General features: G+C 33.0%; 3 protein-coding genes and 1 long non-coding RNA gene across 5 annotated transcripts in view; 1 reads left to right on the forward strand and 3 right to left on the reverse strand.

Moving 5' to 3' along the window:
• Positions 1–5,288: 5,288 nt before the first annotated feature.
• LOC108663186 (uncharacterized) lies at positions 5,289–11,797 on the reverse strand. 2 transcript variants are annotated; one of them, XR_016028663.1, is made up of 5 exons: positions 11,454–11,797; positions 11,050–11,150; positions 7,290–7,348; positions 6,412–6,495; positions 5,289–5,538 (listed from the first exon to the last, which is right to left on the reverse strand). It is a non-coding gene; the product is annotated as an uncharacterized LOC108663186 (long non-coding RNA). The 2 variants fall into 2 exon arrangements; XR_001929197.2 differs by lacking the exons at positions 5,289–5,538; positions 6,412–6,495 and having other exon boundaries at positions 7,050–7,348; positions 11,454–11,796.
• Positions 11,798–13,276: 1,479 nt separating this feature from the next.
• Positions 13,277–15,974, forward strand: LOC18589573 (tubulin alpha-5 chain). The gene is made up of 5 exons (XM_007014604.3): positions 13,277–13,443; positions 13,783–13,997; positions 14,075–14,274; positions 14,543–15,051; positions 15,442–15,974. Exons 1-5 carry the CDS (start codon positions 13,331–13,333, stop codon positions 15,752–15,754), a joined length of 1,350 nt encoding a protein of 449 aa, XP_007014666.1. The 5' UTR covers positions 13,277–13,330; the 3' UTR covers positions 15,755–15,974.
• Positions 15,975–17,334: 1,360 nt separating this feature from the next.
• Positions 17,335–18,492, reverse strand: LOC18589574 (ethylene-responsive transcription factor ERN1). The gene has a single exon (XM_007014605.3). The coding sequence runs from the start codon at positions 18,362–18,364 to the stop codon at positions 17,528–17,530; it is 837 nt and encodes a 278-aa protein (XP_007014667.3). The 5' UTR covers positions 18,365–18,492; the 3' UTR covers positions 17,335–17,527.
• A 48,896-nt stretch (positions 18,493–67,388) lies between these two features.
• Positions 67,389–72,089, reverse strand: part of EMB2734 (ARM repeat superfamily protein) — a 12,236-nt gene continuing 7,535 nt past the window's right edge. The window contains exons 18-20 of the mRNA XM_018127925.2: positions 69,427–69,518; positions 69,239–69,305; positions 67,389–67,988 (exon numbers count right to left, since the gene is read on the reverse strand). Of these exons, the coding sequence (XP_017983414.2) occupies positions 67,830–67,988; positions 69,239–69,305; positions 69,427–69,518 (318 nt within the window). The 3' untranslated portion in view covers positions 67,389–67,829. The remainder of the gene's footprint in view (positions 67,989–69,238; positions 69,306–69,426; positions 69,519–72,089) is intronic.

A 72,089-nucleotide genomic window follows, 5' to 3' on the forward strand; every position in this document is an offset into this window, starting at 1 on the left:
TCTGTCAATAATGGTGCATTAACACCGTGATTTTTCCTACTACTTTTCCACACCATAATTCATCATTTTCTAACCAATTCTCTTAAAATAAAAAATCAAATTCATCCTCACTCAATACAAGGTAGGTGCGGCCATTGATGGGTGATGGAGAAAATGAATTCTTTTCTTGTTGCTTTGCTTCTAGACATGGCAAACTAACTAAAAACACTGACATAACTTGAAATCAAATCAATCCAACATCATTCTCTCTCCATACCCATTCGGCTAGCCATGAATTCACCATGAAAACATGAAATTTAACCATGAAAAATAAGGAGAAATGCTTAAGGAAAATAGATTTCAAGTTTAAATTGAGAAATCCTACCTTTTTCACTTGTTTTCCTTGATTTTCCACACATTTTCTCTTGAAATTCTCCACTTAGGGTTCTTGTTCTTTCTTTTCTTCCTTTCTTCTTCTTTGGGTGGCCATATGAATGAGAAATGGGCTGATTTTGTGCTAATTTATAAGGAAAATAATGAATGGATGTGATTTTGACACATGTCACCATTCCATTGGTCCATGTGTCATACTTAGCCATTAAGCAATCTCTCTCCACCACTTAAATTTCCTCAATTATCCATGATAATATTAGGTAAAATCCATATGCTAGACAAATGTTGGGTGGTGTAAAATTACGATTCTGCCCCTAGGATGGCAAAATGACTATTTTACCCCTATGCTCGAAAAAATATCGAAATTAAAATTCTTCACTTCTCAAACTCAAATTATACTCCAAATGATCAATCTTAGTCAAAAATTTCATCCAACATTCCAATTTTTAACCTCGGGTGTCAAAATGACCATTTTGCCCCTAGATCATGAAAATTCTAATTTGACTCCAAATCGATCCTCGAACTCTGAATCACCATTTTAAGTCATTATGGGGTTTTAAAATTCTCAATTTCATCTTAAAATCTCTATTCAAACTAGTTCGAGGCTTAATTCAACTTAATTGTACCATTTGGTATAATACCGTCCTTTAACGATTTCTAAGGTACCCAAGTAAGCAAACATGCATTCTTATGTAAGATTGGCATAATAAATATATTGTAGAGTCGGGCTTGACAACACTGCCCCCCCCCCCCCTTAAAATAAAATTTTGACCTCAAAATTTCATTTACTGAACTCAAAGAAAAGGTGGGGATATTGTTTTCTCATCCAATGCTCGACTTCTTATGTCCTCCCCTTTATAGGGAATTTCGATTTGTTCACCTAATTTACCTCCAATTTAACTCGAGTACTTCGCTTATGTCTATTATTATCCTTTAAAATCATATCAACAGTAACCTTCACAATTATGATCTCTTATATCGAGACACCAAGCATGCTTCTATTACTATCATTAAACTTGAACCATAACTCCATCTCAATCATATCAATTTCAATCGCATTTTATACTTATTTAGGTATACCAATCACTATCTTATTACTTCATTCCATTTCAAATTTCTCGACTTTCATTCATTCATTCCATCGTCATACAATATTATGTAGTTTACAGTATCATTAACATGCCATATTCATTCTTATACATATCCTCAACGTTAGGGAAGATTAATGGCTTCAATTATTTCCACATACTTCATGTTTACCTTGCATTTAGGAAATTTCAATCTTCTTAATCCTATTAATCCATCTCATATGGCTTAATCGCACTATAGATTACATTTCCTTAACTATTTCCCAAAATTCCTTAGGTCGTCATAAATCGACTTCTGATATGATTCTGTATCGTTACATTATCTATACAACTCATCAAATATATTGAGTTCAGATCTCGAACCACTAAAACCATTCTTCATTTTAGTTGGGTACATCACTAACTCCACACATACGTATACACGCACATTCAAATGTCCATATTCCTCATTATGTATACGGGTCTCTATTTTCAAATGCCTTCAGACTAATTTCTCTTTGTTCATTTCCATCCATAACCAAGATTCAATAGAATAATCTTCATAATTCATATAAATTCTCATCATGCTTGTGCATAGTTCCACATCATTTACATACTTATACTTTCTTCTTATCATTTCCAATTATATGCTTAAGTTTCCTTATACTATATATCATTGCATCATAATGTCATCTCCATTGAACTATAATCTATTATACGTGTATGCTTTATAATCCCATTGATACTTCAAAGATTTATCTTAACTTGGTTATTGCATCTTATGTAATACCACAATTCCTAAGAGTCATCCTTTTTCCTCGATTATCCTTCATGCCTCTACATTACCTTGTATCCTTCTTGCATTCTGATATTGATTTGTCACTTAAAACTCAAACTAATTTGAATCATGTATGCCTCAAGCATCTTCGACTTCCAATTTCCATAATATATTAAGAAAGTTTCATTATCTGACTTCATTATCAAGGTCAACTTTAATCATCCTTTGTTCCACTCTTTCATATGAATATAACATCATTCTTCCTGAACCAATTTACAAATTGTACTTGAAATTGCAAGACTTGAAACTAGATTCTCCTCAAGTACTTTTCAATATTAATACTAATATCACTCGCAGCTTACAGCTTCCTTTTTATAACCACATAACTTAGTGCTTGCTTTCACGAGATCCATGGCAGAACTTCTCTTAAGTATTTCCTTGGGGATATCTATCTTAAACTTATGTCTCACAACATGTGATCACTTAACCCATAACTTAGCCATTTCTGTGGCATCCCTTTCGGGGCTCACTCCGAGGTATTGTTACGTTTGGGTCCCCATCACTTGACTTACTAGCATAAGCTGTGCCTAAGGGCTGCACGACAAGCCCTGCAAGACCTTCTCGCCAAGTTTCGAACCCCAAACTTTTTACTTCCCCCCCCCCCCCCTGAAAGGAACGCCTTTAACCATTTCAGCTTTAACTCATTCATATCGATACCTTCCAAAACCTTAAAAATCTAGTTAACAAAACTTAGAATCAAGTTCAATGACTTTAGGTCAACTCATAAGTTCAACTTCACATCTGTTTCATTTTATTCATGCGTCCTAGACATGAAGTGTTCTTAACACCGCGACACGGTGGCTATTGGAGTTTACTTAATCAATGTTATTCATCTATATTTAAGGTTACTATATTAATCATTCTCAACCATTTGGTTTCCTTCCAAGCTTACGTCACAATTTTCATAACCATTTATATCCTCTTGTGCTTATCACATATAATAGGTAAAGTCGATATTTTCAAATTCATTTCATCCTATAACACTTGTCAACAATCAATAAATAGCACTTTAAAATACTTTTTCCATATTGTATAGTAACTTCACCATATAGTATCACGGCACTATGTTCCTCCATTCTACTATCATGCATACTCCACAGAAATTAATTAAAATATTTATGTACCTTAACTAATGCTAATTCCATTTAATCATATCTCAAATACTCCAAATTTGTAAATTACAACTCCAAGTGTATGTCCATAGATTGATAATCTTTATATATTTCATGATCATGAAAACTACGACTTACAAACTAGCTTTCGATCATATGCACACTATTAGAACATTAATTTCAACATGTTTAATTCTCCTTCAGTGGTATGTTAAGATCATTCCTAGATACATTTCCATATTAACATTGATATGCCTTTACCATAGCATTTAGTGCAAATTTGATGAAGGAATTGTCTCCAAATAACTCTTAAATACATAATTATCAAATTGTATACCACTAAATGTTAAGATCTTGACTTTAATCATCAATAACCAATCACATTTATTAAATGAATAATTTGCTTAGTTATTACACCTTGCCTTTGCGATCATAAGATCAAAGTTGTCCTAAACTTAGGATGCAGAAGTTCTCTCTCTTAAAGTATATCCAAACATCAACATTTTCTAAATTCTTTACTCTGGGGAGATCACCTTCAAGACTGATCATTCGTATCATAGGCCACACTTTGAACCGAATAAACTTTTAAATTGATCTTTCAAGTAATTCGTATATCAGTCTCAATTATAAAACTTCATATGGCACTTAGACTAGATTCGACATTTCCAAATCATTTAACCTCAAGCTGTCAATTCCACATCTAGTCCTTTAATCCCTTGGCTCCCCCTTTTTCTATGCATAGCAAAGTTCAAACTCATCCTTAGAGTAGATTTGTTTACTAATTTCTTACTTCATGACCACACATCAATTATAGTAATCATTGATACTCACTCTCGAGTTAATTCACGTGCTTATATCCATGAACTATAATAGGTCCAATTAATTCTTGAAATCTCACAATCGCTTAATTGAAATCAACATCAGTTCCCTCTAAGCTGCTGTACCAATTCAACACATATTCACATATAAAATATTTCAAAATCCCAACACCACTTTTATATGGGCATAACAAGCTCAATTAACATAGTGTTCTTATCTTCATGCACATAAGTATGGGTTTACTCTAACCTCATGCTTAATTTATACACTCCACCAAACGAATAAATTATCACGGCCTATTAGTCCAACTCCAAATTTCTCCATCCTTAATCGGAAGAATATATCATTTCATTAATCTTTTATTAGGAGCATTCGTTTTAAGATCTCTCTAACACAAGCTCGTGTCACGGGTGGCATCTTAAACCCGGACAATGACCCTACTTATGACCTTTGCATGACATTAACAAAGAAATGGATTACTGGGAACAGGAGTTCATATAGCTCCCTGTCTATGACTTATGCTCCCATAAGATCTACAAGAAGAAACAGAACGAGTCTAAACAACTCCAAATTTTATATGCAGATGCACGTATTCTATTCTATCAAACCTAACTTAACTCGGGGCCACACTAACACTGTAGTTTTTAAAATAACTTTAAAACAACTTTAAATCTAAAAGCTCTAATCTTTAAAACCGAAAGCTCTTATACCAATAGAATTGTCATGACCCGGAACTCCCATCGAGCCCGTGACAACCGCCGCGACATCCCGATAGACATTCATTACTCGGAATGTCAATCGAAACCTGACAAGGCTTAACATCAGTTTTCTCGCTTCCCCTGTGAGTATTAATTACTAAAATCATGTTTTAAAGTGATATGAACCAATTTAGTTCAAAAACAGTCAAAGAGAAATTTCAACTACATAAGGGTATTTTGGTCATTTTCTTCAAAAATTTCGAAACCAGCTAAAAATGTAGTATACGAGTACAAAACACATAATTCATAATCAAAAATAAGTTTAAACATCTAAAACCTTCATTTAAAATGAAATTATGATTATTAGAATTAAATAAAAATATTGAATAAAGTATTCAATTTTCTCATAAAACAATATTGTTAGAACACTGCATAAATAAGTCTTACAACATAAAAGAAAAATAAATGCATATATATCGTAATACAGTAAGCTAGAGTATTTAATTTAATTTACAGTAACAAGTGGGCCCTCGAATAACCGAAAGTAAGAAAAATTGTGAACCTACAATTTGGAAAATGCAAATCCAATGGTGGTCCTCGATGAAATCAGCTATCTATAGACTATCCAGAGCCTGAAATGGGTGGAAATGAGGGTGGTGAGATTATATAATCTCAGTGAGTAAACAAATACCATCTAAAATATCTAAAGTCGAGTAAATAGAGACAGATAAAACAGTTTAACGTATTGTAATTCATCACATTTCAACTTGTTTCAACCAAATAAAATCAATTCATATAAATCGAGTAATCAATATGGCTTATGAATTTCTTAAAACTTTGGCTTGTGCCAAAACCATTCTCATACCCAGTTATTAGGGATGCCTTGATCGAGGGTTATCCCAACTGAGTTCACCAAGGCTGTTAAAAAGTCATGTATGCATAAATTATGTTTTTATTTTGAAAACATAGTCGTTCCTTGACGTTGGCTGAGTTCACCCTCACGTGGTAGTTTTGCATGAAGTGAACTCTAAAGTGTTAACCTTAGGAGTTATCCACCCGCGCCTCTCATACTGAGGTAAGATATAATGGGGTTTACCGTGCCCCTCTAATAGACTAGTCCACGGAAACCCGCCTACTGCAACAAGCTCAACCCCACCATACAATAAAAATTCAACAGCATGACATGGCTATTTTTATCATTATCCAGCCTATCAAGGCAAACAACAGTTTATACATTTCAACACAAATACCAATTCAGCCATTCATGCCAATATTATCATAAGTAATTCACTTCAAACCATGATTTATAACACAACAATTAGTCTCCAATTACTCCATTTTCAAAACCATCTTTCAATTTCAAGACAATTTTATAAAATCATTTCACTAAATCACATTTTGTTTATAAAACATAAAGATTTACCATTTAAACTAATTTTTCATAAAATCACAAAAACGAATTAAAATTCACTTCAGATAATCAAGATGATGATAAGGTTACTCACAATGTATAGAATGCGAATTTTCGAAGTACTTTGACTACTGGTCCTCGGATGCAATTTACTTGCCTTTATCGAATGACTCACCACCTTGACATAGTACAAAATCGAGAAACTTACTACATTGGTACTAAATCGAAATTAAACTAATTTAGACTACTAATGCATGATATGGAATGCAAAATGCACGGGTAACCATCTAAACTCGATATTAGCCTAGTTCGTCTTATCACCCAATTAATTGGCCAACGGGTCCAATTTAGCTCCAAATTGCTCCATTTCTTTTCCAATACCTTAATTCACCAAACACAAGTCAAACAACCTAAAATTTGGCAAAACCATCTTCACTTTTCTTTTTAGAATTTTCTATCAATAATGGTGCATTAACACCGTGATTTTTCCTGCTACTTTTCCACACCATAATTCATCATTTTCTAACCAATTCTCTTAAAATAAAAAATCAAATTCATCCTCACTCAATACAAGGTAGGTTCGGTCGTTGATGGGTGATGGGGAAAATGAATTCTTTTCTTGTTGTTTTGCTTCTGGACATGGTAAACTAACTAAATGTCACGACCCAAATTTCAGGTCATGACCGGCACATGGGCCCAATGGACGTAGTTCACTAAGCCTAAGCAAGTCTATTAATTTGACGTGTTCATCATTTCATCATAAACTGCTAAGTCACATTTCATAACTTAGAATCAAAATAATACTACACATTGCCATCTCATACTGGCATACTAAACAAGTGTATGTACATTTGTCTATAACATGTATCTTAACAATTTACATTAGGTTCGTCTATACACAACAAAATAATACTTGACTTCTAGCGGAGGGATTCGGACGAATGTACAGCTACTGAATGCCGAGACACCTACCAAAAGATGGATACAAGTCTACAAGGACACCTCATCCTAGTTACCAGTTGCCTCGTGATCTGAAAACATGAAGTTGAAAACAGTGAGTACAAACCCAATGAGTGAACAAGGAAGGGAACAAGCATACCATAAGGAATCTTTAACGAAATCATGATGCATTCTTTTTCAAAACAATGCAATTTGTTTCTGTTCTTATTAAAAACCCCTAACCAAGCCCTTAAATGATTAATCATTTGAAAATCATGAACCCATACATAACGAACCATTTGAAGAATGAAAGCTTTAATAATATGCAAGCAAGTCAAATACGATGACGAATCTTCACTATAGCGGAAAGGCATTTCACTACAACTACGCTGCAGCGAAAATGAATTTTCATTGCAGCGATGTTGGGATTAAGTTATTAGCCGAACGAAGGTTTCTCAACTGGCCGAGGATTTCTCACTAAACCTCCTCATTTTAAACTTAACTCATTTAGTCCTTAATGTTGGAAGTCCATGCTCCGATATGGTAGCAAAGAAGTGAAAAATAGGGCAGTAATTAAACAAGATAAGAGACAAAAATAGAAGGTTTTTCGCTACAGCGAGATTCAAAATTGTGACCCAGAAACAGAATGTTTCTAGCTACAGCGAGATTTAATCTCGCTGTAGCGAAATTGTAACCCAATACCAGAAAGTTTCTTGCTGCAGCGAGAAGCTACTGTGTCATTCTCGTTGCAGCGAAAATGCATCCTCTCTGTGGCGAGTTTTCGACCAGCCTACCCCTCCAAAACCTGAGAGTTTCTCGCTACAGCGAGAATGATTTTCACTGCAACGAGAAATAGAGCACCAATGCAAAATTTACCTTTCTTCCAAAGGAAAAACCACTCTACTGAAATGTCCAAACCAACATGAAACACATAACAATTTCCCAAGGTTTAACATGTCAAGTTTCACATGCATTACAACCATAAACCATTATCCATTAATTTCCTATAACACACATATTTACATATGTATATATGTATACGTATATACCCATCATCATCATACACACCAGCCCATCATCATCATCACCAGCTCATGCGCACTCCCTACTCGCACATGGCTGGGTCATCAACGGGTTATGCGCACTCCTTACTCGCACATAACCGGGTCATCCCCGGCTTATGCGCACTTCTTACTCGCACATAGCCGAGTCAATATAATTAAATAACATTATATCTAAACATATATGTATATCAACATAATGCAGCCACATAGAAATCCATAATAACCACATATCATAACATAAACCATTTCTCAAGAGCTTGTTCCCAAGGCATTCATGTTTGAGAAAAGTTATATAAAATCATTCAAACACTTTGTACAAAACAATCATATTCCCAAAATAATTTTGATAGGCAGTTCACTCACTGATTGATTGTAGAGCCTTTAGATGACTCCAATTCTCCTAATTGTCCAAATGAGATTATGGGGCTTCCTTAGAACCTAGGATCACATTGGCATAAGCAATAGGTCAATTCACACACTACGAACCCTAAAAGCTATCTCTTAGCTAGCTTTCAATTGCCACATTAAATGGCTATCTATGTTCACTGTCTTAATCACTAAAAAGTAATGAACATACTCAACAATAAAACAGCTCATACTCCCAATTACCAGCCATTATTCACAGCTAAAAACTAAGCTTAATTCATCACTTACCCTAGGGCTCCTTTGTAGTCAAATTCTCTTCCAATTGCTTCCAAATCAATGGGGTAATTCTCTTTTTCTCTCTCTAAAATGCCCAACTAGTGAGAGAAAGTATGGAAATAAACTTTACCAAGGGTTTTGAAGTGAGAGAGTGAAAGAATACTAGAGTTCTAGTCAAAAGGGCTCAAAAGTATGAAAACTAGAGCTAGAGAGAGAATTTTGCAAGCTACATATCAAGCTTCCATGGAGGTTTTGAAGAAACGTGAGAGAGAAGAAGATGTAGAAGACAAGCTGTTGGAAGAAAGTATTTATAGGCCAATCTTATCCATTCCACTTAAAATTACCAAATTACCCCTCCACCAATTAACTTACTCTCCTCCAATCTTTTATGCAATCTTTTTGTTCTTTTGACATTGGGACAAGGTCCATAATGGTCTAAACATACTCGGGTTCATGAAAACATAAAATTTTAACCCGAGGTGAAAAATGACCATTTTGCCCTTACCGTGAAAATCGTCGAAATTTTGATTTCCTTTCCATTTTACCCCTAATTTCACCATCCATTTATGCCTTAGGCCTACTTAGACCATAATATTGTTTAAAAATCTTACTTTTATGGGCTTACTAAGAAAATGACGAAATTACCCCTGATCAAGGATTTTGCGTATACTCCCCTTCACGAGTCTATAAAGGTCAAGGTCTCACACTAAAAACACTAACATAACTTGAAATCAAATCAATCCAACACCATTCTCTCTCCATACTCATTCGGCTAGCCATGAATTCACCATGAAAACATGAAATTTAACCATGAAAAATAAGGAGAAATGCTTAAGGAAAATATATTTCAAGTTTAAATTGAGAAATCCTACCTTTTTCACTTGTTTTTCTTGATTTTCCACACTTTTTCTCTTGAAATTCTCCACCTAGGGTTCTTGTTCTTTCTTTTCTTCCTTTGTTCTTCTTTGGTCAGCCATATGAATGAGAAATGGGCTGATTTTGTGCTAATTTATAAGGAAAATAATGAATGGATGTGATTTTGACACGTCACCATTCCATTAGTCCATGTGTCATACTTAGCCATTAAGCAATCTCTCTCTACCACTTAAATTTTCTCAATTATCCATGATAATATTTGATAAAATCCATGTACTGGACAAGTGTTGGGTAGTGTAAAATTACGATTTTGCCCATGGGGTGGCAAAATGACTATTTTACCCCTATACTCGAAAAAATATTGAAATTAAAATTCTTTACTTCTCAAACTCAAATTATACTCCAAATGATTAAACTTAGTCAAAAATTTCATCCAACATTCCAATTTTTAACCTCAGGTGGCAAAATGACCATTTTGCCCCTAGATCATGAAAATTCCAATTTGACTCCAAATCGGTCTTCGAACTCCGAATCACCATTTTAAGTCATTCTGGAGTTTTAAAATTCTCAATTTCATCTTAAAATCTTTATTCAGACTAGTTCGAGGCTTAATTTAACTTAATTGTACTATTTGGTGCAATACCGTCCTTTAATGATTTCAAGGTACCCAAGTAAGCAAACATGCATTATTATGTAAAATTGGCATAATAAACATATTGTAGAGTCGGGCTTGACATAAACTGCTTCCAATAAAAAAAATCGTTAAATCAACCAACATAGCCAAGAAAAAAAAAGCTAATCAAATTAATTTCTAAAGCTTCCTAATTTACTCAAATGAAAAGTAATATTTTTTATTGATACAAATAAATGATAAAAGATTAGCTACTTTTTTTTAGATTAGAAAGCAAATAATAAAAGATCTGGAAAGGCATATATATGTATCAAAACAGGATATCAATGGATGCAAATATGTGCAAAAGAAAAAAAAGATTAATTTCGAATCTTTAATTCTACACCCAATAACTCTTATTCAAAGCAACATCTTTTTTAATAAACAAGTACTAAAAATTGTCTTCCAAAATTTAAATGAAGTGAAAGTCCCATATTTCGCACCAAAAACAACCCAAAAGAGTAAAATTTTTCAGCACATCAACAGAAAAGCTAATTAAAGACCACGATCAAGATCAACAAACAAATCAGTGAGTTCATACCGGTAGGACTGCATATGCGTTAGAAAGGTCAATCCCTCCCCTACGACACCCTAAACCGGGTAGAACTTCTAACAGGCTGCCAGCTTCGCTGTAACGTGGACCTAAAAAATAGGGTAAAAAATTTAAAATTAATGAATGTGAAAAACGAAACAACAGAGGAAAGGCAGTTCTAGGGTGAGCAAAAGGGTAGTGAAAATGGGTACAGAGAGGATTGAAGGGAGAGTGAACGAAAGAGGACATTCGGCATAATAGCAAGAATAGGTACAAAGAAAGAGAAGACACATCATTTTATCATCACACCTTCATTATCAAATTCACCACAATAATTCTAAACCCATAAAAAAAAGATTTTGAAACAAAAATAAAAAATAAGCTACAGCAAATGAAGAAGCAAAACGAGCTACCCTTCACACTGATATCACAGCATCTGATCTCAAAACCCCCAAAAAATAGCACAAGAATGTTTAGTTAGCAGCCAAGGGCGAAAAGTTCCAGCAACAAGTTTGGAGGGTTCACAGTCAAGCTCGGCCTCCGACTCTCTTTGGGATTTCTTCGTTTCGGGTTCTACTATCTATTAGAGCTTCTTTAGACCTCGATCCAAAGAAAAAGAGATGTGAACGGAGGCCGTAGAAAGCTCGACGACAAATAGGGACGACGTCAAAGGAGAATCGATTTAGATCTAGGTTTTGCACAGAAAGAAGAAGGATTGATAAAGAAAATAACAAGAGGAAAGGGGGAAATAGAGAGCCGGACATCTAATAAGCTTAAGTATAAAATTTCTTCTGTAAAAAGGACTAGGCCTTTAGCCCATGAATGGCCATTAGTTCAAGTCCAATGGTGTTGGGCTTAAATGCAATTAATTGAATAAGTTATTGGATCCTTTTTATATTTTTCAACCCATTTCATTTTCATTCATATCAATACAAATAAAAATAATTTTAATTTTATTAAAAATTAAATAAATTATAAATATAAATAAATTTTAATATATTTATATTAAACTTATTATGTAATGAATAATTAATAATAATAATAATAATAATATCTTTAGATATTCATAACATATTAGACATTAATTTACAATGTAACGTATTTATTATTATTACATTATGAACAAAATTAAATATTATTTTATTATTTATTTATAATATAATATTTTTTAATTATTAACTAAATTTATCATTTTGTAAAATATTAATTACTTATTTATAATAAGCATAAGTAATTTTTAATCAAATTAAAACTCTACAATTTTATTACTTCATACCAAAGTCAAAATAACTTAATTTGGATTTTATAAATTACATATAAAAATAAAAACATGAAATAAGCCCAAAGCACCCAAAAAATCCAATTTAAAAATATTAGGGATCTAATATAATAACTCTCCTTCCTATAATACAATTAAAAGAACCTAAAACCATCTTTGATTTACAATCACCAATTTTCACTAATGCAACTAAAAGCTAACCATTAACAGTATATTACCAGAAGCTAACTATTTAAAGTATTTATAGCTACCATTTATAGCAACTTTCAATCTACAGTTTTCTGTCTATTACCATAAGCTAACCATTTACAACTTACAGTCATTTAAAGTATTTCCTTATTGCCTCTCTCATATTCATTTATAAATTCTAGTGATCCACTTAACTTAAGACTTTTTCTAATTAAACCAAAGAGTCCTAATCAAGACTTTATTCAAGACAATTAAACTCAACTCGAATTTTGATATCTACACTCCTTATCCATCACTAATTACTAATCACTAATATGTTAATTTTATATAATATATATTTATATGTATTACTTTATTATTATTATATATATATTAAACTTAACCAACTTTAATTATAATTTTTTGAAATATCATATGAAAATTACAAATTTATAAAATAAAATTAGGATACTTTGAGTTTTGGAATTTTTAAAATTTTAAGTCCCCATAAAATTAAAATAAATAGCAGTTAAATATTAATTTTATTTTACAAAAAATAAAAATAAATAATCAATTTAAATCCAACAAAAATTATATATTTCTTTCTATCTATCTCCGTACGAGCAGTGAGAGTGGGGAGAGACGAGGATAGGCATTTAAGAGGGCCCCGTGCAAAAGAAAATGTGGGCCCCACGTAAAGGGTGGCGCCATAGGCCGAGCCCGTATACGGACGCCAAAGAATAATCAAATCCCATTAATTAAAAAGCAGAGAAATTGTGGTTTTGTTTCCATTTATTACCTTGCTTTTGCACAAGGGGAAGGGATTCTTCTGGATTGAGAGAGATGAGGGAAATTATAAGCATCCACATAGGCCAAGCTGGGATTCAGGTTGGGAATTCTTGCTGGGAGCTCTATTGTCTAGAACATGAAATTCACCCTGATGGAATGATGCCCAGGTTTTGCTTTTCTTTCTTTCTTTCTTCTTCTTCTTCTATCATTTCCTTTTTAACTTGTTTCGGAATTTCTCAGTACTCGATTTTAACGGAAATTAATTAATTAAAATGTTATCCTAGAGAAGAGATCACCGTGACAAAAATTTGCTACGCTTTTCAGTCCTGTAAAGGAATGGTAGTTGATGTTTTAGCTTGAAAGAAAGTGGGTATTCTTTTGCTAATTGTTCTTTTAAGTATTGCTATTGCTACTGTGTTAGTTGATCGGTGTAACTTTGTTGAATTGTTTTGATCCAATTTTGCTTTGAAAAACCGCGTGTTGATGAACATTAATGGTGATTGCAGTGACACCTCTGTGGGTGTTGCACATGATGCTTTCAACACTTTCTTCAGCGAAACGGGTTCCGGAAAGCATGTGCCTAGAGCTATCTTTGTTGATCTGGAACCCACTGTTATTGATGAAGTTAGGACTGGTCCTTACCGTCAACTTTTCCACCCTGAGCAGCTTATTTCTGGCAAGGAAGATGCTGCTAATAATTTTGCTAGGGGCCACTACACAAGTAAGGAACATCGATTCTGCAATTTCTCAATGCTGTTGGTATTTTTGGCTTAGTCTGATTCCGCTTTTGTTTTGCAGTTGGGAAGGAAATTGTAGATCTCTGCCTTGATCGGGTTAGGAAGTTAGCTGATAACTGCACTGGTTTGCAAGGCTTTTTGGTGTTTAATGCTGTTGGCGGTGGAACTGGCTCTGGTTTGGGCTCTTTGTTGTTAGAGCGCTTGTCAGTAGATTATGGAAAGAAGTCAAAGCTTGGGTTCACCATCTATCCTTCACCTCAGGTACTTGCATGTTCTGATGCTGGTAACCCATGGATATCTCCAGAGTCCAGACACCACAGAGGGCAGAAAAACCTGTGGAAATTACATTTCTGTTTGCTATATCTACCCTTTATGTTTAGCTTTTGAAATATTTTTGTGGTATTATGTATGCTTTCTAAAATATGGAAACTTTTATTTGAGCATGATTATTTATTTTAAAATATTATGAAAAAATATTGACTTGATAGTGTAGGACTTACCTTTTGATATTTCTTTGTTAAACTCACAGGTCTCAACTGCTGTTGTGGAACCTTACAATAGCGTTTTGTCCACTCATTCCCTTCTTGAGCACACAGATGTCGCTGTGCTATTGGACAATGAAGCAATTTATGACATATGCCGGAGATCTCTCGATATCGAGAGGCCAACTTACACCAATTTGAACCGACTGATATCTCAAATCATATCATCCTTGACAACTTCTTTAAGATTTGATGGAGCCATTAATGTGGACATTACAGAGTTCCAAACCAATCTTGTTCCATATCCCCGTATCCATTTCATGCTCTCTTCATATGCACCTGTCATCTCAGCTGAGAAAGCCTTCCATGAACAATTATCAGTTCCTGAGATCACAAATGCTGTGTTTGAGCCCGCAAGCATGATGGCAAAGTGTGATCCTAGGCATGGGAAGTACATGGCATGCTGCCTGATGTATCGAGGAGATGTTGTCCCCAAGGATGTTAATGCTGCTGTCAGTACTATCAAAACCAAGAGAACTGTGCAGTTTGTTGACTGGTAAGAGAAATTTGGTATTGAAGGATGGAAAGCTCTGCATCACTAGTTCTCCATTGATACTAGTCCACCCTCAGCCACTGTAGTTGTCATTTCCTCTACGTAGCAAAGAAAGTTTGTCAATTCCCAAACAATAGAATGTGCCTCATGAATGCTTTAGGAACAGCATCTTGGCACCGGATTTTTGTTTTGTGAAGTTTGACTCATGCAACCTGATATGTGCCTCATGCCTCACCAACAAAATACTAGGTTATCTAGATTTATTTTTAGGAGCTTATCAAATGCTAAGGGGTTGATGTGGGCATATCTATTACTTACAGTAATGCAACCTGAGGTTGTCCTTGTGTTCAATGTTCCCTTTTGTCTGAAAAACTTTTTTATTGGGTTGTGCAGGTGCCCGACTGGCTTCAAATGCGGTATTAACTATCAGCCCCCAACTGTTGTACCTGGGGGAGATCTTGCTAAGGTGCAGCGAGCTGTTTGCATGATCAGCAACAATACAGCAGTGGCTGAAGTGTTCTCACGCATTGACCACAAGTTTGATCTCATGTATGCAAAGAGAGCTTTTGTGCATTGGTATGTTGGTGAGGGCATGGAAGAAGGTGAATTCTCAGAAGCCCGTGAGGATCTGGCAGCTCTTGAGAAAGATTATGAAGAAGTTGGTGCCGAAGGTGTGGAAGATGAAGAGGAAGGTGAAGACTATTGATGTACTTAGGCAAAAAAATTTTACTTTGAAGATGGTTCAGTGTATGACGGTTTGCCCACCCCTTTTCCCTTTGTCCTATCCTTCTGTCTTCTTGTTTAGCGCTGTCATCTTATGGGTGCTGTATGATTGTCAAAGTGTCCGTATAATCTCCTAAAGCCATTGTATGCCATCTCAATTAAGTAATGTTTACTGTTGCGTTGCATGCCGTTTTCTTCAGAAATGTGTTTTTGTACTGGGTGAATATTAGAAATATTTTTTACATTTATATATGAAAGATGCTTTCTAGGCACATAACAGCCTTATAATCTTGCCAAAAAAAAAATCGTACTAGCAGTATAATGGCCGCATGTTATTGGCTATTTTGCATAGGATTAATATATCGAACTTGAGGGTGATAGATGTTTAATGTAGTCGTTTGGGAAATGTTCAAGCACTGAATTCTTTTCAGATTCCATGAAATTGCTAAATTTACTTGGGAGAGGGGAAAATTGTAGAAATTACGGTCTTTTATGCCGCAGTATTTCTATCTTCTTTCACCGTGCATAATGAGAGGGTAAGGAAAAGTTGCTTCGCAAGCTTTGCTCTACTGTCGGTTATAAAAATGGAATATTCTTGGATTAATGCTCGTGTGCTTGGTCCCTTCCTTTGAAGGAATGCAGATAATAGAGAAAAATGCTCAGTTTAGGGCTCACTAAACTCAGCAGTACGTTTCCACCGTGCAAACTCAAGTCTACATATTTCTCGGGTGAAAAACATATTGATTGATAAATAACGCTTATATTGTTATCTTTTACCATCTCACTCTAATTGCAGGAAGATTTTCAACATTTATCTGCATTGGGTGTTGCCTTAGTATAAGACTAGGATTTGTCAAGAATTTGCCTCACGAAAATGAACCGAAGCAACATGGCGCAGAGTACTTGTTGAGGTAGAAATGACCAGTAAATTATTATGCAAAACCAACCTTTGGCTTCAATAAACCAAAAGTTAGAACTCAAGGCAGTGATCGTTTGCTGCAAACTTCTGCCAAACAATCCTACAGATCCAAACGAATACATGGCATCTCAACGAGTTTGACCTGAACTTGCCTCGAGCCTCCACTTGTCTGATTTGTGATAGATTTGGTTCTGTAGATCTCACCCATGCATACTGTATTCCTCCTATCCCAGGGAGTTTTAGGATCGGTTACATGTATGGTAATCATGTGCAACTTCATTGATGATAGTAAATAACAAGAAAGTATTGAAAGATTTCCTCTAACTCATGAGGCTCATTGAAAGAGAAATAGGGATGGAGTGAGGCTTAAAAGTTTGCTTTTCTCAAAATGCTTGAAAGAGTTAATTTAGTAATGCTTCCCAAACTTCTAAGTTTTGGATGGATTTGCATAAGAATGTACAAAGGTCAATATGGAAATATATAATCATGGAATGGAAAGTTCATTATGGTTAGGAATCAATCATGAACGAACCTAGCAAATATCTCTCCCCTTTGACAATTCAGTCTAGGAAATATTGATACTCGGAGATTTACCAGCATTTATTCTGGACTTAAAGAGTAAGAGAAACAAGATTTGCGGAGCACAACTGAAATAAGTAGTAATTTGCATCCAAAAGTGAAAAATTGTTGTTCCTGCCTCACCTAATAGAATTTCCTCCTAGCGACACTCGAAACAGACAATCTCAATTTTTCTCATCAGTTAGCAACATAGCTGCCGCCTGCCGAAGTCTTCTAGCTGCCTTCATGTGCTTCAAATTCCATGGTAGAAAGGGAGAATCAGCTTGGGCAGAACAACTGGCTATGTGTGGGAAGATCCCAGAGAGCATCACCAAGGTCAAACGCATTCTCGAGGTACTCATCAACTCCATTCATTGCATATAGAGATGCTGCTATCTGTCTTTCTACCTTCAAGCGTTCGAATTCCAGTGGCTCTGGATCAATTGCATTAGACAGAGGACCAAGAGTTTGTGGCAACTGCACTTCCTGTTGGTTTAAAGGAATCTGATCAAACGCCGTTGAGATTGGCCAGGACTGACCAAACTGCGACGTGGCTGGTTCAAGTTCCCCAATGCGATAGCTCATATCTGGCCTGTATGCACCATCAAAGATCTGGGTGTCTTGTTTCATGGAATTGCATACTAGAAAGCTATCATTGCCACTGTTGGATAGAAAACTGTCATTACTACTAGCATTACTGCTACTGCTGCTATTACTACTAATTATAGTGTTTGCTTTAATCGTGGTTTTCTTCGAGTTGATTGCAGAAGTTCCTTGCCTTAAACTCTTTTTGTGATTGAGGAGGTTTCTAATCTTCGAAGACAGATGAGAGTTGCTAGGAACAGGAGTTGCGAAATTGGTTCGTGTATTCGAACCCCGGAGAAGACATGCAGCTTCATCATAAGCTCTGGCAGCTTCTTCCGCTGTTTCAAACGTCCCCAGCCACATTCTTATCTTCTGTGTTGTGTCTTTGATCTCTGCTACCCACTTCCCCGAAGGCCTCTGCCTTACCCCAACAAACTTGCTTCTGCTAATATTGTCTGCAATTCTCTCCTTGAACTTGCCATGTTTGTTGGATGAAACACCTTTCTGCTGCCTTTCAACTCGGTGTTCCATTGCAGATAGAGTGAAGAGAAGTTTGGGTGGAAGAAAAGGTAGAAGGGGTCTGGTTTATATAAGGGGAAGGGTTAGGAAAGGGATTCAAGTTTGAAGTTGATATAAGGTAGTGGGCAGGTTGTCGCATTTTCTTGTCAGCCTGTCAGCTAGAATTTGTTCCACATTTTAGTGTGACTGATTTCTCAATGTTGAGTTGACTAAATCATTTGATTATCTGGATATATTAGGCCAGGGACATGCAAGCCATTTCCTCCAGATGAGAAAAACCAAGAAAGAAGAGAAAGATTACACTCATATAGAGGCAGGAGTCAATGCTTTTGAGATTTTTGTGATAAGATAATGATATGGGGTAGGCCTGAGTAGTTGCCCTGTCCTCAGCTCTCCATTTCATTTGGTCAACGAGGAAAGCAGCGAGATTCGTGAAGGCACGAAGGCATGACACTTGGAGAAGTTCGACTCAAAGTTGTTTAAGAAAACAAAAGAAAATTAAAGATTGGAGCGTTGGACGCTTCCAAAAAGAAGAGCAAAAGCGAGTAGAAAAGTGAATGGAATCTCATGCTGCACGCTGCCTTGGCTTGGAATCTCTCTTCCATTTTTACCTTCAAAGCACCTTCTCTCTTATATACTTATGCTGTCCCAAACCATTCATTATTTCCTAAAAGATTTCATGCTCCTTTTACTAATATTTAACATTTAGGACCATCACGGTTATATTATACAGCAAAGTTCAATTGTTTGTTTTAAGTAAAGCTTAAAAGAAATTTAGTTTGGTTCTACTTGATAACCATAAAATAACTGGTTGAAGGAGAATATTTTTGTATAAAATATTTAATAAAAAATTTAATATTTTTTATTATTTAGATAAATTATCAAAAATATTATTTTTAAAAACAAATGGTAGATGAGACCTTTATCAAACGTAGGCCATTTTACGTTGATTAATACAATTTTTTCCGTTCATCCGTAAAACATATTATGTAAAGCCCGACCTTATAAAATACTATTCATGACGTACATGTGATGATAGCATAATTGTATGCTAGGAGAGTCCCGAAAAATTTATAAAAGTCGGTATTGTACATAAAGGTACAATAAAGTTGATTTAATCCTCGAACTAGATCAAATAGGAATTTTAAGGTGAGATTAAGATCGTCATAGTCCAAGGATGACTCAAAAATGGTAATTCAGAGTTTGAGGATCAATTTGGAGTCAAATCAAAATTTTCACTATCTATGAGCAAAATGGTCATTTGCCACCTGGGGACAAAATGAGAATTTTAGAAAAGATTTTTTTGACCCCATTTGACTTATTGGAGTATAATTTGACTTATTGGAGTATGATTTGAGGTTTATAAGTGAAAAATTTTAATTTCGGTATAATTTGGAGTAAAACGGTAAAATGATAATTTTGCCATCCTAGGGGGCAAAATTGTAATTTTCCACCATCAGGACGTTTTTTCCAGCACATGGTCTTCCTTTATCTTCATCTTTGACCCTTGACTAATCATGTGGTGGAGATAAAATGTTTAAATTTTTAAAATTTTAAAAATGGACCAATAAGAAAATGTCATGTGTCAAGCTTAGGATATTTTATTATTTAACTAAAAAATCAGCATAAATCAGCCCATTACTCTCCAAATATTCGGCCAAGCAAGGAAGAGAGAGAAAGAGAGGAAGAACAAACCCTAAGTGAGGAATTTCAAGAGAAAAAGTGTGCAAAATCAAGGAAAACAAGTGAAAAAGGTAGGATTTTTCAACTTAAGCTTGAAATCTATTTTCCTTAAGCACTTCTCCTTATTTTTCATGCTTAAATTACATGTTTTTATGATGAATTGTTGGCTGATCAAAATGGGTTAGGAGAGAGAAAGTTGTTAGATTAATTTGATTTTAAGTTATGTTAGTGTTTTTAGTTAGTTTAGCATATTTAGAAACAAAACAACAAGAAAAGAATTTATTTTATCCCACAACCATTAATGGCCGAATTTACCATGTATGAGTGAGGATGAGTTTGATTTTTATTTTAGGAGAATTGGTTAAGAAATGATGAATTATGAGCCTAGAAAAGTAATGGGAATTTTTGGAGCAAAAATATGAATTTTTACCTATTAGGGGTATTATCGTAATTTGCTGTCGAGACTGATAATTTGCACCACACTGAGGGACATTAAGTCAATTTGGGTGCAATTGAGGTATAGAAACTAAAAAAAAAATTAATTTGGGATTAAATTGGACGCGTTAGTAATTTAATCGGGTGATAAGACGAATTAGGCCAATATCGAGTTTAGATAGTTACCAGTGCATTTTTGCATTCCATATTATGCATTAATAGTCTAAATTAGTTTAATTTCAATTTAGTACCAATGTAGTAAATTTTTCGATTTTGTACTGTGTTAAGGTGGTGAGTCCTTCGATAAAGACAAGGAAATTGCATCCTAGGACCAGTAGACAGAGTGCTTCGAAAGTCTGCATTCTAGACATTGTGAGTAAACTTACTGTCATTTTAATTATCTAGGGTGGTTTTTAGATGATTTCATGAATTCTATGGAAAAAAAAATTTAAAAAGGTAAATTTTCATGTTTTATGAATAATGTGTTTTAATGAATTAAATTATAAATTGTTTTGAAATTAATAGTGATTTTGAAAAATAGAGTACACGGAGACTGTTATTTGTGGCAATTTGATTGTTTAAATTGATTAGCTTATGATAAATCGGGCATGATTGGCTAGTTGACAATTTTATTGAAATGCGAATTGTTTGATTGCCTTAAAAGACTGTGAATTACAAAATTACCACATCATGTTATAGAGTTTTATTGTATGGTGGATTATATATATTAATTAATAACTGCAGTAGGGGGTTTCTATGGACCAGCCTTTTAGAGGGGCACAGTAAACCCCATTATATTCTTACCTCGAACGGAGAGGCGCGTAGGGTATCTCCTGGGGTAAAGCTTAGGGTTCACTTCACGCCAAACCACCACATGAGGGGGAACTCAGCCAACACCAAGGAACGGCTATGTTTTCAAAACAAAAACATGATTTATGTGAAATGTGAATTTTAATAGCCTTGGCGATCTCGGTAGGATGCCTCGGCCAAGGTGTCCCTGAGAATGGATTTATGGCACAAGCCTAGTTTTTATGAAATTCATAAACCTCTTTACATATTTTAAATGAAATGTATTCTTATGTTGTGACCCAGTTTACGATGATTTATTTTATTGTCTCCATGTACTCAACTCTAGATATTTATGATGATGTCTATTTACTCATTGGGATTTTATAATCTCACCACCCTCCTTTCCACCCATTTCAGGTTCAGTATAGGCTGTAGATAGCTGATCTCATCGAGGACTACCGTTGGATCTGTATTTTCCAAACCGTAGGTTCACAGTACTCTTTACTTTTGTTTATTCGGGAGCCCTCTTGTTATTGTAAATTAAATTAAATATTTTGGCTTACTGTATTTAAGTCTGTATAAATTTATTTAGCTTTTACGCTATAAAAATTATTCACGTATAACTCTATAAATATTGTTTTATAAGAAAATAGAATATTTTACTTAATATTTTTTTTATTTTCTTATTATGTTCAAATAACCGAAATTTCGTTTTAAATAAAGATTTTAGACTTTTAAACTCATTTTGAATATGAATTATGTGTTTTGTACTTGTATATTACGTTTTAGCCAGTTTCGAAATTTTTAAGAAAAATGACCAAAATACCCCTATGAGACGAAAAATTAATATTTTATTTGTTTAAAGTTGGAAACAGCTTAAATTCTTTTAGAACACGATATTTGACAATGGCTGCTCATAAGGGAACAGAGAAACTTATAGTAAAGCCTTGCGGGGTTTCGGGTTGACATTTCGGGCAATGAGTGTCTACCAAGACACCACGGGGTTGTCACGGGCTCGAGGGGAGTACCGGGTCGTGACAATTCGATTGGTATCAGAGTCTTTGGTTTTAAAGATCAAAGTTTTTAGTTTTAAAGTTGTTTTAAAATTTTATAATATCAGTGTGGCCCCGGATTAAGTTAGGTTAGGTTAGGTTAAATAGAATACATGCATCTGCATATAGAGCCTAAGGTTACCTAAACTTGCTCGTATTCTTTTATAGATTATAATGCCTCCTCGACGCGGACGCCCACCTCTCACTAGATCGGTTGGGAGGGGAAGAGGTCGTTCCCAACGTCATCAGCTAGATACAGTAGAGGAGGAATCAGCTGCATCCACCATTCGGGCAGCACCTGCTGCTGAGCAGGCCGAGAGTCCTCCACATCCTCCACCTCCTCAGCTACCTACTAGTATTCCCGCCATGCCTACCGAGGCAGCACAAGCATTGACAGCTTTCTTTACCGCAATGGCTGGTTAAGCTCAGACTGGTCAAGTTCCACCTATAGTGCCTCTAGTTACTCCTTTAGTTCCACCACCAGTACAGGATGTATCCATTTCTAAGAAGCTAAAAGAGGCTAGACAGCTCGGTTGTGTGTCTTTCGCGGGTGAGTTGGAACCACCATGGCAAAGGACTGGATTAATTAGGTTTCAGAGACTCTCTCTGATATGGGATTGGATGACGACATGAAGCTGATGGTGGCTACGAGATTATTAGAGAAAAAGGCTCGTACCTGGTGGAATTCAGTGAAGTCTCGTTCCACTACTCCTCAGATATGGTCCAATTTTCTCTAAGAATTCGATGGTCAGTATTTCACTTACTTTCATTAGAAAAAAAAGAAAAGAGAATTTCTGAGTTTGAAACAGGGAAATCTAACTGTAGAGGAGTATGAGACTCGTTTTAACAAGTTAATGCTATATGTGTCGGATCTGGTGAAATCTGAGTAGAATCAGGCTAGTTATTTAGAGGAAAGGCTCCGTAATGAGATTAGAGAGTGAATGACAGTGACTGGTAGGGAGCCACATAAGGAGGTGGTACAGATGGCTTTACGGGCTGAGAAGCTCGTGACTGAGAATAGGAGGATTCAGACTGAGTTTGTAAAAAGGAAGAATCTTGGTATGTCTTTTAGTCAGCCAGTAAAAAGAGGCAAGGACTCAGCGACTTCAGGGAGCACTACTTCTGTTTTCGTGACATCTCCTCGACCTCCATTTCCACCATCACAGCAGAAACCTTCGAGGTTTAGCAGATCTGCTATGACTGATTTTGGGAAGAGTTTCGGAGGTTCTGACAAATGCAGAAATTGTGAAAATTATCATGTTGGGCTGTGTAGAGGGCTTGCATTATGTTTTCATTGTGGTCAACCGGGTCATATTAGGAGTAATTGCCCACGGTTAAGACGAGCCACTGTAGCTACATCATCTCCACCAGCTCGCACTGATATGTAGAGGAGAGATTCTTCTGGGTTACCATCGAGACAGGGAGTAGCCATACGGTTCAGTGTGGAGAGTAATACCTCGGTGCATCCACCTTCGAGACCATAGACTCGTACTTCGACAAGAGTTTTCACTGTGACGGAAGATGAGGAACGGGTCCGACCTGGAGCAGTGACAGGTATTATGTCTTTATTTGATAAAGATGCTTATGTTTTGATAGATTCTGGCTCAGATAGATCTTATGTGAGTACGACATTTGCATCAATTGCTGATAGAAACCTGTCACCATTAGAGGGAGAAATTGTAATGCATACCCCTCTAGGAGAACAGTTGATTAGAAATACTTGTTATAGAGGCTGTGGGGTAAGGGTAGGTGAGGAAGAATTTAGGGGTGACTTAATTCCTCTAGAGATCTAGGATTTTGATTTAATATTGGGTATGGACTGGTTAACTGCACATCGGGCGAACGTGAATCGTTTCCGAAAAGAAGTTGTTCTTCGGAATTCGGAGGGAGCAGAGATTGTGTTTGTAGGGGAACGTCGAGTATTACCATCTTGTGTAATCTCGGCCATCAAAGCTTTAAAATTAGTGCAAAAAGGGTATCCGGCTTATTTGGCATACGTGATTGATACTTCAAAGGGGGAACCTAAGTTAGAGGATGTCCCAATAGTAAGTGATTTTCCTGATGTATTTCCTGATGATTTACCGAGACTACCTCCTGATCGAGAGCTTGAGTTCCCTATTGATTTATTTCCGGGTACTGCACATATTTCTATTCCTCCATATAGAATGGCTCCGGCAAAGTTAAAGGAATTGAAAGTCCAGTTGCAAGATTTGGTGGATAAAGGTTTCATTCGCCCTAGCATTTCTCCTTGGGGAGCACCAGTCCTATTTGTAAAGAAGAAGGATGACACTCTTCGATTGTGTATCAATTACCGTCAGCTGAACCGAGTGACCATCAAGAATAAATACCCTTTACCTCGGATAGATGATCTTTTTGATCAATTACGAGGTACTATGGTATTCTCTAAGATTGATTTGAGATCTGGGTACTATCAGTTGAGGATTAAGGAGCAGGATGTACCCAAGACTGCCTTCAGGACGCGTTATGGGCATTATGAGTTTTTGGTGATGCCGTTTGGTTTGACTAATGCCTCGACAGTTTTTATGGATCTTATGAACAAGGTGTTCCATCCATACTTAGATAAGTTTGTGATAGTATTCATAGATGACATCCTGGTTTATTCAAAGAATGATGATGAACATGCTGCCCATTTGCGCATTGTGTTGCAAACTTTGCGCGAGAGGCAACTCTATGCCAAGTTCTCTAAATGTGAATTCTGGTTGAAGGAAGTGGTTTTCTTGAGACATGTGGTGTCCGGAGCTGGAATTTATGTCGATCCCAAAAAGATTGAGGCAATCTTGCAATGGGAGCAACCGAGAACGGTAACTAAGACTCGTAGTTTCCTTGGCTTAGCCGGTTATTACCGGAGATTTGTTTAGGGATTTTCTTTGATAGCAGCTCCTTTGACTCGTTTGACTCGTAAAGGAGTTAAGTATGAGTGGGATGATGTTTGTGAGAATCGATTTCAGGAGCTAAAGAATCGGTTAACCTCCGCTCCCGTTTTAACACTTCTTGTTAGTGGAAAAGAATTTGTGGTATATAGTGATGCATCTAAGTTGGGATTAGGGTGTGTATTGATGCAGGATGAGAAAGTAATAGCTTACGCTTCCCGGTAGTTGAAAAAGCATGAGACGAATTACCCTACTCATGACTTAGAGTTAGCAGCAGTAGTTTTCACATTGAAGATTTGGAGACATTATTTATATGGTGAGCGTTGCCGAATTTTTACTGATCATAAGAGTTTGAAGTATTTGCTCACCCAGAAAGAGCTTAAATTGAGACAGAGATGATGGTTGGAGTTGATTAAGGATTATGACTTAGTGATTGATTATCATTCGAGAAAAGCAAATGTGGTAGTGGATGCCTTAAGTCGTAAATCCTCATCGTCGTTAGCAACACTTCGGAGTTTTTATTTTTCGATGTTACTTGAGATGAAATCTCTAGGGATCCAATTGAATAATGGTGAGGATGGAACCCTACTTGCTAGTTTCGTCGTGAGACCTTCATTGTTGAATTAGATCAGAGAATTGCATAAATCTAATGATTGGTTGGAACGGGAAGTTCAAAAGCTACAAGATGGAGAAACTAGTGAGTTTAGACTCAGCGATGATGGTACTTTGATGCTTAGAGACCGAATTTCTGTCCCTAAGGATGATCAATTGAGACGAGCTATTTTGGAGGAAGCTCGTTCTTCCGTTTACGCTTTACATCCCGGAAGCACCAAGATGTATCGGACTATTAAAGAAAGTTATTAGTGGCCGGGTATGAAACGAGACATAGCAGAGTTTGTAGCGAAATGTCTCACATGCCAACAGATTAAGGCGGAGCATAAAAAATCGTCAAGTACTCTTCAACCTTTATCGATTCCTGAATGGAAGTGGGAACACGTGACTATGGACTTTGTATTGGGTTTGCCGCGGGCACAAAGTGGGAAGGATGCTATTTGGGTGATTGTGGATAGATTGACTACGTCCGCCCATTTCTTGGCTATCCATAGCACGTATTCTATTGAGAGGCTAGCAAGACTTTATATAGATGAGGTTGTGAGATTGCATGGAGTTTCAGTTTCTATTGTGTCAGATCGAGGCCCTCGGTTTACTTCTCGATTTTGGTCGAAATTTCAGGGAGCTCTTGGAACTAAATTGAGATTTAGTACTGCCTTTCATCCATAGACAGATGGTCAATCTGAGAGAACTATTCAGACCTTGGAGGATATGTTACAGGCTTGTGTCATTGACTTTATTGGGAGTTGGGACAGACACTTGCCATTGGTGGAGTTCGCGTATAATAACAGTTTTTAGTCTAGTATTGGGATGGCACCATACGAGGCTTTATATGGAAGGAAGTGCCGAACTCCGCTCTGGTGGGATGAAGTAGGTGAGAGGAAATTGGTGAATGTGGAATTGATTGATTTGACAAATGATAAGGTCAAGGTTATCTGAGAGCAGTTAAAGACAGCTCAAGATAGGCAGAAGAATTATTCGGATAAACGAAGGAAAGATTTGGAGTTTGAAGTCGACGATAAAGTTTTTCTTAAGGTTTCTCTTTAGAAAGATAATAATTTGAAAATTCCAAGTATTAAATCTTATTTGATTAAACTATTGTGATAATTTGTGGTATTTATTGGATGATGAAAGGTGTGATTCAATTCGCGAAGAGGTGAAAGCTCAATCCAAGATACATTGGACCCTTTCGTATCATTGAAAGGATTGGGCCAGTGGCTTACAAACTTGAATTACCCCCAGAGTTAGATCGGATTCATAATGTCTTCCACGTCTCGATGTTGAAAAAGTATGTTCCCAATCCCTCTCACATTTTAGAGACACCTCCCATTGAGTTGCATGAGGATTTGAAGTTCGAGGTGCAGCCTGTACGTATTCTAGATCGAAAGGATCGAGTGCTAAGGAACAAGAGCATTCCAATGGTGAAAGTATTGTGGAAGAATGCTAGAATTGAGGAGATGACGTGGGAAGCCGAGGGCCAGATGAGAAACCAATATCCACATCTTTTCTTCGAATCCAGTAAGTGAAATTTTGAGGTCAAAATTTTATTTTAAGGGGGGTAGTGCTATAAAGCCCGACCTTATAAAATACTATTCATGACGTACATGTGATGATAACATGATTGTATGCTTGGAGAGTCCCGAAAAATTTACAAAAGTTGATATTGTACCTAGAGGTACAACAAAGTTGATTTAATCCTCGAACTAGATCAAATAGGAATTTTAAGGTGAGATTAAGATCGTCACAGTCCAAGGATGACTCAAAATGGTAATTCGGAGTTTGAGGATCAATTTGGAGTCAAATCGGAATTTTCACTATCTAGGGGTAAAATGGTCATTTGCAATCTGGGGACAAAATGAGAATTTTAGAAACGATTTTTTTGACCCCATTTGACTTATTGGAGTATGATTTGAGGTTTAGAAGTGAAAATTTTTAATTTCGGTATAATTTGGAGTAAAAAAGGTAAAATGGTAATTTTGCCACCCTAGGGGCAAAATTGTAATTTTCCACCATCAGGACATTTTTTCCAGCACATGGTCTTCCTTTATCTTCATCTTTGACCCTTGACTAATCATGTGGTGGAGATAAAATGTTTAAATTTTTAAAATTTTAAAAATGGACCAATAAGAAAATGCCATGTGTCAAGCTTAGGATATTTTATTATTTAACTAAAAAATCAGCATAAATCAGCCCATTACTCTCCAAATATTTGGCCAAGCAAGGAAGAGAGAGAAAGAGAGGAAGAACAAACCCTAGGTGAGGAATTTCAAGAGAAAAAGTGTGGAAAATCAAGGAAAACAAGTGAAAAAGGTAGGATTTTTCAACTTAAGCTTGAAATCTATTTTCCTTAAGCATTTCTCCTTATTTTCCATGCTTAAATTACATGTTTTTATGATGAATTGTTGGCTGATCAAAATGGGTTAGGAGAGAGAAAGTTGTTAGATTAATTTGATTTTAAGTTATGTTAGTGTTTTTAGTTAGTTTAGCATATTTAGAAACAAAACAACAAGAAAAGAATATATTTTCTCCCACAACCATTAATGGCCGAATTTACCATGTATGAGTGAGGATGAGTTTGATTTTTATTTTAGGAGAATTGGTTAAGAAATGATGAATTATGAGCCTAGAAAAATAATGGGAATTTTTGGAGCAAAAATACGAATTTTAACCCATTAGGGGTATTTTCATAATTTGTTATCGAGACTGATAATTTGCACCACACTGAGGGACATTAAGTCAATTTGGGTGCAATTGAGGTATAGAAACTGAAAAAAATTAATTTGGGATTAAATTGGACGCGTTAGTAATTTAATCGGGTGATAAGACGAATTAGGCCAATACCGAGTTTAGATAGTTACCAGTGCATTTTTGCATTCCATATTATGCATTAACAGTCTAAATTAGTTTAATTTCAATTTAGTACCAATGTAGTGAATTTTTTGATTTTGTACTGTGTCAAGGTGGTGAGTCCTCCGATAAAGGCAAGGAAATTGCATCCGAGGACCAGTAGACAAAGTGCTTCAAAAGTCTGCATTCTAGACATTGTGATTAAACTTACTGTCAATTTAATTATCTAGGGTGGTTTTTAGATGATTTCATGAATTCTATGGAAAAAGGAATTTAAAAAGGTAAATTTTCATGTTTTATGAATAAATGTGTTTTAATGAAATTAAATTATAAATTGTTTTGAAATTAATAGTGATTTTGAAAAATATAGTACATAGAGACTGTTAATTGTGGCAATTTGATTGTTTAAATTGATTGGCTTATGATAAATCGGGCATGATTGGCTAGTTGACAATTTTATTGAAATGCGAATTGTTTGATTGCCTTGAAAGATTGTGAATTACAAAATTGCCATATCATGTTATTGAGTTTTATTGTATGGTGGATTATATATATTAATTAATCACTACAGTAGGGGGTTTCTGTGGACCATCCTTTTAGAGGGGCACAGTAAACCCCATTATATTCTTACCTCGAACGGAGAGGCGCGTAGGGTATCTCCTGGGGTAAAGCTTAGGGTTCACTTCACGCCAAACCACCACGTGAGGGGGAATTCAGCCAACGCCAAGGAACGGCTATGTTTTCAAAACAAAAACATGATTTATGTGAAATGTGAATTTTAATAGCCTTGGCAATCTCGGTAGGATGCCTCGGCCAAGGTGTCCCTGAGAATGGATTTATGGCACAAGCCTAGTTTTTATGAAATTCATAAACCTCTTTACATATTTTAAATGAAATGTATTCTTATGCTGTGACCCAGTTTACGATGATTTATTTTATTGTCTCCATGTACTCAACTCTAGATATTTATGATGATGTTTGTTTACTCATTGGGATTTTATAATCTCACCACCCTCCTTTCCACCCATTTCAAGTTCAATATAGGCTGTAGATAGCTTATCTCATCCAGGACTACCGTTGGATCTGCATTTTCCAAACCGTAAGTTCACAGTCCTTTTTACTTTTGTTTATTCGGGAGCCCTCTTGTTATTGTAAATTAAATTAAATATTTTGGCTTACTGTATTTAAGTATGTATAAATTTATTTAGCTTTTACGCTATAAAAATTATTCACGTATAACTCTATAAATATTATTTTATAAGAAAATAGAATATTTTACTTAATATTTCTTTTATTTTCTTATTATATTCAAATAACTGTAATTTCATTTTAAATGAAGATTTTAGACTTTTAAACTCATTTTGAATATGAATTATGTGTTTTGTACTTGTATATTACGTTTTAGGCAGTTTCGAAATTTTTGAGAAAAATGACCAAAATTCCCCTGTGAGACGAAAAATTAATATTTTATTTGTTTAATATTGAAAACAGCTTAAAATCTTTTAGAACACGATATTTGACAATGGTTGCTCATAAGGGAACAGAGAAACTGATAGTAAAGTCTTGCGGGGTTTCGGGTTGACATTCCGGACAATGAGTGTCTATCGGGACACTGCGGCGGTTGTCACAAGCTCGAGGGGAGTACGGGTCGTGACATATTACATTCTTAAAAGTTTTTTCTCCTTCCAACTAGGGAAACAATTTGAAAATTTTCTTTGAAAAACTTTTCAATTTTCAGTTTGGTAATAGGAAAATAACATGTTGTGAAAATTTTTTTCTATATAAAATATTTTATAGGAAAATTTAATATTTTTTATTATTTAGATAAATTATCGAAAACATTTTAAATTATTTGTTTTGTCATGTGAAAAATATTTTCCACTATTACTGGTGTAGTTATCTAGGGTTAGATATAAATAGAAGTTGATTACAAAACAATAGTATCACTTGGTTTTCACTAATTTAAGATCAAAATTAACAATGAAAATGAAAATAGGCAAAATCAATAATGATATTTTCCAATGCATTTAACCACATATTTGTAATGAAAGTAAGCTCTAATTTTCAAAAAAAAAATTTCTTCCCATCACTTTTTTACCATAATATTATAAAGATATTAATATTTATCAATTTTGTAAGTCATCCAAAACCTATATTTATAAGTGTATATTTATCAAAAAACGATTATTGAAAATTTTTTATTATAATTATTAGTAAGATTTATTCAATTTATAAATAAAAATTTTAATTGCATTGAATGATTTCATTAAATTTTTTTAATTCTAATAGTATTGAATAATTTAAATTTAATATTTGAAGTTAAACTTTTTGAGTTAAATATTAATATTTTTTAATTTCTTAAATATTTTAAGTTAAATAATAATATTTATCAAACTTATACTGTTAAATTTAGTATAAGAGGTTTTTTTTTTATTCTTTGAAAAATGTCTTACGCCCCCAAAAAATGTAAGACATTTACGTGATTAATGAGTATTTTTCATGTTGACTTGTAAAAAGTTTTACGTCTATAATAAATTTTCCATCTTACAAACAAATATAAGTTTTAAAAATATTTTTTAAAAAATATTTTACATCAAAACAAATGAAACTTTACGAAACGGATTTATCTTAAAATTGAAAGTTATCAAACAGATTGGAGTAAAATGCACTGATAGTTCTTTACTCGCATAACATACAATACCGATTGAAAAGAACATGAACAACTCAATTATATATAAACTACTTAGGTAGATTTATCCTTAGAAAAAGAAAAATGATACTAATAAAAAATTTAGCTAGCTTGTCAAGGTAATAAATTGAAACTCTCGGGAATTTCTACAAGTCAAACTACTTCTCTTGAAAATAAAGAAATAAAATTTACTTTTAAACTAAAGAGTTAATCCTAATTTCTTATCATTTTTAAGCTAATTATTTTTTTCTTTTTGTTAAAAAATTAGCTCAATAATAATGCAGAAATATCCTCTAGTGAATTAGATTTATAAAAAAAATTTCAACATATTCAACTTTTAATAAAGGCGAGTTTGAAGATAAGTTTCTTAAATTTGTTTGCACTTTAAAACATACCAAAAGTAATTTCATAAATAAATCATTGAATAAGCAAGTTAAAAATAAATTTTCCAAACTCTTCAAAGTTAAATGTGCAAGTGTATATAATGAAGAGAAAAGGCAAAATTACACAAACGATTTATAGAGGTTTGGTATTCTCTCTTATGTACTTACGTCATCTCCCTTAGCAAATTAAGGAGTTTAACCACTATTGAATGAATTCAATACAAATGAATTCAATATAATACATTTTTAAAATTTCAATCATGACCTTGCATTTTCAAGGATATGATACAACTTTCTTAACTTTTCAAAACTAAGTTAAAACCTTTATGTCTTTTTAAGAATCAAGCACAACCTTGCATTTTCAAGGATATGGCACAACCTCTAAACACTATCTTTTAAAGGCTAAGGTATAACCTTTTTTTCTCATTTACAAGATGAAAGGAAAGATACCTCTAGGAGGTGGGTTTTGCTAAATGAGTATAATGTTGGAAGGGTATGATTGATACAAAGAATAGGAATGAAAGCACTAAGATTTGATTTGCTTAAAGATAGCTTAAAAGCTAAGTAAAAAAATGTGGTTTGCTTGTTCTAGATTGGTTTCTTTTTCTTTTTTTTATTTCCTTTTCTTCATAAGATTTGATTCTAAATCAAATGGTGTTTTTCTCACTTCGTCTAACTTTCAAAATGGGTTGGAGAAGCTTTGGAGCTGTTAAAGATGATTAGGTGAAGAAACTAGTCATTTTTCCTTTGAATTTCATGTATAACGGCTAGTTCTAGACCCCAAGGATTGATCCTTGCAAGACAGCAAAGATCATGGACATTCTTTGAAGGGGAGATCGATCCCTGAACTTAAATCATGAAAAATGCTTCCTTTTGAACCAATTTGATGCCAAATACTTAGACATTTCAAAAGCAAATGCATGGGAGTTTTTAACATGAATAATTTAAGTTCAAAACTCATTCAAACAACTTCAAAAATCATTCAAGCAATTTTGATCATTTTGTCATTTCGAAACTATAATCATTTTAAAGCTAATAAAGCTAACATATTTCTTCCAACATTTTTTCTAGAAAGTAAAAACCAAAAAAAAAATATATATATATATATATCAAACAAAGGTAACTTAAATTATTGGTACTCTATAAAAAAAATGTGGATTTAGTCTTTGTACAACAACTTGTGTAAATTGAGTCCTTGTATATTTCTAATATGTTAATTTTTGTCCCTAACTCTATACCATTAAATTTCTACCATTAAGTATGTTGACATAACATTTCAACAAAGTTGACATGACATTTCTTGTTGACGTGGCATTAACTATGTGTTGATATGGAAAAAAATGTTAACATGGCACTTGTTTACGTGGCAAAAATGTTAACATGGAAATTGCTAACAAAGATAACCCAAAACAAAAAAAAATTCTTTTGGTTTTCTTTATTCTTTTCTAATATCCTAATCGCAATCCATTTTTCAAGTCCCTAAATTATGCATTTTTTCTTATTTTGGGTTGAAAAAAATTGTAATTCTCTTCAATTATTTTTTTTGAAAAGAAAAATCTATTTTAGTATATATTTGAGATTTCCTACATCCAATGGGAATTCTTTCAACAAACAATTAAGGCTAAATACAAAAAAAAGCCCTTGAACTATACCATAAAAGTCAATTAAGCCGCTATCTTTTTACTGTGTTCAATTAAGCCTTTGAACTTTTTATTTTGGGTTAAATAAACCCCTTTCACTAACTGTTGACTAACTTTTGTTAGTCAACTATACAGTTGGCACTTTTTATACCACATCATCTATGTCACGACCCCAACTTTGGGCTTATGATCGACACAAGGATCTAATGAGAAGGTCCCACTTAGCTCAAACAAGCCTTAAAACAAATAAACCGAATCCACTATTCATTACCTCATGGTATGCATCACCATGGAATGAATATATATATATATATACTATCAATAAAAGTAGGATCCGGTGTTACTATTTCAATTGCCTTCAATTGTATGCTCAATTGAATGATAAGTGTCACTCAATTGAATGGTCTGTTTTTTTTTTTGGGTTTTGTTACATCGAAACGATGTCGTTTTAAGCTTGTATATATATGAAGCAAAAAATTTCCCAAATATTAAAGTATAAATATAACATTCTTTACAAATATAAGCAAAATTCAGAGTATATCAAACGGACAAGTCCAACAAAGTTCAACTTAAAGAAAAGGTTTGGCGCCTACCATATGCCTTATCAATCACTTACTAAAACCAACAATAATAGTTACACCTAAAGGATGGTGAGTCAAATAGTCTATTGATCTATAAACAAAATAAGGGAAACTAATGTGTGAGTCACAAAGACTCCATAAGCAGATGCAGGGAGAGGGAACAAGCGTAAACGGAATAGTGTTTATCAAAATATACTTTCAAATTCAATGTGAACAAGCAAGGTTCCAAATATATCCACGTTTCATTTCTCAAGCATAATTAAATCATTTCAAGGTATTTCTAATAAGTCTATTATATAGAGTTATCTTACACATTTTTGGAACCTAAATAGAGCTAAGTTCTTTAGTTTTTAAGTAATTTATAGGTATTTTATATGCTTTCTTAGTAATAGCTTAATCTATGTTATAGCATTTTCATTTAAGCAATTTTAGTTAATTTCTGGTCAAAAAGTCGTAATTTAATCCCCTACTTATTTAGTCTTTTATTGTTGAAGGCGTGCAAGAACATGGTGCTTAAATGGCAATGAATGATGCAAGTTGGTTTTAAGAGGGCTTGAACATGTTGCGCTATTTTGAGTTTAATTTGAGCTATAAAAGTCCGATTGCCATGAATTTTGAACCATTAGAAAGCTAAGTAAAAGGCCTACAACTTTCATGTTCATCACTTCATCTAATTCTAATTAGATCATGGTCAAAATCATGAAGGAAGTAACTAAATTGCATTAGGGATAGCACAGAGGCTGGAATGCACAAGGCACCAACACAACAGCTTCAATGCCACAGCGCCATGCTTCCAGCATCACGACACTGCCCCTATTAGCCAAATAGCATCAACACAACAAGCTTAGTGCCGACTCATAACAAGTTTTATTCTGCACCCTCCGATATTTTAAATCAAAAGGATAAGTTAGAGTGGTTTATAAAAGGGCTTTTTTAGGCTGAAAATGGAGGAGGTCAGAGCAGCTTTAAAAAAAAATCATTGCAAAAAAAGAAAGGAGGAGAAAGAAAAGAAGATCAAGGCTAAAAAATCTGTAAAAATTTGTTTCTATCTGGATTTGTTCTTTTCTCACTTTGTTTTTTGCTGTCTTTATGGTTTCTTTCTTGTGGATGATGTTTGCTAAGAATATGATGAACTAAATAGCTTTTTCTAGGATTGTGGTTGATCTCTTCATGTAGTTTGGATATTTAACTCTCTTTTACTTATTATTAATAGGTATTGTGTTGTTTATTTCAAATCTATGCTTATTGATTCGAATAGCTCGATCAACAATTAGATTGATTTAGATTTCTAAATGCAACTTAACAAAGGGAGTTTAGAATATACCAAGGGTTTGAATATACCTAAATATCATATGCAGCCAAATTTAGAGCCTAAGCTTAGTGAACCTCTCTTAATTAATTTACATAAACATATGGAGAATTAATTATGAGAGGTATGTTTACAAGGATCTCTACGGAAACTTATAGATAAATATGGACTCTAGGATAGCAACCAACCCATTGATTTAAGTATAAAGAGAGAGATTAAATTCAAATGAAAGGTTGAGCAATTCCATAACTTAGATTTTAATTCATTGATTTTCTAGTAATTTTTAGCATTAACTCCCTAGTTTAGCTTTGTTACTTTAGTTTCATTTGTAATTAAGTTTCAAATTAGAGTTACTTAGATAAGATTAGGATGCCCAATTTTAATATTTAGCAAGAATTTAGACACAATTCTCTATGGAGAAGATACTTTTCTTACTACTATATTACTTGTGCGATACGTGCGCTTACGTGTATGTAAAGTCAACAACAATTTCAAATGTAAACGAATCTTTTACAAAAGATGGTAGTCATTAACCAAGCTATTTGTATCTCAAAGTCCTTTTAAAATAGTGAAAACTTCACAAACAACCCTAAGTATCGATATTCCCCACAAGCGTATCAATACTTTTCAAATAGAATTTCATTAAAGGATTTCTAGGTTCAAGGTATCGATACTTTTGTCATAAGTATTAATACTTTCCAAACAGAATGAAATTCTAGAAACTTTTAATGAACAAGTATCAATACCTCCTCTTGGAGTATTGATACTTTTGTTACCAAGCCTAATTTTCAGCCAAAAACAATATTCCAAGTCCTCAAACAAGTCAATAATCGTTCTAGTTCAAATTCTCAAAGTTCAAATACCAAAATCAAAGTACATTTTCGATTGAAATAGGTTTTCTTCAACCACAGCTAAATTTGAATAATGATCAAAGATTCAAGCTCAAAACTCTCATTGTTAGTGTAATATTTCAAATAAATAAGTCTAAAAGGGGGCAAATTGGGATTTTTGAAAAATTCTTTGCAAATTAAGTGAGAAAATGATTCTCTTTGAAGCAAGTAGTAGCAATGGAAATCAAAGCAGAGTAAAAATAAAGACATAAGATTTTTATATAGGTTTGGCTTTCTTGCCTACGTCTTCTCCTTTAGCTCACTAAGGAATTTCAAATCTACTATGAAAAATACTTTTTCAAGGCTCAAGCATAACCTTTACAATACCTTTTCATAGAATCAAGCACAACCTTTACAATGCCTTTTCACAAGGATCAAGCACAACCTTTCTACCTTTTACTTAGGCTAAGGTATAACCTCTACAATCAACCTTTAATGGCTAAGGTATAACCATTACGAGTTTTATAATAAATGAGTAGCAATAAATTCTTGGCTGCTAAGCCAAGTGTTTAAGCTTGAAAAGAGTAGGAATAAGGAATATCAGAAAATCAACATAATAAATTCTTTGAAGGAAGACTTAAATGAAGTATGTGAAGAGAGTAAATGATCTCGAAGCTTTTCTTAAGTGTGGAATGGTTTTTTAAAGTCTTCCTATTCTTCAAATCAACTGGGAACCTTCCTTTTATAGTCTCATTAATTAAAGCCGTTATAGTCTAAATAGGGTAGTAAATTGGAAGCGTTAAATGGTAGTCCGCTGCAACTTTAGGATCAAGCTTAGTGTTGAAGGTGTTGATCATGGTTTGAATTTTTTCCTTGAATTATACTTGTTGGATCTAGCTTTTAAATGTTGATGTTGATCCTGGCTCGATGTGTCTAAATTTTTTTATCTTCCTTCTTCAAGAATTAAGCTTTGTTGTGTAAATGTCAATCCTTAGGGCTTTAGGTGGTTTTCTTCCATTCTGTTTCAAAATTGAGCTGCAAAACATGAATGTTGATCTTCTAAGCTTGAAGTGCCTTTCTTGCATTCTGTCTTAGGATTGAGCTTCATAGCATGGATGTCAATCCGCATTCAGAAGCCATGTCATTCTTGTGAGTGCCTAGGATCAAGCTTTTTACTTGAAATGTCGATGCTTGTACAGAAGCCATATTTGCTCTTTGTTTCCTCTAGGATTGACCATTCATCATGTGGATGTTGATCCTCACAACTGAAATCTCAATGTTTTGAAAACCTTTTGATTTCTTTTAAGTGTCAAAGGCTTGTCAATCATTTTTTAAAATCTCAAGGAGTTAATGAGGTAAATCAAATCATTTCAAATGCTTGTGTGCAAACCTTAATCAATATAATTTTAAAGCATATCACATTCTTCCAATACAATATCCAAATAACTAAGCAAGTAGTTTGTGGAGCTCACTATTAAGATGAACAATTGAAACAAAATGGTAGGATTGAATCAACTACCGAGTAAATACAAAGTTATGCCATAGCACCAAATAAAACTGGTATAATCTCTCCATCATCTATATAACAAAAAGATAAGACCATGTCAACTACCTAGAAAATACAAAGGTTGTCATCACACTTTGATGGTTCGGTACACAAAGTCACCGACATCAAATATACTAAGCATTTTGCACAATGGATATCGTTTACTTTCGCTAGCTACAAGTTCTTAACTTAATAGGCACCACTAAATAATTTTCCAATTTCCAAGGTTATGCAAAGTTTATTTTGAAAGCGAAAAGGTGAAGTTGTTCACTAATGAAATCAAAGTGACTTAATGCTAGAGTTTTCCTCACCATTCTCAGATTCCAAGTTAATACTAATTTCCATCTCGAAATTAAAGGAGTGAATTTTTCACTAACAATATCAAAATGACTCAATGCTAAAGTCTTCCAAAATCATCTTCATTTCAAATTTTCAAAGTAATTTATTCAATCAACCCATAGACAAATATTTAGGATTTTGAGGTATCAAAACATTCAAAGTTCTTGTTCCCCATGCAAAAAACTAAATACATAATAGGCATAGTGTCACAACCGGAACCTCCATCGGGCCCATGACAACCGCCGCGACGTCTCGATTGACACACATTACCCGGAATGCCAACCGGAACCCCACAAGGCTTACATATCAGTTTCTTTCCTTTCCTGTGAGCAATTGTTTTTAAACATTCCATTTAAAACAATTACCGGTCGTTTCCGACTCAAATAAATGCAAAGATAAATTTTTTTTTAAAAGGATTTATAGACAAATATCACTATTCAAAATATTGATTAAAATATAGCATTTTTATATAAAACAATATTTATAGAAACACGTGTAAGAAATATTTTGTAACGTGTAAGTAAAATAAATTCATACATACAAAAATTTACAAAGTTATAATGTACAATAATGGTTACAACGACAAGTGGCCCAAAATACACCCAGTGTTGGTGCTAGAAACCTACTGTCTGTGTGGTAGAGATGTCAACTGGAATCCTCAACAAAATAGGGTATCTACAAGCTACCACAAGCTTGAAATGTTTGGAAAGGAGGTGGGTGAGATTTTGCAATCCCAATGAGTAAACAGACATTATCATAAATATCTAAAAGCGATTAACATGGAGGCAAGTTTAAACAACAATTTATAAACCATTTCATAAGGTTTTTAATTTATTCCATAAACCATAAAATATTTATAATTTACCAAAATAGTTGTTAAGGCTTATGTATTTTATTAAAAACAAGGCTCAAGCCAAAACTAATCCTCGGGGATACCTTGGCCGAGGCATCTAACCAAGTCCGCCAAGGTTGTTATAACATTTACATGTGAAACACATTTTTATTTTTAAAACAAGTCGTTCCTTGGCGTTGGCCGAGTTACACATTCACGTGGGGGTTCGACGTGAAGTGAGCTCTAATACTACCCCGGGAGTTACCCTCCTCGCCGCTACAATCGGAGTAACTATATAATCGGGTTTACCATGCCCCTCTAATAGGCAGTCCACGGAAACCCGTCATTGCAGTGACCAACCCACCAATTTTAATAAAATTTCGACAGTATAACGTGGCTTTTATTTATTTATCTAGCCTGCATAGTAAAAACAGCTTACATAAATTTTCCAATACACTTACAAAATATAATCACATATACTCATATCTCATAAGCCATTCATAGGAAAATATATAATTTTCAAGACAGTTAACAGCCTCAATTTCATAATCAACCCAATATATCTTTATTTGTTACATTTATTTGTAAAACATCAAAAATCCCGTTTTAATCTCGTTTTCACTTCATAAAATACATAAAGAGCATTTAAAAATAAACTCTAGATAATTTACAATAATAATAAGTTTACTCACCGTTTGTACAAATTAAAAGCTTTCTAGGTGCCCCGATAACTACTCGTCGGGTACGATTTCTTTGCCTTTACCGGAAGGCTCTCCTCCTAGACACATTGCAAAAATTTACTCAATTCATCAGATTAATGCTAAATCACTATATAATTGACTTAAATCCTATACTAATGCATGGTATGAAATGCAATAGCCTAAAACGGCTTAAACGCGGTATTAACCTATTTTTGGTATTTTACCTGATAAATTGCTAACGCGCTCCATTTTAGCTCTAAATCGTCCCATTCTCTCTCCAACATTTCTAACTATTAAATATCAGCCAATAACCTCTAAAATCACCAAAATCAGTTCACTTTCCTCCTTGGAAAATTTGACCAAAAAAGGGAACATTAACTCGGTAAATTTTTCACTTTGTTTTTTAATCACATTTAACCATTTTTCATCATTTTCTCTTCATTTCTCTTAGAATAAAAATCAGATTATCATCATTGTACCTCATTGCAGATTCGGCCGAGGGTGGGTATTGTGAAAATTTAATGCTTTCTTGCCCAATTTAATTTCTAAACACATTTAACTAACTAAAAATATCAATTTAACTAAAAATCAAAACCTAAAAATTTCAATTTCTCCCCCCTTGAAATTCATCCAGCCCTTGATGTCACTTTTAGATCTCTCTCCTCAAGCATGCTAAATGGAAACAAAGGCATAGGAAAGGTAGAAATCAAGCTAAAGTCGAAAAATCTTACCGTTAGACGCGTAAACGGGCAAAAAACGCGAATTCTCCTTTGAATTTTTCTAGTTTCCCTTTGTTTTCTTTCTTTTCTTCCTTTCCTCTCTATTTCCTCTCTTGTTCTTCCTTATGGCCGGCCAGCACTTAAAATGGGGTTTAAATGGGCTGACTTTTCATTAAAATAATCTTATATCATTAATAAAATGCCACATGTCACTTTCCCATTGGCCTATTTTTAAAATTTCATCCATTTGTTTCCAAATTTTCACCATACACTTGTCCCACATATCCATAGCTTAGATAAAATTCTCAGACTTATCCAAAGTCTCGGTGGAGTAATTTTTGAAATTTACACTTTTGCCCCCGTAAAAGTGAAAAATTACATTTTTGCCCAAAAAATTGAAAAATTGCCGATAGACATATTTTTCATCCCTTATACTCATACAATTCTCCAATTTGTCAAATTTGATCTAAATTCTCTCAAAATCTCAAATTTTGTCCGCGAGTGGCAAAATTACGATTTTGCCCCTACACTCCAGAAATCACCAGAATTAAACTTTTTCACTTCCTATCATTAAATTATACTCCAAATAGTTAATCTGGGTAAAAAATTTCACTCCATTATCAAATTATTATCTTAGGTGGCAAAATGACGATTTTACCCCTGAACATCAAAATTTTCAATTTTACCCCTAATGAACCCTTGAACTCCGAACAATCATTTTTAGTCATTCCTTGACTATAAAATATTAAATTTCATCCTACGATTCCTATTTGAACTAGTTCAAGGTTAAATCAACTCAAGTGTACCGTTAGGTACGATACCGGGTTTCGTCTTTTCTTAGGTGCTTTCCTAGCATAATAACATGCTACTCAGTGCATGTATGTCATGACATGTGTTTATAGGGTCGGGTTTTACACATAGTTACATAATATATATAACTTGCATCAAACCATTCTAAATCAGCTTTTCACATCACAATCCTTGAAGTAAATCATTCTTCATGGAAAACATATTAAAATGCGAGGTTGTGGGCAAGGCATGCCTAATTAAAGACACCGTATCCACCCACCTTGTTGAAGCATGTTTTTCCCTTTAGCACAGTTCATTAAAAGCTTGAACTCTCCAAAATACTAACTTCTTCAATCAACACTTATCACAAAGTTTCCATCACAAATATCTTATTCTCTAACTATGCTTTTAACAAATAACCTGTTAGCCTTGAGTTACATCATGTTTTGATTTGACAAAAATTACATGTTATCTTGAACTTAATGTCAAGCATTTGAAATTGTCTCAAATATATTTCTAATCCCCTAAGGTCACATAATTGTTTGAAAAGCCATGCATCATTAGAAAATATCATAAAAGCTTTCAAACAATGCATATTCAACTAAGAAAACAAAGAGCAAACATGCCTTGAATTATTATTTGATCGTAGGAACGAGGCAAGGAAGAAATAGTTGATGAGAGGCACCAAAAAGCTAAGGAAACCTCAAAACCCTAGTCAAGTGTGGACCCTAAAGAAGCTCAAGTCAATCCAAAGGTAGAAAGAGTGAAAAACTTGAAGTATACAAAGCCACAGTTGACCCTAAAGTGGCTATAGTCGACTTTAAAGTAAAAAAGCTCAAAAATTAGAGAACTACACGGCCATAGTCGACCTTAGCCTTTATGTAGTCAACCTTGGCTACTCTGATGCATGAAAAAGAGAGAAATCAGGAGACATAGTTGACCCTAGTAAAGCCATAGTCGATCATATTAGCCTAGACTTGCACAAATCATGGTCTTAGGAATTGGATCGAGTAGAGGAAGTTTATACTTGACTATAGAACCCTAATTTGAGAAACTAGAACAACATAGTCGACCTTAGGATGTTGTAGTCAACCTTCAAGCTTCAGCAATGGTTAGATTTGATTCAAACTTGTGTCTAACGGCTCCATACTTCACATTAGCTATAAATAAATGCCTTTGACTCACTGAAAGCAAGAGAAGACCTAAGATAAAGTTTCAAACCCTAGAAAAACCTCCAAAAGCTTATCCTCACTCTCTAACTTCATTTTGGCCTCCCACCAAGCTTAAAAAAGTTCTACACTTGCTTTATTTGAGTTAATATTTCTTCTCTCATTACACTTAAGCTTAAACTTCTGGCACTGAACCTTTGTAGAGGCATTTTCTTGCAAAACATTGTACTCCTCTTGAAAAAGTTATAGCTTAACCTTGAAAAGCTATTTATGGGTTTGTGGTTCAGCCTATGAAAAACTATTGTTGAAAGGTTTCACTTGATCTCATGAAAAAGCTATTGTAAGGCTTTCTCTTGATCTCGTAAAAAGCTATTATAAGGATTTTGCTTGATCTCGTAAAAAAAACTCTTGTGAAGGTTTCACTTGATCTCATAAAAAGTTTGTTTCCCTTAATGGATTAGAAATCCACCCCCTTAAAACACTAAAGAATTTCAAATCCACTAAGGAAAATGAGCTTTTTACAAGATCAAGTGAAACCCTTGTTGGTCCCATTAATATGTGCTAGAGGGGGGGTGAATAGCACAATTTGGCTCTTGACAAGATGTGGAACTAATTTTCAGAACTTAAGAAAGTAAAAACATAGTATAAGGTGCACAACAATTTAGAGTGTTTTGGTCCAAGACCTACATCCACTACCTTGATTATCCAACCAAGGATTTTCTCAACGATTCACTAAGAATCAAGTGAAATTCACAAGCTTTCACCAAGCTTTTACAATGGCTTTTCACAAGCTCAGCCAAAACCTTTACGCTAGTTTTTCACGGGCTCAACTAAAACCCAAAATGGTTTTCCAAGGCTCAACCATAACCTATAACATTCAAGCTTTCCCAAGCTTGAACAACCCCTTAGAGTGACTCCCTAAGTCTAAGTATACAAGAAGATAAGTTACAAAAAGTACCTATGATCACAAGTTGATCTGATTGGAGATGTAACTTTGATGGTAGTTTGGCAGTTTATATCCATTGGAAACAATTGAGGATGAGTTCTAGCCTTTAATTTGTCTTGTAGTGTTCTGGTTCAAAATGCAGACAGAGAGCTCTTAGTCGACTAACTTGGTTAACTAAGTTGATTATGTTTCTAGTTTGCAGATTCTAGCAGAGGGCACTTAGTCGACTGACTTGGTTGACTAAGTTGGTTTTGTTTCTCAAACTCTTCAACCCGCTATTTCTCCAATTTGAAATTTGGTCAACCAATGTTCTTCCTTGTTAAACCAACAAGCTTCCTCCTTGTTGTTCAGTTACATCTTGTTAATTTTATCCCTCTTTTTCTTTCAAAAATACTCTTTGAAGATTTAAGAAATTAATTTCATGTATTAATTTCCTGCACACTTAAGTAAAAGAATTAGACACAGATAAATGGGAATGTTTTATTATCATCAAAAACTAATGGAGCCAACAACCCTCACAATGCTCTTTCACAAAATCAAGCAAAACAATTGCAATGCTTTTTCACAGGATCAAGCGAAACCCTTCAACATTGGCTTTTACAAGCTCAATTACAAACCCACAAATAGCTAGAACTTTTACAATGAAGTATAAAGTTTAGCGAGAAAATGCCTCTACAAAGGTTGAATGTTAGGAGTTTAAGCTTGAGTATGTGAATAGAAGAAATATCAACTCAAATGAAGCAAGTGTAGAACTTTTCAAAGCTTGGTGGAAGACTAAAATAAAGCAAAAGAGTGAGGATAAGCTTTTAAAGGTCTCTCGAGGGTTTAAAACTTTATACACGATCTTTTCTTGCTCCCAAATGGCTCAAAGGCTGCTATTTATAGCTAATGTGAAGTTTGGAGCTGTAAACAGAAATTTGAATCAAATCTAACCATTGCTAAAGCTTAAGGGTCAACTAAAATGCTCCTAAGGTTAACTATGTTCTTCAAATTTCTCAAATTAGGGCTTCATAGTCGAGTATAGCCTTCCTCTACTTAATCTAATTTTTGAGAACATATTTTTGCAAGTCTAGGCCGTGGTAGTCGACTAAACCTTTACTAGAGTCGACTATGGCTATGTAAAGTCCTTTTTTTCTTGCTCTTAACTTGTCAAGGTTGACTATACATCGAGCCAAAGTTGACTATGTTTGATCAATTCAAAATTTTCTTAAGCTTTCTAGAACAGGGTTGATTATAGGCACTCTATGTCACGACCCGGTACTCCCCTCGAGCCCGTGACAACCGTCGCGGTGTTCCGGTAGACACTTATTGCCCGAAATGTCAACCCGAAACCCCGCAAGGCTTTACTATCAGTTTCTTTGTTCCCTTGTGAGCAACCATTGTCAAATATCGTGTTCTAAAAGATTTTAAGCTGTTTTCAACTTTAAACAAATAAAATATTAATTTTTCGTCTCACAGGGGTATTTTGGTCATTTTTCTCAAAAATTTCGAAATTGGCTAAAACGTAATATACAAGTACAAAACACATAATTCATATTCAAAATGAGTTTAAAAGTCTAAAATCTTCATTTAAAACGAAATTATGGTTATTTGAATATAATAAGAGAATAAAAGAAATATTAAGTAAAATATTCTATTTTCTTATAAAACAATATTTATAGAGTTATACGTGAATAATTTTTATAGCGTAAAAGCTAAATAAATTTATACATACTTAAATACAGTAAGCCAAAATATTTAATTTAATTTACAATAACAAGAGTGCCCCCGAATAAACAAAAGTAAAGAGGACTGTGAACCTACGGTTTGGAAAATGCAGATCCCACTGTAGTCCTCGATGAGATCAGCTATCTACAGTCTATACTGAATCTGAAATGGGTGGAAAGGAGGGTGGTGAGATTATAAAATCCCAATGAGTAAACAGACATCATCATAAACATCTAGAGTTGAGTACATGGAGACAATAAAGTAAATCATCATAAACTGGGTTATACAATTAGAACACATCTCGTTCAAAATACGTAAAAAGGCTTATGAATCTCATAAAAATCTAGGCTTGTGCCATAAATCCATTCTCGGGGACACCTTGGCCGAGGCATCCTACCGAGACCGCCAAGGCTATTAAAATTCACATTTCACATAAATCATGTTTTTGTTTTGAAAACATAGCCGTTCCTTGGCGTTGGCTGAGTTCCCCCTCACGTGGTGGTTTAGCGTGAAGTGAACCCTAAACTTTACCCCAGGAGATACCCTACGCGCCTTTCCGTTCGAGGTAAGAATATAATGGGGTTTACCGTGCCCCTTTAAAAGGCTGGTCCACAGAAACCCCCTACTGCAGTGATTAATTAATATATAATCCACCATATAATAAAACTCAATAACATGATATGGCAATTTTGTAATTCGTAGTTTTTCAAGGTAACCAAATAATTCGCATTTCAATACAATTGCCAACTAGCCAATCATGCTCGATTTATCATAAGCCAGTTAATTTAAACAATCAAATTGCTACAATTAACAGTCTCCGTGTACTCTATTTTTCAAAATCACTATTAATTTCAAAACAATTTATAATTTAATTTCATTGAAACTCATTTATTCATAAAACATGAAAATTTATCTTTTTAAATTCCTTTTTCCATAGAATTCATGAAAGCATCTAAAAACCACCCTAGATAATTAAAATGACAGTAAGTTTACTCACAATGTCTAGAATGCAGACTTTCGAAGCACTCTATCTACTGGTCCTCGGATGCAATTTTCTTGCCTTTATCGGAGGACTCACCACCTTGACACAGTACAAAATCGAGAGTTTCACCAAGTTGGTACTAAATCAAAATTAAACTAATTTAGACTATCAATGCATGATATGGAATGCAAAAATGCACTGGTAACTATCTAAACCCGGTATTGGCCTAATTCGTCTTATCACCCGATTAAATTCCTAACGGGTCCGTTTAAACTCCAATTTAATTCTTTTCAGTTTCTATACCTCAATTGCACCCAAATTAACTTAATGTCCCTCAGTGTGGTGCAAATTATCAGTCCCAACAGCAAATTACGAAAATACCCCTAGTGGGTAAAAATTCGTATTTTTGCTCCGAAAATTCCCATTATTTTTCTAGGCTCATAATTCATCATTCCTTAACCAATTCTCCTAGAATAAAATCAAACTCATCCTCACTCACTACATGGTAAATTCAGCCATTAATGGTTGGGGGAGAAAATAAATTCTTTTCTTGTTGTTTTGTTTCTAAATATGCTAAACTAACTAAAAACACTAACATAAATTAAAATCAAATAAATCCAACAACTTTCTCTCTCCTAACCCATTTTTTCAGAATTGAATTCATCATGAAAACATGTAATTTAATCATGAAAAATAAAGAGAAATGCTTGGGAATAAGAAAACTCAAGCTTAATAGAAAAAAACTCACCTTTTTCACTTAATTTCCTTGAAAATTCACACTTTTTCTTTGATTTTCTCTCTCTAGGGTTTTGTTTTTGTTTTCTCTCTCTTCTTGCTGGTTTGGCCGGCCATGGGGTGGAAGATGGGCTGATTTTGTGCCTTTTAAAAAGGAAAATAATAAATTAATAAAGGCATGACACATGGCATCATGTCATTGGCCCGTTTTTAAAATTTTAAAAATTTAAACATTTTATCTCCACCACATGTTTAGTCAAGGGTCAAAGATGAAGACAAAGGAAGACCATGTGCTGGAAAAAATATCCTGGTGGTGGAAAATTACAATTTTGCCCCTGAGGTGGCAAAATTACCATTTTACCCCTATACTCCAAATTATACCGAAATTAAAATTTTTCACTTCTAAACCTCAAATCATACTCCAATAAGTCAAATTATACTCCAATAAGTCAAATGGGGTCAAAAAAATCTTTTCTAAAATTCCCATTTTGTCCCTAGGTGGCAAATGACCATTTTGCCCCTGGTTAGTGAAAATTCCTATTTGACTCCAAATTGATCCTCAAACTCCAAATTACCATTTTAAGTCATCCATGAACTATGAAACTCTTAATCTCACCTTAAAATTCCTATTTGATCTAGTTCGAGGATTAAATAAACTTTGTTGTACCTCTAGGTACAATACCGACTTTTATAAATTTTTCGGGACTCTCCTAGCATGCAATCATGCTATCATCACATGTATGTCATGAATAGTATTTTATAAGGTCGAGCTTTACACTCTAGGGTTGACTATGGCTTTATATTCTTTAAGTTTTGCACTCTTTCTACCTTTAGATTGACTTGAGCTTCTTAGGGGTAGACTCTTGACTTGTGTCTTGAGGTTTCTTTAGCTTTTTGGTGCTTTTCTTCAGCCCTCTCTTCTCAAAAAAGCCTTAAATTAATATTTGATTGTAAAAACAAGACAAGGAAGAAATAGCTGAAGAGAGGCACCAAAAAGCTAAGGAAATCTGAAGACATAAGTCAAGAATCAACTCTAAAGAAGCCCAAGTCAATCCAAAAGAAGAAAGAGTGCAAAACTTAAAGAATTTAAAGCCATAGTTGACTTTAGAGTGCTTATAGTTGTCCTTATTCCAACAAGCTTAAGAAAAATGAAGAATTGAACAAACATTGTTGACCTTGGCTCAAGTAAAGTCAACCTTGACAAATCAAAAGTGTGAGAAAAAGGGCTTTACATAGCCATAGTCGACCTTAGCAAAGGTGTAGTTGAGGACCACAACCCAAACTTGCAAAAATCATGCTCTCAAGAATTGGATCGAGTAGAGGAAGGTTATACTCAACTATCGAGTTCTAATTTGAGAATTTGAAGAACATAGTTAACCCTACGAGCATTGTAATAGACTTGAAGCTTTAGCAATGGTCAAATTTGATTCAAACTTGTGTTTAATGGATTCAAACTTCACACTAGCTATAAATAGCCGCCTTTGAGCCATATGGAAGCAAGAGAAAACCGGTGATAAAGTTTCAAACCCTAGAGAGACCTCCGAAAGCTTATCTTTACTCTCTAGCTTCATTTTACTCTTCCACCAAGCTTTAAAAAGTTCTACACTTGCTTCATTTGAGCTGTTATTTCTTCTTTTCACACACTTAAGCTTCAACTTCTAACATCTAGCCTTTGTAAGGGCATTTTCTTGCTAAACTTTGTGCTCCATTGTAAGGGTTCTAGCTTAACCTTGAAAAGCTATTTATGTGTTTGTGGTTGAGCCTGTGAAAACCATTGTTAAATGGTTTTGCTTGGTCTCGTGAAAAAGTATTGTAAAGATTTCACTTGATCCCAAGAAAAAGCAATATAAGGGTTTCACTTGATCTAGTAAAAAGCTATTATAAGATCTTGTAAAAACTATTATGACAGTTTTGCTTGATCTCGTAAAAAGCTCATTTTCCTTACTGAATTTGAAATTCCTTAGTGTTCCTAGGGAGTGGATGTAGGTACTAGAGAAAGGCAAACCACTATAAAAATCTCGTGTCTTGCTGTTAAGTTTTTTGCATTGTGTTTTATTGCTTGCATTTAGCTTAGGAAAATATTTTGCTTAATTCGTTATTATGCTTTGCTTGCATTTGGCTTAGGAAAATATTTTACCTTGACTCATTATTTGGTCTTTTCAATTTGTTATTGAAAACTTGCTAAGGAAAATTACACATTTTATTTTTGACACAAAAAGAAATTTTTGGTTGTAAAAGTCTTGATTTTTATACTTCGTTTTCAAAAGAATATTTAAATACCAATTCACCCCCTCTTGGTATATCGCTTATTAAGAATTCTACACTAACAAAAGTATTGAAGAAATTTAATAAATATGATTGTAAACTCGTGAGTATGCCTTATGATCCGAATATGAGACTATGGAAAAATGTTGGAGAGCTTGTTTCTTAGTTATTATACTATCAAATTATTAGAACACTCATGCATCTCTCAAATGCTATAACACCTGATATAGCATAGGTAGTGGTAAGGTTAAGTAGATAAACCAGTAATCTTGATATAAATCATTGGACGGCGTTGGAAAGGATACCGAGATTTCTAAAAGGTACCATATCATTGCATATAAAGTATTCGGGTTATCCCACTATACTCAAAGGCTAAAGCGATGCAAACTAGATCTCTGATTCAGATGAAACTTAAGCTACCATAAGATATATTTTTACATTAAGTGGAGTTGCTATTGCTTGGTAATCTTCCAAACAAGCATGCATTTCTTGATCCTTTATGGAATCCGAGATGATAGCCCTAGATGCGACGGCACAACAAGCGGAATGGCTCAAACATTTATTAATGGATATTCCAATTATTGAAAAACCAATTCCTATGATTTGCCTCCATTGTGATAACCAAGTTGCTATTGTGAAATGTAAACAAAAGAACTCAAATAAGCAAAAGAGATACCTGCGTTTGAGACAAAAAACAATTATGAGTTTAGTTAAAAATGGAGCAATCACGTTGGATTACATTCCTTCTTCGAAAAATATTACATATCCATTAACAAAAGGGCTGGCTAGAAAGTAAGTCATTGAATATTCAAGAAGGGTGAGACTAAACCATTAATTAGAAATTATTTCAATGGTAACCCAACCTTTCTTACTAGAAATCCCAAGACAAAGGTTCAATACAGTAAAAACAAACTATTTAGTGATTGAATAAGTACCATCTTTTAAGAGTTTTATAGTCCCACTTTGATTTTATGGCACTTGATGTACTGGTTAGAAAAAGTACATGCTTTGAATGAGTTTGTAGCAAATTATGCAAGACATGCTTCTGTTACACATGTCCATCAAGAACTCACCTATTTGAGTGTAGTTGTGAGGTCGCAACCTATGAGATTGGGCTTTTCTCTAGAGTTCTTAAAAAGAAAGATATGAGTGCAAGGTCCTTAAAGCATGACCCCAATAAAATCTTATATGATGTGTATAATGAATTAAAGCTCGAGCTAAAAGATCCTAATTCAAGAAATAAGTTCACTACGGTCTTTTCAAATGGATTTTCTCATAATAAGTGAGGTTTAAGTCCACAAGACACCTTCACCAAATACATTGTAAAAGTCTGTTTTTGTATTTCTTAAATTTCGAATCATATGGGGGCTTGTTAGCTTTTTATTTAAATTCTTATTTTATTTTGGTGATTCAAAATTTAATGTGTCCATTGGGAGACGTATGACCTTTGATTGTAGAAAGGAATGTCTTTTTAGAAGGATACATTTGTTCATTTCATGAATAGGTGTGTTTGAATAAACAGGCATGTTGGTGATGTTTCACTATCTATAAATACACACCCTTTTTTTAAAAAAAAAATCATTTTAAGCATTCCATGTTTCAAAAAACTCTATTCTTCTTCATTCTAAAATTCGTTCAAGAGCAGTCGAAAGATTTATGAGTTTGCCAAATTTTCTATTTAAGTGTATATTAGGAGATCTTTGAGTGGTTCATTGTATCATGGAAGTACGATGTCAACAATTGCTATTTGCACCAAGGTAGCAACGAAAATTTACTTTAAAGTCAGCACCTTCCATAGGTGCCTTGAACTGATTTTCACATTCAAACTCTTTCTCATTTCTTTTTGTTGTTAATTGTTGAGTCTTTATTATTTCTTCGTGTGTTTTTTATTTTTTCATATATAGATTCCAACAATAGTTGCAACCTTTATCATGAAGAAGAAAATAACAAAACAAAGACATGATGCCCAAACAATTGAAAGTGAAAAGGAATTCACCAAGAAATACCATTTATTAAAGAAAGGGCTATTGATGAGAATAAATTTACGAAGTTGACTGGAATTGAAGATCTACTATGAAGTATGTGATTTGCAGATTTAGGCACAAATGCATTTGCCTGGGTTCCAAGGTTTTAATTTACAGGTGAGAAATGAATGTTAACTCAATCTTCAGAAAAAGTTTGATACATATTTATTGGTCCCAAAAGGAGTGTTAGAAGGGGGTGAATAGCACTTTAAAATATTTTAAAGGTAAATCAGAAATTTAAAAAATCGATTGGAAGATTTAAAATGGATGGTTGAGAACTTGTAAAGGTTAGTGAACACCAACTAAAGAGAGGTTAAGAGAAGTAGACAAAATACAATATTTATAGTGGTTCGGTCCACATGACCTACATCCACTACATTGATCTTCCTAATCAAAGATTTTCCACCCAACTTCACTAGAACCAATGGAATTAACAGCTTCCACCAAACTTTTACAAGGTGAGTTTCTAACCCAAACTCCAACCTTTTTACAATAAGTCCTAAGCTTACCTTAGCTTAGACTACCCTTCAAAGTGTCTTGCACAATCTAAGTAAAAAAGAAATAAACGATAAAATGGGGTATAACTGATCACTTAACTTATCTAAATTATACTAGCTTTAGCTCAAACACTTTCACAAAGTTAGGAGTGGAATACAAGTGTAAAAGAGAAGGTTTTTGCTCTTCTAAGTTTTTTCAAACTCTTTTGAACTTTTCTTTTTCATTTTTGACAATTGGAGAAGTGTTAAATACTTGAAATATACTTCTAGCCATTGGAGACAAAAACTAGCCATTACAAACAGTTTCTGCCCATTTTTTGTCCTTTTGTGCTTAAATTCAAACGGACAACTTTAACCGATTAAACCTCCTCTGACTTGCACTGTCTAGCAGCTCTTTTCACTGTGTTAACCGATTAAAGTAAGCTCTAACTAATTAAAAACATTATGTTTTAAAACATCTTCATGCACTGTTTTTGGCCAACCTTATTTCAACTAATTAATACTCTTTTTAACTGCTTGAAGCTTCCTCTTCTTTCATCCTTAACTGATTAAATTATGCTTCAACTGATTAAGAAATCTTTAATTTTGAATTTCTTCGTTTGGCTCCTTTTAACAATCACTCACTCTTTGAATTTAAATTTTGGTGTTTCTTGGTACTTCAAACTTGAGATTTAACCAATTAGCTCCTTTGCTTAACCGATTAGCAAGCTTTTGTGTTTCGCTTCTAATACCCTCTTAATCAGTTAAGCCTTGTGCTAACTAATTAAGGCTTTTCTCTCTTATTTTTTATATATAGCCCAGATTTTCCTTAATTGATGAAGGCTTCTTGTTAATCAGCTAATAGTGTTTTGTTTTCACTAAGTCCTTTCTTTTTTGCCTCTTTAACTGATTAACTCATCTTGCAGCGGAATAGGCATCTTGACTTATTTTCAAATAACATATATGTTAAGAAATTTAAGCTTTCTCCTGCATGCGTAAATAATATAATTAGACACCAATAAATAAGAAATGTTTTGTTATGATGAAAAATATATGGAGTCAACATTCTCCTCTTTTTTGATGATGACAAAACACCTCTCGATTAAGAGTGCAATATCTATGTTAACTTTGTTTCTATGTGCAGTTAAGGGATTTTTCCCTCTTAATATATGCTCTTAGTTTTCTTTAAAGATTTGCAAGAAAATATTCACAATACCCACAGTAACTAAGTAAGATATATTCAATATCCATAATAACTAACACATAATATTCAACAAAACCATAAGTAAGCATCACACACAAATTAAACATAAAGCCTAGAAAACGCTATTTAACTTAGTCTTCGTTTTCCCCCTCTTTTGTCATCATTAAAAAGTATATTCAAAACTCCCCCTTAATGAGTGCATCAAGATTTTTCTTTACTCTTTAAATTAGACTTTAATGAATGATAATCATAAGCACCCATACCATTAAGTCATACAAGCTTATAGATATAGTTTAATAACTTCAAGAGTCAAGCTTGTAGCTATATAAGAACAAATGTTTGAGAGTTAAATCATTTCAAAAACTTGTCAAGGATCACTCAAATAATTGTCAAGCAAATTTGATCATTTTGTCATAATCAAAATTATAAAAATTTTAAAGCCAATAATTTCTCCTTTTTTGATATAATAAAATTATGAGCATAATTTTCATTTAAAATGATTTTAAAATCTCCGATTCAACATATTTGCTCATAAACCTTTTTTCCCTCTTTGTTATATCAAAAAGTTTAAGAAGTGTGAGCATTTAACACTTACGTTCAAGAAATAATGGTTAGGAAAAATATCAAGAATATAAGCATTAAGACCATAAAGCCGCCAAGTCATCATTTATATGCACTTAATAACCTTAACCAAGTCATTAAGAAATATAGCCATTAAACACATTCAAGTAGTAATTCATCAAGAAAATCATCAATAAGAATGCAACGTGTGTGTGTGTGTGTGTGCAAGCGAAATGTGGACATAATATTTATGAAGTTCAAGAAAGATAAGCATAAAGATGTTCTATAAGCACGTAAGTCATATTTCAGCTCCAATACCAAGTGTTAAAACTCAATATACCAATTGATAGATATAAATAAAATCTCCCTTATTGTAAAAGCACAATATCAATTATGGAATCATTTTAAAGCTCATTATATCAATTGGTAAAGCAATAGTAAAGACTTCCCTTATCATTAAGTATTCCAAATATATCAACTTCAAGGATCAAACACATTTAGGAAAAACATGATCAATTTAAAGCTCAAGCGAGAAGAAACAATTCTAAAGCTTGATGCTAAATTTAAAGCTAGATACTAATTGAGAAAACTTAAGGCTTGATACCAATTGTGCATTTCAACATTCAAGTTTAAGTGAGAAGCAATATAAGGCACAATATCAATTTTGGTGTTTAAAAAGATGTTACCGATAGTGAAGAACACCAAATATTAAATTCTCACCAAATCTATTATTGAAGATCTCAATTCCTCCATGATATCAATGACAATGATTTACTCCCCCTCAAGAAATCAAGAGCTCAACACAAATTGTTAGAGATCCTTAGTGGATCAAATATTAGGAGAGAAATCATGAGCCTAGAATAAATGAGCATTCAAGTGGATATTAAATTTATTTCCCTAATACTTATGTATTCATGGAACCAAAAGAATATGAGCATTTGATTAGATGTTCAACATATGCATCAAATACTCATATTTTCAAGAAATATTTGCAAAGTAGTTTCTAAGCATGTCTAAGGTATCATTAGTCTTCAAGCATCATTCTCAATTATCATCAAGTATTATCAATAATTAATCATCATCAAGCATTCATTATTTATTCTCAATATCAATCAACCAAGCAGTATCAATCAAGCATTTCCAAGGAATTCCCTAATTCATATATAAAAATAGCAACTTAAGAAGACATTAAAAAATATCATTATTAAGCATTTTTAGTGAGTATTCTTCCAAATCATTTTCAATCGGTCATTCATCAAGTCATTTTGAAGCAAGCATTGCAAGATGTATTCTCCAAATTATATTTGAAATTATCAATTCAAGGAGAACTTTCACAAAAGGCATATATTAATGAGCATGAACAAAGCATTTTGCACTTATTGCAATCATGTAAGAGAATATTGTGATCAAGTAAGCAATAGCATGATTACAAAAAATAAAATGGCTATCTTCATTAATCATGATTCCAATTTTCAAAAATATATAGACATATACCAAAAAAAAATACAAGCATTGAACTTTAATGTGGTACATGCTATTTCTCAATATTCTTCATAATTCATGAGTGATACTAAATAAAAAATTTGAAAATAAAGCACTAAACTCATGAATATGTTCAAAGTGAACATCCAAGCATCAATGAATACCAATTGTCTAGATTCAAGAAAGAGATTAGGCATTCACTGCTAACAAAAGCTGTAGGCCATATTTCATTTGACATGTCATGTTGTTTATGGTAACCTATAAGCTAAAGTTAGATGCACACAAAATCTTTAGATCATATAAACATTAAGGCTCAATGAAGACATAGTTAACATTTAAATGCATATTCAAAATAAATTTCAACTATGTCAACTCACCATATATGTCATGATCAAACTTGACTTGAGTTTTGCAATTAAGAATTATAAGCAATTCTATCACTTAAGTCAAGTTATAGTCTTCAATCATTAAAGTCAAGTAAGATTAAATGTCATGTAAGTATGTGACCTAACCAATACTATAACACCCGACCCTAAATTATCTGTGATATATCATTCACATGCTTTGGATAGCATGTTTGTATATTGAATTGCCCCGAAAAACAAGTTAAATAATTGTATTACCCCTAATGGTACGGTTCAATCAAATAAGTCTTGAACTAGTTTAAATAGAAAATCGAGGATGAATTTGAGAAAACTAAAACCCATGGGTTGATTTAAAATGAGGATTCAGAGTTTGAGGTCCGATATGGAGTTAATCCGAACTTGAAGTATTCTAAGGGCAAAATGGTAATTTACCACCTGAGGATGAATATGAAAATTTTTAATCCTGTTTGATTAAGATTGATTATATTAAACTTATTGGAGTATAATTTGAGGGTTTGGCAGTGAAAAAGTTTAATTTCGGTGATTTCTAGAGTATAGGGGTAAAATCGTAATTTTTCCACCCATGGGTAATTATTCAGTTTTTGGGGCAAAAATGTAATTTTTAACTTTTACGGGGGTAAAAGTGTAAATTTTAAAAATTACTCCACCAAGACTTTGGATAAGTCTGAGAATTTTATCTAAGCTATGAATATGTGGGACAAGTGTATGGTGAAAATTTGGAAATAAATGGATGGCTAGAATTTAAGGAATTAATAAAACAAAAAAAATGAATAAAATAATATTATATTATTTTAGCCTTTAAAAATGTCAAAATTCCAGAATTCTCATCTTCTTCAGCCGTCCAAACCAGGAGAGAAAAAGGGGGAAAAGAAATAAAAACCCTAACTGAAAAATTTGGAAAAAATCAAGAGAAATCAAGAAATCAAGCATTAAAAAGGTAAATTTCATTGATTTTCCTTGTGATTTTCACTACCCATGCATTTTTTTCTCATTTTCATGCAAAATTAGAAAGTGGGTATGGACACCCATGCTGGCCAAACCTCCATGGATGAGTTTTGAACTTGAGTTTTAGTTGATTTTAATTAAATTAAGTGATTTTAGTTAGGTTATATTGAAATATAGCAAAAATAAGCTAGAGAAATAATTTTCTCCCATTGAAACCCATTATGCCGAATTTTCTAAGGGAATATTGGCTGCTGATCTTGATGTTTATTTGAGGAATTATGATGAATAATGATGAATTATGAGCCTAGAAAAATAATGAGAATTTTCGGAGCAAAAATATGAATTTTTACCCACTAGGGGTATTTTCGTAATTTGCTATCGAAACTGATAATTTGCACCACACTGAGGAACATTAAGTCAATTTGGGTGCAATTGAGGTATAGAAACTGAAAAAAATTAATTTGGAGTTTAAACGGACGCGTATATCGATTTATTGGGTAAAAGACCGAAATAGGCTAACATCTCGTTTAGGCAAAATTTAGACATTTTGCACTTCATATCATGCATTAGTAGTATAAATTAGTTTATTTTGGTTTAGTACCAAAGTAGTAAACCTCTTAATTGTGCAATTTGTCAAGGTGGCGAATCCTCTGGCAAGGGCAAAGAAATCACACCCGAGGAGTAATAGTTGGAGTACTCGAATTTAGTTTTCGGAAACTGTGAGTAAACTTACTATCGTCTTAATTATCTAGAGTAGTTTTATACAATTGTGTGATTTTATGAAAAATGGGTTTAAATGGTAAATTGCTATGTTTTAAGAGAAATTGTGATTTTATAAAATGATTTTATAAATTTTTTGAAAAATCGAATACTGGTTTTGAAAATAGAGTAATTGGAGACTGTCTGCTTGTGTTGTAAATTTATGGTTTTAAATTGAATGGCTTATGACAATAAATGAGCATGAATGGCTAAACTGATTTTGGTGTTAGAATTATTTGTACTGTGTATTTAGCCTTGAGAGGCTAGGTTGCGATAGATTGTCATGTCATGCAGAAAAAGATCTTATAAATCAGGTGGTAGATAAAAGATTAGCTACTACAGTAGTGGGGGGTTCCGTGGGCCAGCCTATTAGAGGGGCACGGTAAACTCCTTTATATTCTCACCTCGGTCATAGAGGCGCGTAGGGTATCTCCTGAGGTGGGCTTTTTGAGTGCACTTCACGTGGACCATTGCGTGAGAGTGAGATTCAGCCAACGCCAAGGAACGGCTATATTTCAAAATAAAAATATGATTTTATGCGAAATATGAATTTTGAATAGCCTTGGCGGACTCGGTTGGATACCCTTGGTCCAGGTGTCCCCAAGTACAAGATTTGGCATGAGCCAAGTTTTGAGTAATTCACGAGCCATATTGATTATTTGGTTGAAATGAATATTCATGATGTGAAAAATTTGCTGAAGTTAATTATTTTTAATTGTCTCCATTTACTCGCCTTTAGATAATTTAGATGGTGTCTGTTTACTCACTGGGATTTTATAATCTCATCACCCTCAATTCCCCACATTTCAGGTTCGGGATAGCCGGTAGATAGTCGATTGCATCAAGGACTTCAGTTAGCCTTGCATTGTCAAAATTATAGGTTCACAGACTCGCATCTTATTGGTTAGTTGGGGGTCCACGTGTCATTGTAAAAGTAATTTTATACTTTCGTTATCTGATTTAAAATATGTATGAACATATTTAGGTTTTACACCATGTTTTTGACGAGTTTCGATATTATCGAAGAAAAATGACGAAAATACCCCTGTGAGTCAAAAAATAATATTTTATTGTTTTGATTTGGAAACGACTTATGATTTCTTGAAATGCAAGATTTAATAACTGTCACTCACCGGGGAGATGCGAAAGCTGATGCTAAGCCTTGCGGGGTTTCGATCGCCATTCGGGGTAATGAATGCCTATCGGGATGTCGCAGCGGTTGTCACGGGCCCGATGGGAGTTCCGAGTTGTGACAAATACAATAGATGAACCCAAAAAAAAAATATTTCATTAAGTTCAATGATTTCATCCTAGTCAATTTTATGAGCCTAGACAATGATTCAATCATGAAACAATCATTTAAGTACAAACATGAAACATGTTTGAAGAATTATTCCTAGACTAATCATTTGAACATTTCAATTCTCAAGATATGATTTTTCAATGTAAGCACATGAGAAATAATAAAATCAAGCACTTATGAGCAATTTCTTATTTTTCAAATTTTGTCAATTAATCACAAAAGAATTAATAATATCAATACGAGCGTCATGTTTTGGAATAAACAAATTCAGGCATTCATGAGAGTTTTCCCATTTTTCAACAAGTTTTGCAATATCAAGAACATGTGTTACCTTTTCAAAAAAAAAAAAAAAGAACATGTATTTACACCAAATGATCATGAGAGTGTTCCTAATGCACATTTTTAAGGGCCAAGATTTTTTTTTAAACTAACACAGAATCACTTTAATCGATTAAAGCTAGCTTTATTCGATTAAAGTGTATTTTAAAAGTAGGTTTAAAAACTCAAAACTGTTTTAATCAATTAAAACATTTTTTTAACTTTAAATCTTAACTTTGCACATATGCAAAGTAATCAATTTAAAAGACTTCTTAATCAATTTAAAATCATATTCAAATCAATTCAATAAAAAAGAACAAAAGGTTTAATCTCTCTTTTAAAAATTATTGCACTTAAAACACACATGATTTGAGTTGGACATACTTTGTGTAAAATCATGAGCTCAATGTCATTCATTTTGTTTAATTATACTCTAAATGATTTATGAAATATGCAATGAGTATAATGAATCATGTTTATGCATGTCAAGGGTCATTTTCTAATTTCTCACAATCATATGCCCAAATGCCCTTATGACCATTCAAGCTTACAAGTAAGAATGCACATCCAATAAGAACAAGTCAATAAGTATTTTCATCATGAAACAAACTTGTCCAATTCGTAAATCATTATAAACTTAAAGATGGCAAACATTTTTCTCCTATAAGCTTATCTTGCTTTAAAAATACCAATTCAAGTAGTCAAAGCTTATCATACACAATTTTAACTAACTTGAAACATTCAAATGAGTCTTAAATGATAAAGCAAAGTTGTTCAAGTGGTTAAATTATCTTAGACGCAAGGAAACACAAAGTCAAATCTTCAAACTCAATTTTCCTTGTTTATGCGACTAGAATAGGAAATTAGGCAAATCAATCTATTAATCATATTAGCCACTTAACATGCTATAAACATCAAATCTTTTATGCTTAAAAATATGCTCAAAAATCATTTTTTCAAAAAAAAATATGAAATCAATTTCACAAAACATGAGAAAATTATATTAAAGCAATTTTCCACAATTAAGCAAAATCAATAAAACAAACAAGTAATTTTTAAAAAATGAATAACTTTTGACATAAGCATGAGGATATAATCAAGTTCAAAGATAAGCACACACTCACTATTCAAGCTCATATTTCCTTCAAAATTATGCAGTTTATGGCATCTATCATATGAAATCAAATTACATAACCAAAATTTATCCATAAAGATCAAATGAGAATAGACAAAGAATTATACACTTAATATTTAAGGAAGTAAAGGCAATCAAAGTTCTCAATTAAAAAGGCAAACAAAAACCAAGCTAAATCAATCAATCTCAAGAATTTGATAACCAAGCAAAATAAAAGCAAACAACCAAATATCACAATTTGACAAATAAATTACTTTTGGTATAGAAATCACCCAATTTTCATTCTGTCTAAAGGGCATTCAATCTTCAAGAATTTGTTCATCCTTGCTCTAGCACACCTACAAGAGACACCTTTCATATGATCTTTAGTATCCAAATTGCTTTGGATCCTTTATAGTTAGTCTCATTATACAAAGTTCCTTTTGGAATCCACACTTGTTTAACTTTATAAGGTAAATATTTCTTAATTGACCAAGTGTGTGAAATATGACCATGAAAGTTACCATAATTGCATTTGGTCATCTTTGAAAGCGGGGAATTCATGAAAGCTTTTTGCATTTCATTTGTCAAATTTGCAAGCTTTATTTTCACATATAAATTCTCTTTTCCTTAAACAATCTTTGCCTTCATTAAGAAATCATTTTCAACACTAAATTTTGAAATCATTTTTTTGTATTTCAAATTCTTTTTCTCATATTCACATACATATTTTCAAACCTTTTGCCAATGGATACAACTTTGTTAAATCAATGTCAATCACATGGCATACATGAGAATCACAAAGATGACTAATGCTTAATAAGTTATGCTTTAGACCTTTAACAAGAAAAACATGATTGATTTGAGTTTGAGAAGTATTACCAATTGTTTCAATTCCTTGGATAATACCTTTGAAGTTGTCACCAAAAGAGACACCATCGTTTTTCTTTCTATCAAGCTTGACAAATAAATTTTTATTTCTGGTCATATGCCTTAAGCAGCCACTATCCGAGTACCAAGATTGCCTCTTCTTTGGTTGAGCTTTCAAACATTGTTCCTTTTGCCCTTGCTCAATCTACAAAATAATTTTTCGTTTCTTTTTTAAAGGTACCCATGCTTTGGTGGGTCTTTGAGGGTTAGCAAGCACATAAGAATCTTTCGGCACCCAAACCATCCTGGTTTTGAGGTTATTACCCTTATGATAACAATCCTAAAATATATGACCTCTCTTACCACAAGCATAACAATATAATGAAAATGCATCATTTTTCCTTCTAAAAAAAGCATTTCTTTTTGGTTTTTGTTCTTTGTACAACTTCCATTTTGAGCTCTCTTCTATTAAAGCTTTAAGAGCAACATTCTCATCCAATGCCTTTTGTAAGGCCTCATTTTTGCTCTCTAGTTTCAACATCAAAGATTCAAAATCTGTTTTGAAATGTTGTAGCTTAATTTGAAAAACATTTCTCTCAAGTTCTTCATTTTTGACCATCAAGCAAAAGTTGGCTCTTACTTCTATTTCTTCCTTAGTTTCCTTCCTTTCTTCTTTTTCCATCATCTCTTGCTCATATGTGAGCAGTGAGCCATATATCTCATCTAAGGTGATGACATTAAGATTTTTGACTTCTCGAATTGTTGTCATCTTTAGCTTCTAAGCCTTTAGTAAACTTCTAAGCAACTTTTTACCACTTCTTGTTTGAAAATTTCTTTCTCAAGTTGCTTGACCTTGTTGACAATGTTTGTGAACTGATCATATATGGTTATGGTGTCTTCTCGTGGTTTCATCTTGAACATATCGTAGTTGTGAGTGAGAAAAACAATCTTAGACTCCTTAACTTGTGAAGTCCCTTCATGAATGATCTTCAACTTCTAGTAGATTTCTTTAGCTGTTGTACAAGTAGAAACTTCATTGAACTCGGCAAAATTTAGTGCACAATGGAGAGTGTTTATGGTTTTGAAGTTTATTTGAACTTTTCTCATTTCAACTTCGGTTCACTCATCTCTAATTTTAGGAGTTTTCTCACTAGTGACAAGATCAATTTTTGTAAGAACATAAAGACTTCTAGTGATGACATCCCACATTTCATAATCCGCAGCCCTTATGTAGATGGATATCCTAATACTCCAAAATTAGTAGTTTGTTCCATCAAATAGAGGAGGCTTATTTGTGGATTGACCTTCTACAACGTTAAAAATTTGGCTAGCCATTGATCTACCCTTCAAGATGTAAAGCCTAAATTTCAAGAGTTAGGCTCTGATACCACTTGTTGTTCTCGAAAAGAATGCTAAAATGGGTGAATAGCACTTTTAAAAATATTTTGAAGGCAAATCCAAAAATTTTAAAATCATTTTGAATGTTTAAGATTGATGGTTGAGAATTTGTGAAGGTTAATGAACACCGAGTAAAGAGAGGTTAAAAGAAGTGGACAAAACACAATATTTATAGTGGTTCAGTCCACTTAACATACATTCACTACCTTGATCTTACCAATCAAGGATTTTTTACCCAATTTCACTTGAACCAGTGAAATTAATAGCTTTCACAAAGCTTTTGTAAGGTAAACTTCTAACCTAAGCTCCAACCCTCTTACAACAAGTCCTAAGCTTACCCTAGCTTAGACTACCCCTTAGAGTGTCTTGCACACTCTAAGTAATAAAGAAATAAAAGATAAAATGAGCTACAAATGATCACCTAACTTATCTAAGTTGTACAAGCTTCAATCAAACACTTTCATAAAAATAGGATTAAAATACAAGTGTAAAATAGAAGGTTTTTGCTCTTCTAAGCTCTTTCAAACTTTTTAAAACTTCTTTTTTTCATTTTTGGCTATTGGAGAGGCTTTAAATACTTGAAAAATCACTTCTGACCATTAGAGACAAAAACTAGTCGTTATAAATAGTTTCGACTCGTTATTTTGTCCTTTTGTGCTTAAATTCAAATACGCAGATAATGTTCTATTAACTAGTTAAAGCGTGGAATACAAGTGTAAAAGAGAAGGTTTTTACTCTTTTAAGCTCTTCCAAACTCTTTGGAACTTCTTTTTTTCATTTTTGAATGTTAAAGAGGCTTTAAATACTTGAAAAATCAATTCTGGCCATTGGAGACAAAAACTAGCTATTACAAATAGTTTTTACCAGTTATTTTGTCCTTTTGTGCTTAAATTCAAATGTGCAGATAGTGTTCTGTTAACTAGTTAAAGGCAAGCTTTAATGGATTAAACCTTCTCCAACTTGCACTGTCTGGTAACTCTTTTCATTGTGTTAACCGATTAAAGAAAACTCTAACCAATTAAAAACATTTTATTTTAAGACATCTTCATGCATTATTTTTGCCCAGCCTTCTCTCAACTAATTAATACTCTTTTTAACTGATTGAAGCTTTTCTTCCTTCATCCTTAACTAATTAAAATATACTTTAACTGATTAAGAAATCTTCAAATTTAAATTTCTTCCATTGGTGCCTTTTAACAATCACTCGCTAATTAAATTTGAATTTTGGCACTTCGTGGTAAATCAAACTTAAGATTCCGATACCCTCTTAATCAGTTAAGCCTTGTGCTAACTGATTAAGGCTTTTCTGTCTCACTTTTTTATATGGCATCCAGATTTGCCTTAACTGATTAAGACTTCTCGTTTATTAGTTAATAATGTTATATTTTCACCAAGTCTTTTCTTCTTTGCCTCTCTAACTAATTAACTCATCTTGCAACTGAACAAGCATCTTGTCTTGCTTTCAAACAATAGATATATTAAGAAATTTAAGCTTTCTCCTACACACTCAAATAAGATAATTAAACACTAATAAATTAGGAATATTTTGTTATCATCAAAAACATATGGAATCAATAATATTGATAATTTTTTTACAAAGTACAATTTTGTTAGGTGACAAATAGAGCTCTGGAATAAAGAACAACTAGTAAGTTTAAGATTGAAGATTTCATCATTCATGCATTAGTTTTGTTCGGTTAATGATTAATTTATTGTAAGAATGGGGCAACAATTAGGGATGGCAGTGTGTACCCTTTAACAGGGTACTCGTAGATACTCGACCTGATTAAATAGGGTTAGGGTACCCTATATTCAAGTTTGGGGCATAATTTTACTATCCGTATTGGGTTTGGATAGGGTTAGGGTACCACCTCTTGGGTATCCGATACCTAAACCTAATTATGCATTATATAATATATAATAGATAATTAAATATGTAAAACTTTTTTAATGTTAAGAATCAAACGCATGCATGGATGAGAATTACTTTAAACCTTCTCCAACTTTACCAACCTTTCATTTATAATCTACTATTGTTAGTCAAATTATTAATGATATGTTATATGTTAATATTAATATATGATTAATAAATATCTTACATTTTAATATTATAATTATTACACATAGTATATAGTATTGTTTTGCCTATGTAAACTTATATCCTATATAAATAGCTTATATTAATAGGTTATAAATATTATTATATTTAATTTACATATAAACATTACTATTTACTCTATACTTATTAACATATTAAATAGGTTATATTTAATAATTATTATTATGCCTGTATCCTACGTATTAATATGTTATATGAATAGGTTCTAATATTAAATATTTAATTTATATATAAACAAGACTATATGCTTATTATGATAAAATAATTAGTTAGTTATCATTATTATACAAACAAAACTTGTAATTTATAAAAATTATAACATATAAAACTATTAGTGTTGCATTTATACTTACATCAATAGAACATATTGAAGTATTGCTATTAAGTGATAATAACTACTAACAACCTTTCATTTATATGTACAATAAGAACATAATAGAGATAATAACTATAACTTATAAGTTGTTTGAGATATTTGTTTTGGTTATCCAAGTTGTTGTTTGAGATTAAATTTTATTGTTTGTTTGCTTTTATAAATTTAATTATTAATGAATTATATGGATGTGAAATATAATTTATTATTGTATACAGGTACGAGTTTGGGTTCGAGTACTTAGGTATCCATGAAGAGGTTAATAAATTTTTTTACATAGTTTAAAATGGGGTCCGATAATTATCAGGTAGTGAGGTTGGTGATAGGGTTCGTGTTCGAGTTCGAATCATAAATTCTAAAAGAATTCAAGTAGAATATCTATATACTTTGACATCCCTATCAACAACCAAAATAGAATACTTATATACTTTGACTTTTAGGTTGCATTTGGTGCCTATAATACAATTACGTTGTTGGAAATATGATTGGAGGTAATGTGATTGTTGGTAAGATAACATTGTAACGTTTGGTATATTAAGGAATGTTTGATTAATATGTTGAGAAAATAACATTACAATATTTGATTTACAAGCATTTTAGTAGGAATGTAATATTAATTTTCAAAATTACTGCTATGCATTAAAATGCAAGTATAATATACTTTTACGTTTTTTTATTATAAATTTTTATATGATATTATCTTTTAAATAAATTTTTCAACAAATAACCAAGTATCAAGCAAATCTATGATTTTTTTGAAAGATAAGTTTCTATTGATATGAAAGATGATCTGTACAAGGGCTTGAAGCAGTGCAACGAGCAAATCCATGTTAATCTTAATTAAAAAATAACTTTTTATTTTTTAGTAATTTTGAAAATTTTAAAATATATTGTTGTTATTATTATTTGGAAATATTCCTAAAACATTAAAAATAAAAATAATTTTTCAAGAAAAAAACCAAAAGACTTTTTTACAAAATGAAATTAAAAAATATTTTTATTTTTAAAAGTTCATTAAAAATTACAAAGAGGAAATAATTTTTATAATTTTAAAAAATTATGAGCATAAAAAAGAATATATTCTATTTTTTCAAAAATTCTAAATATATTTTTTATTTTATGGATTTTCTAATCTTTTTATAATTTCTTAAAAATAAAAATTATTTCTATTTTTATTATTTTATATTTTTAATAATTAGGAATTATTTTTATTTTTTATTTTATATAATTTCTAAAAATTAAAAAGTTATTTTTATTTTTCAAAAATTTAAAAGTATTTTTAATTCTTAAAAATTTTTCAAAGTGATAAAAATTAAGTTTTAAAATTTTAATGATTGGAAAAGGGCAACAATGTCAAATCAAGTTTGATAACATTATAGAGCAATTTGTAATCTGATATTGCATTAGTTTTTTAATGCAATCATATTATATACATAGATTATAATATGATTGTATTGCAATCTTACATTGTATTGACTTGTTTCAAAACAAACGTTACAATATTATTTAATTGGGTATATTGCAAGAATTATAAATACACATCCCTGATATCAAATACCACCTTAGTGTGTTAGTTCTTAAAAAAAAAATAAAAAGATTGTCATAAAAAAATGTGATTCTGCTTTTTTTTTTTTTTCCTTTTGAATCTTTTTTTAATTTTTGCTTTTAATGGCTACATGATCAAGTGTACTTTTTGGTTTTAATGATTTGGGTATCTTAAAAAGATGATTTCTTTTTACATATCCCTTGTTTTCTAAAAAGTGGATGTTGAGTTTGCTTTCTTAGTTGATTTTTATATATGCCATGCAACAATTATCACGTCAGCGTTTTCATCACATCAAGATGATCATGATATGTCCACACATAGTCAATGTCATATTAACTTAATCAAAATATCACATCAATATACTTCATTTGTGAAAATTTAACAGTAAATTGACAAATTAAAAAAAAAATAAAAAACTCAATTTATACAAATTATGATACAAACTTTCATACAATATAAGAATTAATTACATAATTGAATCTAAATTATTTTAATTAAGATGACACCATCTTTTACTATTTAGAGCATCAGTTGGCTCAAAGCTGAATGGAACTAGGCAAATAAATGAAGCTCCAATCTTCTTCCAACTCAATTGTTGTATTCAATAAGGAAATGAAGTCATGCTTTCTCTCGTAACAACATATTAATTTGGATAGATGTAGCTATAGAAGAAGGAAAGAAGACTAAATGCTTAATTTGCATTTTTTATCAATTAAGGGTCAAACGTTTCAATTATAACAATCAAAAGTTAATTATTTTCGATTCTTTATAATTAAAGGTTAAAGTAAGAGCTATCTAAAATGTGTAAGACACACACATGACATGAACGTTAACTTGAAAAGATAAGATATGAAATAATAATTTTGTCAAAATGTTTTAGTTGTCAAGTCAAAACGATTCAAATTATGATGTGTAGTGTAATAACTTTTTCATCATAACGTATAACAATTAAATATTTTAACATGACGTGCAACTACTAAATCTTTAAAAAAATATATAACAATTAAATTTTTCAATATGACGTATAAATTAAATTTTTTCACATGACCTACAATAATTTAATTTTCAACATATGTAACTAAATCTTTAACATGACATATAATTACATCTTTTATCTATAATATATAAGAATTAAATTTTCAATATAACGTGTAACTACATTTTTTTAATATAACATATAACAATCAAATTTTTTACATAACATGCACTAATTAAATTTTCAACATAACATGTAATTACATTTTTCAACATTACATATAACTATTATATTTTCAACACATAACTGCATTTTTCACACTTTTTTTATAACATTTGATACACACTCTATCCATCAATTAACTTAACCGTAGATTATAAAAAATAAAAAAAAAATTTGACCATTGACCATTAAAATCGAAACATTTACATTTTAATTCAAAGGAAAAAACCCAAACATTTAAGCTCAATTTGAACATTTAACCAAAACAGAACAAAAACAAGGAGTGGCCCAAAAAGGCAAAAATTCTTCCATCCAAAGACAAAGGAGAAAAAGAAGGAAGAAACTTTGTGCCCACTTTTCCACGGTTCCCCAACAATCATAATTCTAGGTATTCAGAAGCTTAAAGCAAATGATCAAAAACTGACAATCCCATTAACATTTTTATTGCTTTTTTTCAGGATCAAAATTTTGCAAACAGTGGCGAAAGAATAACCATTCAAAATTTCAGTCCATATATAATCACAAACGGAACTTTTGTGTAAAACTCCGACGGAAAAACAAAAAGCCACATTCTGGGACCAAAACTGCTACAGGAATTGCCCTCACTAGCAACCCCTCAAACCCACAAAAATGCTCACAAACCACAAATCACCTATTGTTTCTTCTCCAGACTCGATACCATACCCCATATTATAAATAGACGCTTTTAATATACACATTCTAACAAAAAGAACAAAAGATTCACTTCAATCGCACTGATGACTTTTTCACCTTCAATCAAACCTTTGCTGGATTGATGTAAAACATCATGCAAAAAACAATGGGAACCTCCTCCGAGAAAAGAATTGGGTAATAAATAAAATATGCTTCCAACACAGACAGGACACTGCATTCCTCCAAAACCAGAAAGATGCCTGTCAAACCAATATACTATGAGAGGATGGATTGCAAAGCAAGCTGTTGCTGTGGCTGCAAAGATGACCAAGTTGAGGCCAATGTTGCTGGTGGCAACGTCTGCTGAAGCTGCCTCAGTAGATTCACCATCCGACTTGCAGTTTGTTCTGTGGCTAGATCCTTACCACATAGAACCTACCAAACAGCAACTATTGGTAAGAGAACATACTCAGGCATATTTTACACCCACAGAAGAATTTAGCATTTTATCTTTTCGGTTGTTATTTCTTTATTTATATGGTGGTATATGTACCCTGCTCCCCCAACCAAACCATTTTTCAGTTGTTATTTCGATTTTCTTGGTTTTGATATTAATTGGTTAAGAGGGGCAATTTATTTGGCTATTTTGGTCAGTTTTTGGTGTCCAAACCAAACCAAAAACCATCCATTAATAATTTATTTTTTAAATATATATATTTATATCATTAATATTATATATAAATATATGGTTAAACTAAAAGCATTTAGGCTTTATTAGTGAAACATTAAGCAAAGTTTTTTAAATATATTATATATATAAATATTATTAATAGTTTTTTTTTTTTTTTATAATTGGGGAAGAGGGGATTCGAACCCTACTGCTCTTAAGGTAAGGAAATTATGCACCAACCAATAAGCTAAACGCTCGGTTGCTTAATATTATTAATAGTTAAAACTGAACAAACCAACTGAGATTTTTGGTTTCAGTTATTTTTGGTTATCGGGTATAGTCCGATCAGTTTCGGTTATTTTTTACAAGAATTTAATTTTCAAAATTTTAAACCAAATCAACTGAATGCTCACCCCTACAGCTTTACCCACCCTAAAACCAAAAGAATAAGAGACAGGTTTGGCAACAATGAGGCTAAGACTCATCCATATCCTACTTGAAAACACAATAGGAATTATTCAGGCTTTGACATGCCCATATGAATCTTCTATTAGATAATAGAATTAAGAAGAGGGGCTGAAAGAAAGAAAACTGATTAATGAATAAATTACATGTTCACATGCCTAGACATAGAAGACATGTAAACATGATGTATATGGATATGCATGTTCATGCCAAATTTGTCATTGGAGCAACAAAAGCCAGATAGTTGATGCAAAACAAAGCTACAGCATTAAAGCAATGTTTGATATGGAATTAAGTATGCAACAGTGCCTCCCATGGTCAGAGTTGAAAGTGATATTAATTTAAGAGGAAAAAGTATAATGCTTTAAGAAAATAAATTAAATACTTAACTAAGATATAGATAAAACATACAGGATGCAGGACAGAATTTCACCATTTCTCATTGTATCGTTTGTTCAGAATAAGCAGTTCATTTAAAAATAGCCGTAGGTTAAGAAATTTTAATGCAATAACTTGAAATTCTTAGTGGTTGCTAACGAGTGCATTTTACCTCGGCAAATACTGCAACAATCTTAGGAAGATACTGATGGTTGGGACCCAAAACTTCATTGTCTGACCTGAAGACAAATTTGATACAGTGGTTGATAATATGCAGTAACAGCATATCAAAGCAAAAAATAAACAGTGGAATGAGATCAGAAATATGCAGTAAGGTTAAATCAACAAAGCAGATGGTACCTCTCTACCATTGAACAAAGTTGTTCATGAACAACTTTGGCTTCAATCAGATCACCTTTTATTGGCAAGCAGTTTAACCATGCAGGAACAACCTATCAAAATCAAAGCATATACGTTCAAAGGAATCCAACACAAAGAAAACAGTAATAAAACATCAAAATAAGCATAAAGACATGCAGCAACCAGCAAAAGCTTTTGTGAAAAATGCAATGCAGAAAAAGTATAATTATAGAACCACTGCAATCTATCTAAAATTATACAACATATATGTATTAATGCCAGAGATGATCAACAAACAACATTACCCAATCATCAACATTTGGAAATGTTTTTACACATAAAGCATAACATAATATCTATATCTATAACATATATAAAAATATGAATGCATGTAATTTGAACAAAAAACGACATCATAGCTAATTATATTTCTAAATTTCCATTTCAAAAAAATTTTGTTGATTATAATTTTCAATTATAATTAAAGTATAGAAAAAATTTCTAATTCCACTAAATCGCTTTCCTTGGAGAATGATTTACTTTTAACCTAATACTAATACTATTTTTATAAAATAGTTTTTAGAGGAAAAAGAAAACATCAACAAATTTATGAAGTATCTTGTAATTGGGTAATCTGGCAGAAGCAAAGGCCTTCGTGGGCTCACAGCTTTATATATTCTATAACGGAAAAAGAAATTGCCATATTAAGTCAAAAAAATTAGTTTTCAATAAAAAAAGATTCCAATTCAATAGGCCTAAAGGAAACTTTTATCCTCCTTTTCTTACAATTGGTGCCAAAATTGCATTAACTTTCTTTTAGACTACAATTTGAAACCCAACACGCTAGACATTTAGATAAGTTTTTATCAATAGAAATCAGTCGAGTGTTACTTATATTCATTATCATTGCTATATATCCATAAATCACTAAAATTTTGCCCATCTTATAATCAAAATTTCAAAATAATATGCAACTAGCATGTTTGATCAAGTGCAACGCATGTGACCTAGGCTAGTGTAACACTATATAGATGCCCATTTAATATACTCACAGTTTATCAAAAAAAATTATATACACAGTAATGTCTATTAGAAAATGGATAGGACCGTGAGGGTGTGTGTTGGGAGGGGGGGAGTGGAGTTTGGGAGGAAGTTACACATATCTATGTCAGCATAAAAGCTGCCTTTAACATTTACATATCCACTGTCATCAGAATGTTCACACAATAAAATCTCTAACTTAAATATCACAAAAGAGATAGTCTGATATATCAAGTGATTTTATGTAAAACCATTGTCCTTTATGCACCTTTAAAGGGCATTTGGCATCCATGACTCCTCAGTGATGAAGGATTATCAGTGAGGGACAAATATTCCTATCACTAGTTGCTCTATACAACTTTATTTGAAACAAAGTTTAAAGATTAGAGTATTGTTGAATGTTATCAATATCAAACTGATACCATCCATTACATACCAGTTTTTTATCAAAACTAGTACATCCTGTTCTCTATATCGTCTAGTATCTGGTACTTAACAGTATCACCATGCACCAGTCATACTAGTGTGTTTCAGTTGTTTCAACATCCAGCCAAAAAGCCCATTGAAAAAGAAACTTAGACCTTTTGGGTCTTCTAGTTCTTTTATATCCAAGCCACAAGGCAGATAACAGCTTCATTCTGTCCTTGATCAACTCTACAACTTGCTTTCAAGGCGATGATGGAGGAAGGCAGCATGGGGCAATTGCACACAATACATACAGAGCGGCAAGGGAACTAAGAGGTGTAATTTCTGATCAGGAGTTGAGGACAAGGGTACTAAGTACAATAAGATGGCTTTTCTATACCTAGGGTATCTTTTTATCAGGATGGCAGGGCTAATGAAGAGTTAGTTTCATTTGTTTACTAAAATCTAGGTCTCCTTTGTCCAAGTTAAGATTTGAAGGATAGTTGTCTTGTTTCTTTTTTTCCCCTTTCTTCTGCCTTTTTTCCAAAAATAATAGGATCTCAAAGAAATAACTTTGGACTCAAATTTTAAATCTTGATTAAGAAGAAAAATTACCATTTTATAAATTCTCAAAAAATTAATTTTGGTGAAAGTTAAAATAATTATTAAGAAAACGTTACATTCTTAATAGAAAATAATTGTGAACTATATTATTAAATACCTCTAAATCCAAAATGGTACTTGGTGTTATATTGACAACCTTACTATTACCCTCAAGAAAGTGGTTAATCTCTTTTCTTAATGACAAAATTGTTCCTAATTTGCTGTTCAGCTATATACACATGAAAATAAATATATAAATGACAATAAGCATGTACACACAAAACACCCCTTAATTTCTTATTGTTGCAAAATTTCCTGATAATAAGAACAAAGAGGCAGGAGGAGCAGAAAATTGATTTTCAAACACCAAGGTTCTCTACCTAAAGAGTCAATTGATCAATTTTGAGCCATTGCTATAGCTTCAAGTAGCTCAAACATATAGAACCTCATACGAACCCATAGTAGAAGTGATACTATTTCCATGCATATGGCTCATAGTACATTGCAAATGGCACCGGTTCTAGCAAGAGAAGGCATTTGGAGGAGAAAACTTCACACAATAGCTCAGAAACATGCATGTGTTTTATGCAAAGCACATAGCCCATTTCCTTTCA

Source organism: Theobroma cacao, chromosome 9 (genome assembly GCF_053813885.1).
Source record: "Theobroma cacao isolate CCN51 chromosome 9, ASM5381388v1, whole genome shotgun sequence".
Taxonomy (NCBI): Eukaryota; Viridiplantae; Streptophyta; class Magnoliopsida; order Malvales; family Malvaceae; genus Theobroma; species Theobroma cacao.

Bases quoted from the DNA above. Each gene is read 5' to 3' on its own strand.
- LOC18589573 (XM_007014604.3), top strand. From the start codon at position 13,331: ATGAGGGAAATTATAAGCATCCACATAGGCCAAGCTGGGATTCAGGTT. The intron at 14,275-14,542 runs GTACTTGCATGT...TTAAACTCACAG, and splicing joins CCATCTATCCTTCACCTCAG to GTCTCAACTGCTGTTGTGGA. The intron at 15,052-15,441 runs GTAAGAGAAATT...TGGGTTGTGCAG, and splicing joins ACTGTGCAGTTTGTTGACTG to GTGCCCGACTGGCTTCAAAT.
- LOC18589574 (XM_007014605.3), bottom strand. From the start codon at position 18,364: ATGGAACACCGAGTTGAAAGGCAGCAGAAAGGTGTTTCATCCAACAAA.